The following is a 72,089-nucleotide window of genomic DNA, read 5'->3' as shown; positions in this document are numbered from 1 at the left end:
ATTTCAGAAATGCGTGCCCACACGACCCCTACCCCATCCTTTTTAAACGATGGCTTAATACCAATTAATTTGCCGAGTAACCACTCTTCAGCAAACCCAGTTGGGTGGGTGTGTAAGGACTTGAATGGCTGCACTGAGCAGAAGAGTACCCAGTGGAAAAATGAGGTAAAGCTTGGGTGGGACCCACAGTCCAAAGGCAAGCACCCCATTTAATGGATGGGTTATAATAAGAGCACGTTGGGGCCTTTTCCTCTTGCAAACATGTGCCTGTATCCAGAGGGCCCAGCAGCAGGGACTGACAGTCCAGTGCTGTCCAATCTTACCTATGCAGCCCAGTAGCAGTTCTGGCACCCTGCCTTGAAAGCAGCTTAAAATCAATGAACTGGGCACTTTAACGACAAAGAATGAAGAGGAAATTTTGAGTTTTGTGTTAACAAGGTCATTTTGTTGGGTCAATATCTTTCTCAACAACAACCAGCAGATTGTGTAAGTAGAGATAAACATCTCCATGTCTTGGAATGAGTCTTTAGCCCAAATCTCCGTGGGCTTGAATGACAGCGCTTGAAGAATGGGGCTGTTTGGATCTTAAATGCAGAGGGAGGGAGGGTGGACAAGAAGGCAGCTAAGAATCATGGGTGGAGATGGATGAGCCCAGTCAAGCCAGGTTAGGATGAAGGATTTATAAGCCATGAGATGGGTGCTTTGCAGGCATTTCAAATATCTCCAGAGACGACCTCATGGCCTGGTTTTCTTCTTTTCAGTTCTGGGCTAAGAAGGTGGTGGGTCTGGGGGAAAAGTCAATGCAGTGTTGGGTGGAGGAATGGAAAAGCATTCCAGAAGTTGAAATTCTTTCTTTATATCCTGATGTTTGCTTGTATTTTGGGAAAAAATACCAAAACAGTAAAAACCCTTAGTTTTGGTTTTATATTTGGTTAAGTGTTAAAATTTTCAAACATTTATGTTTGATAATTGTTAAAATAGGAAGGACAAAAATTATATTTCAGAGGATTTATATTTTTATGTTTCTAATATATACATAGTTTTTTTTAATTCTCTAGTTGACTTTTTACTTCCCCAAGATCTGAAAAGAATTGAAAGATAAAAGATCACAGTGCTGTCAAAGCATCACCCATACTTCTCTCTGACCCACATGAAGACATTCAGCTGAATGTTCCTTCTTATCTGATTTATTATGCTAATCGGCTCGGGGCAACATCTCACAAACACTGCGGTATAGAAAGTCGCTAGAGGGATTCTTGGTCTCCTAATTACAAAGACTCTTTCTGCGGTGTGAAGAAAACAGGGAATGCATTTTTCACCCTCCGAGTTGAACTGCCTCATATGTTTTTAAGCTTTCCCACAATCCTGTGGGCTGGCTCACTTACCTTAGTGGTCTTCTCATCAGCCAATACGTTCACATCATCTAAGACCTGGGCACCATACAGCCTTCCCACTTGCAGCTTTCCTTCCCTCAACGAGTCTCCCCAGGCAGCAGTCCTGTGGGTGACTCAGCAACACACCGGATCCTGACTCTTCCTTTCTTAGCCTCCCTGTCATTTCTGCCACTCACATTCACGGTCAAAGCAGGGAACTGGTGATGGGCTGAACTGCACTAACTCCAATGCCTGGCTCACTCCGCATAGATGATACCAGCCATGGGGCATGAGGGGTCAATGGTTCTGTCAACAGCGAGATGGCAGAGCCCTGGTTATCCCTGTATTGACTTAACCTCCTAAGAGCTTACAGGGAAGATTGGGTTGAAATCCTTGAACTGGTTCATGATATCATCTTGAAATACATGGTGTTCTGGTAACTTCCTGGAGAGCAGGGTCCCTGTTTTGTGCTGATTTCCCTTGTGCCTAACTGAGTCCCCTGCATGGGTTTGTGTATATCGAGTGTCTAGTTCACTGCTAGGACTAGACCAGGAGCCCAGAAGAAAGTCTTTGGCTACTTCTGTTTATGTTCCCAGGTAAACAGAGGTGGGAGCACAGCAGGGGTGGGTACCGAGGACTAAGCAGACTGTTCAGTGGTGCCGTTTTCTGCTCTGTTTCTCAGCTGCCTGGGGACAAAGGTGTCTGTTCCAAAGGGACAGATTGGGAAATATAACTAGAGGGTTTAAAATTAAAACAACAACAACAGAAAACAAGGATGTACACACCTTAAGACAACTAGCTCCTCAAATTCACAACAAAATTATTTGAATCAGGATGAGGATGAATTTGTCCACTGTGGTTGACAGAATTTGCCTGACAACTGAAGCAGCCCCTCAGCTGGATGTCAGACATTGAATTACAGGTTGAAGCTTGTTGGGTGATTTTACATATCAATAGAATCCAGGCATATAGTCCCTAACGTTCCTAAGGAGTATTGTAATTGCCTATAATGGATCAATTGCTCTTATTTTCCTAGAGGGATTTTTCTATACTTCCAACCAGATCTGCTCCATCACCTGGAATCAGAATGTTTTCTCCCTCTGGCAAAGTTGGTTGCAAAGGCTTCCTATTTTTTTTTCTTTAGAATCAATGTTAACAATTGCTTATTTCAATTCCTAAGTCAGCAAATACATACGTGTGTGTGTGTGTGTGTGTACACACAGCTTTATTGATGTATAATTTGCATATCATAAAATAATTGATATTTTACATATACACAAGTATACAATTTAATGATATTTAGAAAATGTATGGAATTATACAGACCTCATCACAACTCAGTTTTAGAACATTTCCATTGCTGAAAAAAAGAATTCCTTTTATCCTCTTTCAGTCACTTTCTATTCTTGCCTCCACCCCCAGGCAACCACTAAACTGCTTTCTGGCCCTATAGATTTGTCTTTTCCAGACATTTCATATAAATGGAGTAGTACAATCTGTAGTTTTTTGTGTCTTCTTCTTTCACTCAGCATAATGTTTCTGAGGTTCATCCAACTTGTAGCATGTATCATTCCTTTTTATTGCTGAGTAGTATTCCATTGTATGGATGTACTACATTTCATTTAAAAATATATATTTTGGGACTTCTCTGGTGGTGCAGTGGTTAAGAATCCACCTGCCAATTCAGGGGACACAGGTTCAATCCCTGGTCCGGGAAGATCCCACATGCCGTGGAGCAACAAAGCCCCATGTGCCACAACTACTGAGCCTGCGCTCTAGAGCCCGCGCTCCACAACAAGAGAAGCCACCGCATTGAGAAGCCTGCGCACCGCAATGAAGAGTATCCCCCGCTCGCTGCAACTAGAGAAAGCCCACATGCAGCAACGAAGACCCAATGCAGCCAAAAATAACTAACTAAATAAATAAATTTTTTAAAGTATATTTTGTATGGAAACTGTTTGACACAGGGATAAATGTGTTAGGAGTCTAGAGAAGATTCAAGGTATGGTGCTTACTCTGAAGGTCCTTAAAATTCAATTGGAGAGGCAAAATTAAGACATATGCAACAACAAAAAATAATTGTAACTATGTGTGGTGATGGATGTTAACTAGGCTTATTGTAGTGATCATGTCACAATATTTACAAACACTAAATCAGTATGTTGTGCACCTGAAACTAATATACGGTTGAACCACACAGGTTTGAGCTACATGGCTTCACTTATATGCAGATGTTTTTCAATAGTAAATACTACAGATTACATGTTCTGAGGTTGGTTGAATCCATAGGTGTGGAACAGTGGAGACAGAGGAACCTGTATATGGAGGGTCAGCAATAAGTTGTATGCTGATTTTCAACCATGTGGAGGGTCAGTGTTCCTGACCCTGTGTTGTTGAAAGGTCAACTGTAATATATCAATTATAGCTCAAGAAAAAAGAAAAATGCCTTGGAGAGAAAAGTAACATTAATTTTTTCAAATTAATTTTTTGAAGTATAGTTGATTTACAATGTTGTGTTAATTTCTACTGTACAGTAAAGTTATACATATATATACATTCTTTTTCATATTCTTTTCCATTATGGTTTATCCCAGGATATATTGAATATAGATCAACTATATTGAATATAGTTCCCTCTGCTATGCAGTAGGACCTTGTTGTTTATCCATCCTATATGTAATAGTTTGCATCTGCTAATCCCAGACTCCCAATCCATCCCTCCCCCTCCCCCTTGGAAACCACACATCTGTTCTCTATGTCTGTGAGTTTGTTTCTGTTTTGTAGATAAGTTCATTTGTGTCGTATTTTAGATTCCACCTATAAGTGATATCATATGGCATTTGTCTTTCTCTTTCTGATTTACTTCACTCAGTATGATAATCTTTAGGTCCATCCATGTTGCTGCAAATGGCCTTATTTAATTCTTTTTTATGGCTGAGTAGTACTCCATTATATATATATATATATATATATATATATATATATATATGTACCACATCTGCTTTATTCACTCATCTGTTGATGGACACTTAGGTTGTTTCCATGTCCTGGCTATTGTAAATAGTGCTGCTATGAACACTGGGGTGCACTACTATTATAAAGTAGTGTTTAAGAAAGATAAACTGGCAGAGCTCCAGAAGATGAATTGCAGTGGAGGAAGCTTGGGGTCAGAGGCATTAGTTGGATGATTCTAGAATAGATTCTGATAAGGGCCTAAGTAGTGTTGGCTACAGTGGGATGAAGAGGGGCTGTCCTCCATGGACTCCCCTTGGCCACTCTCCCCCAGGCTTCTACCAGCCCTGCCCCCTGGGTGGGGTGGCAGGGATCCCAGTTCTGATGATACACCAGACGGCCCCGCTTCCGGGTCTGTACTTGCTGCTGGAACTCCCTTGCTTCCTCAGACCTCAGCTCTTCCAGAGAGGCCCCCTGAGTAACCTGACCCACATCATCCACCCTGCCATTCATTACTTCACCTCCCTACTGATTTTCTCGCAGAACGCTTATCACAGAGCATGAACCATGATTATCTTGTTTACCTTCTTTTCAGCGTCAGAGGTCTGCCTTTCTTATTCTTGATTTTACCCCGGAGTCTAATATAGTGTCTACCCTAACTCAAAAACTATTCATTGAATGCATACAACATGCATATGAGACATTTCAAAGAAAAGTGGCTAGGACTTGGAAATGAAGGGTCGAATCAGTTAAAGTTCTTGCTAAGCATGGTGGTATCCTAGAAGACACAGCAGTAGGGGAGAGAAGGGGTTCCTGTAGGAACATGAAAAACTGTGTTCGGATATGTAGCTTCTCTGCTGATGCAGGGGGCAGCCACCAGAAACTGCCCGGGAGGGGATGGAGGAAAAAACCAGAGGGAAGGCAGTCAGGATTGAGGGAAAGTGTTGGCTCTAGCCACGAGACCAGATAAACTCCACACGGACTAAAAAAACAGGAACAACCAAGAGGGTAGATGAACCCCCAAGATGGTCAAAAGGAAAAGGCAAGGACCAAGGCCTGGGTGAGGTAGTGCATCCTGCAGCCTGTCAGGAACAGGCCTCCTCCTCAGCACTTTCAGCCCATCAGAGCTTCTGCACGGCTTCCAAGCTGCATAGAACTTTGACCCCCTCCCAACTTACTCCCACTGGAAATCTTTACATAACACGTTAAGAGCCAGAAGGAGCTTGTAAGGCATTTTGCGAATGTCCTTTGCAGGTGAGAAACTTTGAAATAGAATTGGCTACCCAGTTAGTGGCAGAGGTGGGTCTAAAATCTGACTGCAGGATAGGAAGAGCTACTGGGTTAGAGGCAGGGGTGGGTTTACAATCTGACTACCTGAGAGAAGAAGTTATCTGTTTAGAGGAAGAGGTGGTTCTAAGACCTGTTAGAAATAGTTCCCAGGTTAGAAGTAGAGAGGGGTCTAGAATCTGACTCTGATAGAAATAGTTACCTGGTTAGAGGCAGAGGTGGGACTACAATCTGACGCTGATAGAATTAGTTACCTGGTTAAATAAAGAGGTGGGTTTACAATCTGCTACTGATAGAAATAGTTACCTGTTTAGAGGTAGAGGTGGGTCTACCTACAATCTGACTCCCTGATAGAAGTAGTTACCTCGTTGGTCGGAGAGGAGGGTATACAGTCTAACTCCTGGATAGAAAAAGTTACCTGGTTAGAAGCAGAGGTGAGTATACAATCTGATCTGATACAAATAGTTACCTGGTTAAAGGTAAAGGTGGGTCTACAATCTGCCTCCCTGATAGAAATAGTTACCTGGTGAGAGGCAGAGGTGGGTCTGTGTATATTCTGACTCCTGTCTTCTCAGTACAATGTCCTCTCCATATCCCCATATTTCTTAAACTTTGAATTAAAACCACCATATTCTGAATATGCCAAACATCGGTCTAATGGCTTCAGAATTTATTCCTCTCAGTTTTCCTAGCAATCTCTGGGGAGAGAAAATAACTAGTGAAAACCGTATGATATGCAATTATTTCAATATTGGAACCACGTTTTTATGAATCCACTAAGCTAAGAGAAGGACCTAGGCTCATCCAGAGACTATAATTAGACATCACATGTGAAAACCAGGACCTTTTCTGCATGACTGACACTGAATCCTACTTCGACAGTGGGCTAACGTGCAGGGGAGCTCGTTTTCTTGGTTTTAGTAGCCCAGAGACGGGGCTTCTGTAACAGGCTTTTTGGCAGCGTCAGCTAGTGTGAAACGCCCCCAGCTACAAATAGCTAAAAAATTTAGATAAAATAAGACAACTTTCATTTAAAATACATAATTAAGTTAACAAGAAAGAGAGACCCTCAGATGCTAGAAAGAAGAAAGGACTTTTAGCTGCAGTCACCAGGGGTGGGAGTAGGGGGTTATCTGACCCAGAAATTTACCCTACAGCAAAAGACTCTGTCAACACCATATGAAGACAGGAGATGAGGTTTCTGGTAATGAATTAGAACTGAAAACAGTGCATAAAACTGAGATTCCTGAAACTCAGTCCCTGTAATGAAGAGGCCACACACAAAAAAACTCCACCCACCAACATGGCTCTGTCCAAGGTCTCAGAAAGGAAAAAAAGGTACATCTGAATTTATATTATTTTTGTGGTACAACAATCCCTAAGTTAAGCTTCTAACATATAAATTGGTGCTGCATTGGTAATACTCCTGTAGTGATTCAAGTCCTTGAGATAACAGAATTATCTGAATAGACAAAAAAATTTTAGTACATTCAAAGCTATAAAAAAAAAGTACTTTTAAAGAAGAAATAAAAATGTTAGGAAGAATAATGCATGATGAAAATAGTACAAGCTGATTGATAGAAACAAACAAATAAAAACATGAGGGATAGTTTGAGTTAAGGGTAGAATAAAGGGTAGAATAAACTCCAGTTTGAGTTAAGGGTAGAATAAAGAATAAATTCGGTTAAGCTCTCCATCCTTAATTTATGGCTACATCTTCCTTTGGTCTTTTAGTTCATAAAAACTTTCATTTAAAAACTTGTTCAAATGTTCAACATTGTACCTTGTTGAATAATGACCCTCAAAATTCATGTTTAGCTAGAACCTCAGAGTGTGACCTTATTTGGAAATAGGGTCTTCACAAATTTAATCAGCTAAGGTGGGCTCGTATGGATGAGAGTGGACCCTCATCCAATGACTGGTGTCCTCATAAGGAGACCTTGTTAAGCCAGAAAGATATAAAGACAGAGAGATACAGGGAATGAGTCCATGTGATGACAGGGGCAGAGACGGGAGTGATGCGGCTGTAAGCCAAGGAATGCCAAAGGATTGCCCACAACCACCAGATGCTAGGAAGACGCCAGGAAAGATTCTTCCCCAGAAAGTTCAGAGGGAACACAACCCTGCTGACATCTTTATTTCAGAGTTCTTGCTTCCAGGACTGCAGGAGAACACATTTCTGTTTTTCTAAGCCACGCAGTTTGTGGGACTTTGTTACGATAGCCCTAGGAAACTAATACAAACATATATTCAATAAGAATTTAAAGGAAGAAATAGAGAGGTTCAAGGGAAGGCAATATTTGCAGAGCTTATGACTAAGAATTTTCCAGTTTAGATGAAAGACAAGAATCCTCAAATTTCACACTGCCAAATTTAGCAAAAAAAAAAACCCAACCCTACAAGATTCCTGTTTACATTTGAATTCTAGATGAGGAACAAGTAATTTCTTTTAGTAGAGGTATGTCCCATGCAATATTGGATTGTACTTACCTAAAATTAAAATTCGACTGGGTTTCCTGTATTTTATCTGGCAACTCTACTCAAATTGGAAATTCACAGAACATCCTGAGCAGGATAAATAAAAATAAATGTATGCCTAAATGAATCACAGTGAAACTGCTGAGCACCAATAACAAAGAAAAATTTTAAAAACCGCCATAGGGCCTCCCTGGTGGCGCAGTGGTTGAGAGTCCGCCTGCCGATGCAGGGGATACGGGTTCGTGCCCCGGTCTGGGAGGATCCCATATGCCACGGAGCGGCTGGGCCCGTGAGCCATGGCCGCTGGGCCTGCGCATCCTGAGCCTGTGCTCCGCAACGGGAGAGGCCACAACAGTGAGAGGCCCACATACCGCAAAAAGAAAAAAAAAAAAAAAAAAAAAAAAAACCGCCATAAAGTCAGAGCAACGGGATAACAGCAGATTTCTCTGCAGCTAAAATAGAAGCCCCAAAATAATGGAATTAGACATTCAAAGGGCTAAGGAAGAACTCTCAGCTTAAATAAATTTAGATCATTCAAGAGTGAGGACAAAATAAAGATGTTTATGACAAAGGGAGAGTATTTTCCATCCACAGATCTTCATTTGAAGGATTATTAATTGATGTACTGAGAAGTAGTGGTGAGGAGAGGATTTTTGAGCAAATGGTTGCTTTTACATATTGAGGTGGACAGTCATTAGGACATTCCACCTCCCTTGATCTCAGCTTCTTGATATTCATGTCCACGTACAATATTCTTCCTCTGAGTATGGGGGATCATTTGTTATGTGGCAATAACTAACTAATACAAGTATTATCTGGAAATAGCAATAGCAATGACTAATTGTGGAGCAACAGAAATAAGATTCCACTAAAAACCTATTTAAGGACTTCCCTGGGGGTCCAGTGATTAGGATCCTGCGCTGCCACTGCAGGGAGCATGGGTTCGATCCCTGGTCGGGGAACTAAGATTCCACGTGCAGCATGGTGCAGCCAAAAAAAAAAAAAAAAAAAAGCCTAAACCTATTTAACAATAACAAGAGGGATAGATTGGGAGTTTGGGATTGACACGTACACACAGCTAGTTTTAAAATAAAATGCCTTTCCATGAGAAAAAACAACAACAACAAGAAAGAAACTAACAAGTGACTAGAGTTAATATGTTCTAAGGTCCTTGTCTCATTCATGAGGGTCACGATATTGATTTATGTAACAATTTGTTAAGCAAGAAAGTTTATTTAAACTTTAAGCAAAAGCAGTGAAAGAATAAAAATATGAATGCCAAATCAGAGGGGAAGGCGAGAAAGGAAATAAAGAAAACCATCCTTTCAAGGGAAGGCAAAAAAGAGGGGACGATAGAATAAAAAAAAAGGGGGGGCGCGGTAAATCAAAATTGCAAATAAGCTGTTAGAAATTAATACAAATAAATCAGTGGTCACAAGAAATGTGAACAAAGATATCTCGATCCTTAAAAACCCTATTAGCTCAGATTTAGAGAAAATAAATTCTAGAGAGCGTGTTGTCCTGTCCTTCGCAGCATACAGAAGAACTTCTAAAATACAAACTGTTTATGAGCTATATCGTATTGAGCACAGAGTACGCTGGCAAACATTGGATCTGACATAATTCAATTTGCTTCAGCCCGTTCCAAGCTCGGAAGTTAGTGGAGAATGAATTGTATATAAAGCCAAGAACTGGCTCCAGTATTTTCTAGCCTTGTAACCTTGGGCAAGCATCTTCTGTTCTGACTGGTAAAACTGAGGGAAACTCTTATCTGAACCACTCCACTTGATATTTGTGACACAGGTTGGAAAGAACATGGTAAAGTTCTATACAGAAACCTAAGTTATGCAGTCTAGACTACAGTCTAGTTGCTCATTACTAAGGGCTAAAGATTAATCTTGGATATTTTTCAGTCCCGGTTTTATGAGTAATTAAAAACCAGCCCGGCCATAACAGGTTACCCTAGAACCAGTTTTAAGTCAAATGCCTCTTTTAACTCTTTGTATCAAAAATCAGCAGAAATTTGCAGTACACGACTCCAGTTTGCTGCTCCTGGGTCGTTCATTGACTGACCCATCCACAGAGCATGCTGATCCTCCGGTAGGGACGACAAGAGCCCAATTCATCCCGCACATGGACCGCTTCCCCACAGAACGGGTCCTACCCCTGAGGGGCCCCGAGGCGGGGGAGGTAAGGGTCCCCTCCCTCACAAACCCTTGTTCTCCTCCTGCCAAGTCTATGAGATTCAGGCTGCGAGAAAATTCCTCAAAGACGCTGAAAACTTGATTATCTGGTTTACCCTCAAGTGTGAGCCCCAGTACATCCTAAATTCTGTTAGACTTTCTTCCTTCCTTTCGTTGGCTAAGTTCCTCTGAGAGTTCATCCAGACGGACCTGTTCGGCAGCTTTCCTCCCACACAGCCTGAAGCAGCCTGCACCTCCACCTCTACACGCAGGTTTTATTACAAATAAATCAAATCTGCCTTCTGAATTGCATCAGTGAGCACATTTCCCACTGCCGATTCTTGCAGCAGGACCCTTTTTGCAGCTGGATTGGCCTTTCTCGAAGGAACTGAGCGTAGAAGAATCTCAAAGAGTTCAGATACTGAGTTAGGGTAGGTATCTCAAAATTCAGATCCTATCTCACTCTTATCCAAATCTCTTTCATCTGCAAAATTGGCTAGAACTACTACCAGATACCTTATTTAAGGATTTGATGGTCCAGGAACCCTTTAGTTAAAAAGATGAAAGAAAAAATATTTAGCTATTTCAACTTCAAAAAAGTTCACCCTTAGGAGTTAGGGTTATGTTTCTGCAAAGTTTAAATACATCTTTATAAGCACACAAGTTGCATCTATAAGTACAGTGAACTAGCCACTTACAAATATTTCCTAGAACCACTGTGTATATAAAACCATACACACACACACACACACACACACACACTTTTTCTTTGCTTTTAATCAAATTTGCAACTTGTTTAGAAATCCCAAATTCTTATCAGACTTTTAAGGAAAGTCTACTTTTTAGAAAACTTAAGATTTAAGCTTTATGTTTCTTCAAAAAGAAACCAATTTACTTTGGTTAGTTATGGGACATAACTAACCTTTAATAGTGTCTTTAAATTTATTATAATAGAAATAGCAGAAATGTAACTCCCCCTAACTCATATATGGATTTATACATTAGAGCTAATAGTCACAGGTTGAATTCCCTTACAGGGCTCCTTTAGAACTTAGAAACCAGAGTTTTCTTCTTTAGAGTTAAACTTGAAAATCAATACTGAGGAATCAGAACAGAAGCATAGTCACCTTGGGGGGCAAGCCAGTAAGAAGTCACTGTATCTTCAAAGAGGGATTAATGCATCCGAGTACGTTTCCAGAGAGCCCCCTCCTTAGATGGCTTGCTCCTTAAACACAGGAGACATCCACTGGTGAGGCTCACGAGTTACCAATCCACTTGACGGCTGTGACCCTTCCTACAAACTAGTCAGCTGGCATCATGGTTTCGACAGTTGTGGGTCCCTGAAGGGGCGGAGTTCTTGAGGCTGCAAGACTGAGGGTCAGACTCTCGAGTCTGGCGAATCTGCCGTGTGGCCCAGCCTTGGCTACCAGCTGGTTTCTCCGGGAGCATGTTGCGCAGCCTGGAGCAGGAAGGCTGGCTGCAGACAGGCCCCGGACTTCCTCCAGCGTCTTCGTGGGGAGGCCATTGGCCCACAGACCCGTGATTCTACTTCCTCTTCACAGCTGATGGTTAGAACATCTGTGGCTTCAGTCCTTCACCTTGACCACTTTGGACTGTGCTCCCGGCTGAATTATGTCCCCCCAAAGTCATATGTAGAAGCCCTAGCCCCCAGTGTGATGGTAGCTGAGATGAGGCCCTCGAGAGGTAATTAGTCTAGATGAGGTCATGAGGATGGGCTCTCATGATGGGATTAGTGCCCTTATAAAAAGGGACATCAGAGAGCCTGTGGTCCCTCTCCACCATTGAGGACACAGGGGGAAGTCAGCACACTGCAAGCTGGGAGGGGACTCCACCCAAAGCCCCACCAGGCCAGTGCCCCGATCTAGGACTTCAGCCTCCAGAACGGTGAGAGCTTCTGTCGTTTAAGCCACCCGTTCTCGAGTATTTTGTTATGGCAGTCTAAGCAGACCAGGACAGACTGTGATATCCTTAGGGCCCTAGCAGGCATAAACTTCAGCCCGATGTGTGGTCTCCCAGCAAGACCCTCACCCACGTCCCCACATGTGAAAGGTCTCCCGACTGTGCCCTTAACATAGATCATGGAGCATGCTGCTTCTGCCAGGTCAACCCCTTCCTCCCGGGGGCCTTCCAGGCATTGCCACTGCTCCCCTCCCTAGTTTACACCTCTGAATACTTAGCCCTTCCAACTGGTCCTTCTGGTCCTATCCTCGAGACCACTGCCTGGATCAGCCTAACCTTCCTACCCGAGAACACTGCAGAGGCATCACCCTGGATGCCCAAGGTGGGGCATGGAGACTTTATGGACAGGTCACCTATAGCCCACTGACCCAGAGAAGATGAAAGGGAGATGTATTGCCCAAGGCTTTAAGAATGGAACAGAGTGAATAATACCTTAGAGAGAAGAGATACATGACAAGGGATAGGGATGCCAGCCAGATACAGCCATGCGTTGGTGGCCCCTCTGGCCAGAAATTCCAGCAGTACCTCCTGCAGAGAGCTTTCCAGGGTACCCAAATCTAGCAGTGCCATCCTCTGAGCTCCTTCTCCACCTCTGTCCATTGTCAGAGGCTGCTTATATGACATTGTCTTTTTTGTTGTTCTTGTTGTTTTTTAGGTTTTGTTTGTTTGTTTGTTTGTTTTTTGCAGTACGCGGGCCTCTCACTGTTGTGGCCTCTCCCGTTGCGGAGCACAGGCTCCGGACGCGCAGGCTCAGAGGCCATGGCTCACGGGCTGAGCCATTCTGCGGCATGTGGGATCCTCCCGGACCGGGACACGAACCCGTGTCCCCTTCATCGGCAGGCAGACTCTCAACCACTGTGCCACCAGGGAAGCCCGACATTATCTTTTTCTATCTGTAGTTTCCTCTAGGATATCAGGGCCCTAGGCCTGTGCCCGGTTCATCCTCCTATCTCAGATACCAAGTGTAATGTCTAGAATACAGTAGTGGGTTATTAAAATTCTATTTAATTGAATGGAATCCATTTCTAAGCATCACATCCCAGTGAGACTCTCCCACTCTTTCCTTTAGACTCTCTTCCCCACCATTCTCCATAGGACACCTTCCTCTAAACATCTCTGACCTGCCCTCCTCCTGGGAGTTGCTCAGAGAGGGAGATTCAATTCATCTTCACTTTTATCAGCTTCATGAAACTAGTGGCTTAAATATGCCACCCAGGGTGTTCCCTGTAAAGCTACTATTGGGCTCATCTTCTGTGTTCTAATTTTCCTTAAGTTTCATCGTGTAGGTAAAGTGTTCTCCACTTGATTTGAATTTCTAAAGTTTACGACTCTAAAGCATCACTTTTCCGGTCCCCAAATGATTAGGCTACTGCATGCTCTCATTAGCCACTGTCCTCTAGGAAAGATTCTTCTAAAGCATGATTTAAAATCTGTTCTTTGATGAGTAGTCACTTGCTTTTTCTTTCCCCTGCTCATAATTGTTTACTGCACTCTGAATGTCTGCCAAAGGCCCAAGTGGGAGCTGTTCCACAGCACAGGAGGGTTATTATACATTTACATGCATTTTCACCGTGCGGTTGAGGACCAAGGCTAGCAGGGTGGCGACATCTCCACAGTTTCTAATACAGTGTACAGAACAGGCGGAAGTGATACGCCAAACTCATCCAACCAGATCCAGGCAAGTTCAGCCCTCAGGTAACCACACACATCTCTCCTCTGCCAGTGTCTGCAAAACGTTCCAGAGCCTGGCTTGAAAATGCTTAAATGTTCAAGGTAGATGCTTTCAGGACAGAATTAGTCCACTCAGTGCCACAGACGTCTTCAAGATCTTCTGTGATGTAATTGATATGTCACAATATGAAAAGAAACCCGAGCCTCATCCATAAAGCACAGGGAGGGATGGGGTCCTAAATCCTTTAAGCGGTGGTATTAGTTTCCTACTGTTGCTGTAACAAATTATCTCAACTATAGCGGCTTAAAACAACACACATCTATTATCTTATAATTCTGTAGGTGAAAAGTCAGCACAGGTCTCACTGGGCCAGATCCCAGCTGGTGGCAGGGCTGCATTCCTTTCTGGAGGCTCCAAGGGAGAGAATCTGTTTTCTTGCCTTTTCCAGCTTTTAGACGCTGTCCACATTCTTGGGCCCATGGCCCCTTCCTCCACCTTCAAAGCCTGCGGTGCTGCATCACTGTGTCTGTCTTCACGGTCACATCACCCTGACTCTCCTGTCTGGCCTCCTTTTCCACTTAGAAGAACCCTTGTGATTACATTGGGCTACCAGGATAATCTGGGATAATCTCCCCATTTTAAAGTCAGTTGATTAGTAACTTTAAGTCCACCCTTTCCCACGTAATATAACAGAGTCACAGGCTCTGAGGATTATGGCAGGGACATCTTTGGGGGCCTTTATCCTGCTAACCAGCGGTGACCTACTTATCACAAGGGTGTGGTATCGTCACTGCCCAACAGCGTCGGAGCCAAGTGGCAGGCGCTGTTGTGGCGCGGCGGGGAAGAAGGTACTGCATCCTGATTTTGCTTTTGCATTTGCTCCTTGTGTGACCTTGGGCAAGCTACTGCTCTTTGCACTCTGTGTTACTTAGGATTCCCAAGGTTGCAGGTGCAAGTAGTTGATTTTGGACGTGACTCCAAGAAGCACCGTGAAGGCGGGACATTGGTCAGCGAGGAAGGGTCAAAGGGGCAGTGCTGTGAGCAGGCTGCCACGTGAGCTCAGTCTCACCTTGGACCTGAGAAAGGCCATGTGGGTCATCCCACTGAGGGTAAGGAGGCCCTTGATTCCCTGCGCTGCCCCTTGGTGATGGAGGGCTGCTCCGCCTGCACTAACACCCAGCCCTCTGTCCTGCCTGCATGGCCAAGCCTGGTCTCACGGATGGAGGACACCTCTCATGGCCGAGAGAGACACAGGGAGCTGTCCCTGATGGGCAGGTGACTCTGGGTGGGTTGGGGGGCCCACCGGTAGCAGCTGTCACATTCTCTGAGCCTCAGTTTCCTCACCTGTAATTGGAGGATGATAACAATTTTACTTACATCCATGTCATCGGCATGAGGGTTCAATAGGGCAAATCCTCCTAAGTTAATTAGCATGTGTCTGGCACCCAAAAACCTAAGTCGTGTTTAGAATTCTACTGACCTCGTGGTTGTGCAGCTCAAGACAAAGCACTGCATCATCACTCAGACTCCATTTCCTCACCTGTGACCTGAGGGAGTTTAGACATTCATGCCACCAAGACCTATTGAGGGTTAGGAGCAGCTGAGAAGCTAAGGGGACAAGGGAGTAAAGCAGACAGCACTCCTGTCCGTGTGGCCCTCCCTAGTCTGCTAGGGAGACGGCAGCCAGATGCTCCCACAAACAACGGGAGATTGCAGCTGAGGTGTGTGCTGAGAACGAGGGTACCCGGTGTCATCAGGGTATGTGAGTTTTGGTGGTCAGGAGGATCAGGAGGGCTTCTACAAGCAGTTCAAGTTTGTCAGAGAGCTGGGCAGAGACGGGAGTCAATGAGGACACATGGAGAAGGAAGGAGAGCTCTATGGGCAGTGGCAACAGCATGTGCAAAGGCCCTGGGGCAGGAGGGAGCCGGGAATTCCAGACACTGCACCAAGGGAAGGTTGTGTGATGAGCAGAGAGCAAGGAGGGGGCGGGGAGTGGGCAAGGCTGGGCGTCTCCAGGCCATGAGGGTCAAGTTCAGTCTTTATCCCACGAGAACTGAGAAGTCATCAACACCCTGAAGCTGGACCAGTGTTTCCAAAGGTCTCTTCCGGCTCCAAACTGTAGTGGGGAAAACACATCTAAACATGTACCTACGGTGCACGAGAAGGGAGGTGTCTCTGGGTGTGCTTTGCTTCATTTGGTGTTTATAACCTGACACCATATCATTTATTATCTTCTCTGAAGCCCTGGGAACTATCTGCTATCAATTGATCAATCAACTGTTTAAAAGATACAAGGAAGCAAGAAGCAGAGTCCCCTCATTTCCCACCTTTAGGTCATCATTTGATGGGCAGCAACTCACAAGTGGACACTCACAGAATCATCACTGGTTTGGGGAGATCCTGGGCCTGGAGGGAGGGCAGTCTCAGGGTCCCTGACTGTCCTCGGACATGGGCTGCCTCACTCCTGACCCAGTGCTATGACCTGGGTGCCACCTGCTGTGTTCTTCAGGCAGGTCCCTTGTCTTTGTCCCAGTTCAATTCAACTCAAGTCCACAGCCTTTTACTGAGTGTCTACTGTTGTAGTGACCCCCAGACCAACCACGAGGACCTAGTAATCTGTGTGTTTAACAAGCAACCAAGGAGATCCTTAGCAGGGAAGTTTTGGAAGCACTGAACTCCACACCCACATTTCCATGTTTGAGCTACATGTCTTTTATAAAACTCCCCTCATCCCATCTAGAGCAGGCTGGAGACCACAGACCTCAAGCCAGGCCACAGTTTCCCGGCTGTTGCTGGCACAAGTCTGTCACAGGAGTGAATGGGCCCTGCTCTGGGACCAACAGTGCATCTTGGAACATAGATTCTGCAAGTTGTACTCAAAACAGATTAGCTTTAGATTCAAGCCATTGCTGGTTGGCTGTAAAAAAGTGATGACAGAGAATAGTTAAAACAGGTTTGTCAGGCCATAAATATTTTACTTGCTGGGCTCAGCGAGCTGCGGGCAGACACTTGCCCTAATAAGTATTGATTACATTCTGGTCTGAGATCAGGACGCATAATTGATGGTTTAGAGATTGAGGAATCCTGTGCTCCGCATGAGACAGAAATGATTCGGGTGCCAGAGGGTATGCTCATTTTATTTTACAACCCGTGGGTAAGCAGGGTTGCCACAGAAGTTAGAAGCAAAAGTTCTGTGTTGATCAATTTGCCCCAAGGTGGAGAGTCTGACATAATAGGTCTCCATGACTGCACAGAGCATGGAATTTTAGAGCTGGAAGATTCCTTGAGCTAATGTAGTCTAGCTTTATCCTAAGACATGCATCATTCTCTGATACCCGACTTATACAATCATCCGTTCGTGAACACTTCCACTCTTCGGGTGTTTATTTCTGTACAGGACAACAGAGGCTCTGAATTCAGGTTAGACCTTTCAGTCCAGGCGTCTCTGTGTGTCTCCCTCTCCTTCAGAAACCATCTCACGGAGTCACTGCTGTGCCCACCTTAGTGGCCCAGCCTGTGAAAATCGTCCCATTGGCCCCTCATAGGATGTAAACCCAGGAGGCTTCGTGACTAGCAATGAAGTCATGGGTCCAGAAGAAAATATTTCATCTTCTAGTTCTCCTTTTGGTTTGGGTTTCACAAGAATACAGTTTTGAGGAAGAAACCCGGTGGGTGCAGCGCCCACAAAGCACCACGATCATCTGAGCCTCACTGCGCGGCCCAGCTTGGGGCTGGAAGGAGGCTCTCCATGCAGCCGCCTTGACAAGCACAGGGGATTAGATGGACCAAACCATGCCTCCCATGTTGGGCCAGATGCTACCTACCTGTGGCCTCTAATGTTGTCTGGGGCCTCTCTGAAGGATAGTGCAGCTTCACCTCAGCCTCCACACATGACCAAGGCAGGGAGAGATGGAGATGACAAGTCTGTAGTAACGGAGGCCACCGCTCATGGCCTTTTCCTGGACAGAACTCAGGACCAGCCACCATATTCCGGAAACCAGTTCAAATGAACAGGAGATGAGTCATTTTGAAAACTGGCTCTCACAGAGAATTTTTAGTGCTCTCACTCACAGAAAGAAAATAGATCATTTGCACCTTTTATGTAAAAAATAACAACAATGACAATAAACACCATTAAAAAACGCTCCTTGGGCTTCTTAGAAGGAAGAGCATGTGCCCAGGAGACCCTAGAAGCTTGGCACACAGCCCCGGCCAGGCAGCCTCCCCCCCAGCCCTGGGCAATGGGTCTTGAGGGCAGAAACAGGGGCGGTGTTCCCACCGTGGTCTGTGCATGCATCTAAGCTTGGTGAACCATCAGAAACTAGGAGGGCCATGGTCTGCAGACAACCCCTGCACAGACATTCAGATGGCTCTGAGGAATGAAAAGATGAATTCTCGTCCCTCTTGGAAGAATGTAGAGGGGCTTTGGGTTCGTCGACCCGGGGCAGGTTACTGTAGGCCCTCCCCTACCATAGCGTCTGGAGACATTTCCCTGCTGACGAGCAGGTTTGGGGGAAGGGTAGTGTTATTACTTCCCAAGGAAACCTAAGCCCGGGGCCAGCTACATAATCTGCAGGACCCAGAGCAAAGTGAAAATGTGAGGCTCTGGTTCAAAAGTATTAAGAATTTCAAGGCAGTGACCAAATGGAACATTAAACCAGCATGCGGCCTGTATTAGTTTCATATGGCTGATGTAACAAATGACCACAAACGAAGTGGCCGAAAACATCAGAAATCGATCCTCTCACAACACTGGAGGCCAGAAGTCTGAAGTCTGAAATTAAAGTGTCAGCAGGGTTAGTCTCTTCCCCATACTCTGAGGAAGAGTCTGGTCCATGCTTCTCTCCTGGCTTCTGCTGTTGCCTGGCGGTCCTTGGCTTTCCTTGGCTTGTGGTTGCATCACTCCAATCTCTACCTCCACCTTCACGTGGCCTTGCTTTCTGTGTGTCTCTGCATCTCAAATTCCCCTCCCCTGTGTCTTATAAGGACATCAGTCACTGGATTTTAGGCCCACCTTGAATCAAGGATGGTCTCATCGCATGATCTTTAACTTAATCACCCCTGCAAAAACTCTGTTTCTATATAAGGTCACATTCTTAGGTCCTGGAGGTTAGGATATGAATCCCTGGGGACACTATTCGAGCCACTGTTGGACCCTTCTAAGCACGAGGGTTGTGTGGCTACAGGGGTTATCCGCCCATGAAGCAGGGTCAGCCTCGATCCCTGGACCTAAGAGTGGTGACAGGGGTTAGGGGAGAGGTTGCCAGCCCAAGCCTTCAGTAGAATCAATTTCCTCCTCACAACCCCAGCCTGAGCCCCTCCTGGCCACTGGGGCCTGGCCGCCCTGGGCATGGCACGTGGTTACTTGGCTCTCAGTGGGTCTGATAAGCCAGGCCGGTGCAGGCTCACACGCCACCAGGGAGAGAGGCTCGCTCTCTTCCAGAGGCTGCTCTTCTCTTAGGACAGAGATCACTTGCTGGTTTGTTTTCTACACGTGGGCCCCTCCGTTATTAAGGAGCTAAGCTGCCCTGACCCTGGGAGTCCCAGTCTTGAAAGGACCCCAAGGGTCTGCAGGTTGGGCCCCTCTCCCATCCAGATCCCCTTTGCTCTTAGTTCCCTCTGCCTCTCCCCACCCCCGCATCTGGCCAACTGGACCTAACCTGAAACCATGACTGGCCTCATTTAACCCCTTCATCCCTGAGCCCTGGCGTAGGCCTGGCCCACTCTACCCAGTTCCAGGGGAAGCAGTGTCAAGCTTGCCACAGACTCAGCACCACCCTCCTTCCCGAAGATTCCGGTGCTTCCCCCTGCAGCCCCCCACCTGCCAGCTGGTGTGTGTGGCTGCACGCCACAGACACCCCAGTAAATCGGCTGTCACCCAGGCTGACCCTCAGCTGGGCTGCTGTGGTCTCAACATGCCACTTGATACTATTAAAATACTTCCATGCCAAAAGCCACTGGCCAAAGCCCCCTATTCCCTCTGCTCTTCTGCTGCCCCCAGACCTCCCCAGGATCCAGCAAATGCATGGGTAACATCTGGCACAGCAAGGGCTCCAAAACCGTGCCCCTCGGCACGGACGACTTCTGCTGCGATTGGTCAATGCCTGTGGTAGGTGGAATAATCTTTGTGACCCCAAAGATGGTCACATCCTAATCCCCAGAACCTGTGAATATGTCACCCTCCGTGGCAACATAGTGTCCTGGAGATGAGTCTGCACTATCCAGGTGGGCCCAATTTAGTCATAGACAGGAAGGTCAGAGCTAGAGAAGGAGAGGTGAGGACAGACGCAGAGGTCAGCGATTCGAGGAAGAAGCCACAAGCCGAGGCATGCAGGTGTCCTCTAGAAGCTGGAAAGGGCAGAGCACAGTCCACAGAGAAGTCCACCATAGGAGGCCAACTTCCGGAGCCTCTGGAAGGAATGCAGTCCTGCCGACACCTTGATTTTAGCCCAGCAAGACCGATTTGGGGACAAATGACCTCCAGAGCCATTAGATAATGACTTTGTGCTGTTTGGAGCCAATAAATTTGTGGTAATTTGTTACAGCAGCACTTGAAAATTAATGTAATGCCCACACCATACCAGTTGTTCAATATGTAAACATCACCCTGGTGCTCATCCATTCATTTCCAAACAGGCTTTCCCGTGAGCATGTTGAGCCTGTGCCTGGGAGATGGTGGCCGGCACTGGCCACAGCAGAACTGTGGTGGGTGACAGCCAAGATGTGGAGTCAAGTGCACGTAGGCTCAAGTCCCTGGGCAAGCCACGTGACCCCTCCAAGCCTTGGTGCCTCTTCTGTCCAGGCGATGGGAAGACCTACCTGTGCCGTGTATTTTTCCAGTACCTCCCCCCACTTCTTGCACCAGTGGGTCCACTTCCATTGGGTGGACACATGGCCTAGATGGGCCACCCTACTGGCCACAGGGAATGGCCCAGGACTGAGCCCCAAATGCAAGTAGGAAAATTAAGAGTCTGTCTCCAGAATTTTCTCTTGGTGGACCATTGGAGAAACCTCATGATGGAAACCAAAGCTGCTTTTTTGTTGTGTGAAGAACTTTCCACAGCAGAAGAGAAGGAAGTCAAAGTGTAGAGGGAGCAGAGCTGGGGCGTGTGCTGATGGTGACCCACTCTTGTCTTCTGGTCCCCAGGCCCCTGCGGATGCCCTAGTTTCTGGGGTTCTCCTCCAATTCTCTGAGCAACCCCACATACTTCCTACCGTCCCCATTTGAACTTGACCTACTTTGTCTCTTGTAATAGAGAGAACCCTGACTAATACACCACCCCCAGACCTGCTGCCAAGATGAAACCAAATAAAAGTACAAAGTGTTTAGCGAGTTCCTGACATAATAAGGCCTCAGTAAATGGTGGCTGTTATTACTACCCCAGATTTCCCTGCACCCTGAGGGAGGCGTGGCGTCGGCAGACTTCAGAGCGTCCTCAGTGTCTGTTCCTCTTCTTTTGCCTCCGTGAGGTCAGGCTCTGGAGCTTGCTGGCATCTGCGCTGCCTCCGTGGCCCGACCTGTAACTAACCCCAAGCCATGGGCAGAAACTTCCTGCTCACACAACGCTTCTCCCTGCCCTCACCGGCCCCTGTCTTCATGCGACGTGCACCCTCTGGCTGATCCCAGCCACGTGGCCACTGGGATTGCAGCTGATGCTTCCATGACCAAGCAAGGGGCCCTATACCTCACCTCCAGCAGTTCCCCTCTGCCCTGTACCCACCACTGTGAGGGCTGGTTGAGAGAAATCATCACCAGCACAGCAGGAGGCTCAGATGGTCAGAAATGCACAGCTGCACAGGACACAGGTATTTATTGGCTAGGAGGGTGATCTAGGAAGGCTCCTGCCCAATATTCAAATATTAGAAGAGCATCGGATTCAGCAGAGAGCACATGGCCTCCCGCTCCACACATGTGTTCCTTCTGTCAGTAATCAATCAGACGCCTCAGTGGCGACTTGTAGCTTTACGTAGAATTCTGTTAGCAGAACTCACAAAGATAGCACGAAGTCCGTTCCTTTCCAGTTTCCACGAGTAACAGAGCCAGCATCCTAAGGCATACAGAGTATGGGTTCCCTTTGCCTCCTGCACTTCGGGGTTTAGTTACTTTGGGCAAAAAGCTTCTTAACCAAAGTCTCATGTGTTTGACAGCCCCAAGGGTCAGGGCAGCCTGCCTTGTTTTCTTCCACTTGGGGAATATATTGTCTGCCTTTCTTTCATCTATGGATGCTGTGTATTGAGCTCCTATAAGCACAAACAGACAGACCAAACAAAACTAAGACACAAACAAAAACTAAGAGGAAGTCTGCCATCTCAGCAGTGTACTGGGCAGAGCACACATCAAGACAGGTGATGCCCTGCCAGAGACACATGGGTGGGCAGCTGCACTGGCCTTACTGAGTCGGTGTTACTTGAATGGGAGATACTTTCATAGAATGGGTATGAGCCACCTGAAGTCCCCCCGGCTTAGGGAGCTCTGAGGTCCATCAATATTTCAATAATGCCTTTGAGAGTATGCTTCCTCTCACTGCCTTCTATACAGATTGAATGGTGACCCTCTGAAAGGTGTGTCCACCCAGAAGCTGTGACTGTGAACTTGTTTGGAACAAGGGTCTTTCAGAAGTAATTAAGGATCTTGAGATGAGATCATCCTGATAAGGGGGGAACCCTAAATGCAATGACAAGTGTCCCGATAAGGGAAGAGAAAGGGAGAAGACACACAGAGGAGAAGGCCGGATGAAGATGGAGGCAGAGATTGGAGTGATGCGCCTACAAGTCCGGGGACGCCAAGGGTGGCTGTCAGCCTTCAGAAGCTGGAAGAGATGCATGGAACAGATTCTCCTCAGACCTTCTGGAAGGAACCAGCCTTGACAACACCTTGATTTCAGACTGCTGGCCTCCAGAACGGTGGGAGGATAAGTTCCTATTGCTTTAAACCCCCCAGATTGTGGCCTCTGGTTACAGCAGCCCCTGGAGCCTAATACACCTCCCAAGACAGGTGACTGCCGGCTGACCCCCAGCAAGCCCTTTAATCTCAGTCTCATTTTGCAGTGCGGGTATAATTACATACACCTGCCAGAGACACTGAAATTTTAAATAAACTTGATGTTGACCTCGGAGAGGCATTGCCCTTGATGTCAAAAGATCAGGAGGACCTGGGAGGATCTGTGGGCAGATGCACTCTGTGATGAAGAGTCAGAAAGACAAGGGGACTGAACGAGACCCCTGAGAACAAAGCCCTAAAACCCAGAGGGAACTGTGCACATGCAGGCTCACTGTCACCAACTTTCCAGATAAGCGGCTGCTTGTCATGTGGTGTCGGTTCTTGTGGAGGGGAGGGGATGGTGCATGGCGCTCGTAACAGCCAGCTTCGGTCAGTCAGCAAATCAACTCTGAAATCTCAGTGGCCTGACATGGCACAGGTTTCCGTCTAGCTCATGTCACGACCCTCCTGGAAGAAGTGGCTCTGCTCTCTCTCTGGGCTGTTCCCATATTTCGCTTCCGTTATCTTGGAATCAGAGGGGAGCAACATCACAGAGAAGGGACGGCCCCTCAAAACTGCCCCATGTTTTCCTTCAAGTCACACTGGGGAGCGTCCGCCCTCAATCCAAGCACAGGAGCGTGCAGGGAGCACGGAGGCTCTGCCCCGGTAGAGATGCCGGGAAGCAGAAGGGGTTGTGCAGAAGGGAGCGGGCACGAGCTGTCAGCCGCTCCTGCGACGCGGCGTCACCTGCTGCCGTGCAGGTATCCATGGGCTGGTCAACTATCTTAACATTCTGGGAATTATATGGATCCTCTTGGATGCCAGGAAGGTCATGGTTACTGAGGGGTGTCCTGGAAATGCAACAGATTGTACTCCAGGCTGCACCTAAGTCTCACGAATACCTGGGGCCACACTAGCAACCAGCCAGTATGGCTGTGCCCCTACCCGTACCACGTGCTGGCAGAGCCCAGGCGATATTCACTTCATGGGGCAGATCTGTGCATTTTCTGTGATGTAACAGCCCCCCAGGTAAGTGCTGCGTACACATATTTGAGAGGCGCTGGTTTGGGGAGCCCTCGTGCTGTCCTTCCGAGCTGCCATGATGGGGACACTCCACCAATGACGAGCTCGTTGATTTCACAGATATTCTGGAACATCTACCATGTGCGGAACCCCAGCTCCGGGCTCTGCAGGGCTGCCTCGGGGTAGGCACACAGGTTCTGAAGTCAGCCTGCCCAGATTCAAGTCTCATTCTGCTGTGTGGCTGTGACCCTGGCCGTACACCCAGCATCTCCAACCAGTTTCCGCATCTGTGAAACGAGGGTGATGACAAAAATAGTCCCTATCTCATTATGTTTATTGTGAAATGCAAATAGGACATCGGCCCACTGTACTTAGTTCAGGGTTTGGCCCTCTATAAGTGGCCACTAACTGTTATTGTGGTTGTCTATCTATCCACTTGTCTGTCTGTCTACTGAAGGCAGGCAGCAGTGCAGGCAGGATGACCTACCTCATGGTCTTCCAGGGAGGATTAAAGGAAATGACTCTGTAGAGTGCTTGATTCACTGGCTAGCATAAAACAAACATCCCATGAATGGTAGCAATTAATATTATGCTAATCATTTCTTTTGAATGAATGCTGGTAAAGGGCTTAACATTTGATGGCGTTCTCAGCTGCTTACTCTGAATTACATTCAAGGTGTGCTGCACTCTCCTGGCTGGAATGTCCTTGGCTCCATGGTGGTATTTATTAAACCAGGAGCTGAGTGGAGCTGGCCATCCTTCCATTCCCCCAGCCAGGGCCAATCCAGGCAGGTTTCAATGTGCTTGTGATCTGTTGGCACAGAGGTGGTGGAGCAGTTTCTGTAACACAGCAGCTCTTGTGGAGTGCCCTAGATATTTTGTACCATCAAGGGCTGGTTATGGTGTCTGATGGATCTTATCAGTTGAGGATTTGTAGCTGCAGGTAGTTGAAATCTCAAGTAACGGGTGATGTGTTTGTTTACATAACCACAAGTCCTGAGGTTGGGCAGTCCCAGGGTTGGTTATTTCAGCAGTTCAATGACATTAGCTAAGACTCAGGTTCCTTGCATATTTCCCTTCTCCCACACATCTTCAGTGTGTGGGCTGGCTCTCCTCATGGTGTCAGGATGGCTGCAGCCACTCCAGGCATCACATCTTTATTCACTGAAATTCAGAGGAAGCAAAGGAGAGCTACATGGTGCCTGTGTCTAGCTTTAAAACCTAAAGAAAAATTCCTGAAGTCCATCCACTTAATCCTCTCCAAAAAGACTTTTCCTCTAGTCTCATTGGTCAGAATCATGTCACATGACCCTTCCTAAGCCAGTCACTGGCCAGAAGAATGAATTAAATTCATGGTTCAGACCAATCTCCCCTTAAACTTGGTACAGGGTCACTTTCCCTGAGCAAATAGCCATGAGGCAGAGGATGTCTCCCAAGCAAAATTGAGGTCTGCCGGCAAGAAAGAAGACAGAGGCATGGGGACTTCCATGGCAGGACAGTGGTTAAGAATCCGCCTGCCGATGCAGGGGACACGGGTTCGATCCCTGGGCCAGGAAGATCCCACATGCCGCGGAGCAACTAAGCCCGTGCGCCACAACTATTGAAGCCCATGAGCCTACAGCCTGTTCTCCACAACAAGAGAAGCCACCGCACTGAGAAGCTGGCGCACTGCAAAGAAGAGTAGCCCCCGCTCGCCACAACTAGAGAAAGCCCGTATGCAGCAACAAAGACCCAAAGCAGCCAAAAATAAATAAAGTAAAAAAATAAAAATAAAAAAGGCATGGGTGTGCATGGGTTACCCACAGTGTTGGCTTCAGAAGCCTTTACCTTAAAGCAAACTCTTCAACCTCTGATCTCATCATCCCGACTACACATACAGATGCCGGAAGAGCAGAATTAAGACTTAGGGTGAGTTTCAGGAAGAAGCGGTCATTATCAATACCTCTGCAGGAAATTCCAATTTTATGGGAGAAACCTGAATCCAAGACAGATCACACATCTAACTTTAGGGTCCTGGGGGTCCACACTAGGATTCACATTTGTCCCAGGATTTCTAGTCAGTTGAGGTGTCTCCTGGGAAGAGCCCCATGCAGGGGACTAGAGGGCTGAGACACCCAAGAGAGGCTCAAGGAAACAGTCAATGTCAGACAAGAAGCAGGATTCTAGGATGGGCCTGAGCCAGCCACTCAGATAGTCCCTAGGCTCTCGGACATCTGAGTCCCTTACATGTGCGAGTAGACCCTCCCTAAGGAAGCATGCACTGAAATGTCTGTTGGACACTGAGAATGGGGCGACACACGTAGGGTCAGCAGTGTTGGGGACCAGCGGTTCTGGCTGCCCTGCTGATCCTCACTGCCAGAAGGTCTATGAAACAGACAAGAGGTCGGGGCAGGAAAGGAGGAAATGGAGGAAGCAGCGATCATCAGCACAGTGACCACCCCCCAGGGAATCTCAGAAAGAGCTGGAGAAGTAGACTGATGGAAAAACAGAGGTCTTCAAATTATGTGAATCAGGACACAGAGTAACAGGTTCTTATTTCTAGTTTTACTCCAAGGCTCATGTGGCATGAAAAATGGGACCATGGTTGGAGCAATGACTTTGGTTTCATGTTGGAGTCAAACACCTCACTTGATAGTTTAGCCTGGACTCACCAGCTAGAATATCAGGCTTCTGAGGACAAGAACCATGTTATAAACCTCCCTGGTACCCAAGAGTGGAGTGTCCTCAGTACAATGGAGGTCACAACTGTTGGTGGATATTGTTTTAACAGCATTTTTTACATGATGAATATGGCATCACAGTGTACTTCAAATTACATAGCAACGCAACATTTCATCTATGGATCCACACATATACTTGTGAAATAATCTGTTGCAATGGTCATTACTTACCATGATGACTTTTCAATTATACATTGAAATTATTTTAGCTTTTATGAGACATGGGCATTGAAAGTAATTGCACAGGGAGTTAGCATTTCAGGAAATGAATATTATCAGGAGTAGCCAGTAGAATGATGAGAATTCTGCCAACAGCAGATGTAAGGAGGCTTATGGTCCCCAACAGTCACTTGATAAAAACTTCCACTAAAGGCTCTATGCCCTGAATCTCCCAGGGAGACATGTTTTCCTTCTTGAAGTCTCCTTTGGTTGACTCTGTGAGGCGGAAGTTCTCTTACCAGTGGTAACGAAGAGAGAGTCCGTGATACTGGGCTTGTCCAGAACAGCACGAGCAGAACACCCCTGGGAGCCAGGACAGCGACGCAGAGAGAAGGGGGCCCTGTCCAAGCGGAACACACGTTTACAAGTGTCTCAACTCGTCTTGCAGGTTGGACAGTGCTTTCTATTACCTCATGTTATCTTTAGAATCACCCCGAGGGACGGGCAGAGCAGGCATCCTCAGCCTCACAGGGTAGCGGCGGCAGGGGTGGGGATCTAGGCTGAGAGGTTAGCTGACTCAGATCCCAACGCGGGAACACTGATACCTGCCACCCCCAGGGTCCGTCCCCTGTGGTATATAAATGCTTCTCCCTGCGTAAGGCAGGGAGCCATTGCCCCCAACACAGTTTCTTGAAAGGAATACCAGAAAGAAAATTCTTCAAGGATGGAAACTGGTATAAGAGGGATAGTGTTTTTCTAGACACTGGGCTGTGTTCTCTGAGAAGGCAAGGTGCTGGCATTGGGGCCAGGTCTGTCAGTGTGAGTTCTGGGGAGGAGGTGGGAAGTGGTGGTCCCCCTGTCAGGAGGGTGCAGGCAGGTGATGCTGCAGCCGGTGACACCAACCTCCACCCTCTTCTCCCCGGATGCAGAGTCCCAGCTTTCTTCTACTCTATGCGCAGCAGGCCGGGGAGCCTCCGAGGGCTCAGCCTCGGGGTCTCAGGGACCCATGGGCTTCAATCTGGGCTCCACCCTAAACAGCCAGTGACCTCGGAGGAGGGTGTCTAATCTTCGTTAACCTCAGTTTCTTCATCTACAAGTGCAGATACCATTGATTGATTAATTTATTTGATGCATGAATTGATCTCTTGGGACTCTTGGGAGGAAAAAAGATCAAGCAGGTAAAACACTGAGCATGGGGATGGTGCCCAGCCCACATGCAGTGCTCAATAAAGATTAGCAGGGGCTATTACCATGATTACACAGGACTAACGGGAATAGAAACAGGGCTGTCCTTAACATTACCATGTGACAGCAATTTTAATTAATAAATGCAAAAGAGATGCTTGTCTTCTCAAACCCATGCTAGAGATGGGTTAAAAAATGACTTGTTTCGGTTATTTCTTTCATGCCATGCTGCCACACAATGAGAGTACCTCAGCATAGAAGTTCAGATCATTCAAAGAAACACCCACGGCATGTTCTGAAAACTTAGGTGTGGTAAAACCACACAGCTCTTTCATTCTCACTTCTAATCCTGGGGAAGAAGCCACATGCCAGTTTCTCAGATACCCTCAGTTTGCAGTTTCCTCTTAGAAACTGAAGTTGCCCCACTCTGAAGTTCAGAAACCATGCAAAACAAATGTATAAAGTGCTCCATTGTCTTGTGCAAATTCTATTTTAAAAAAGGTTTCAACTGAGCCAGGAGAATCAGAAGGAGAAGGCTGTTTTCCAGATAAGACACAAATTTGAGGAGAGAACAGAAATGCCTTCAGTTTGTCTCCTGGCAGGCCAAGGCCAAATTGTGGGCATCAGATGTGCACATGGCCGCAGAGGAGGAAAGGGGAGAGGTTAGGTGGACAGGCTGAGAGCTGGGAAATCAAAGGGGATCAAGTTCTGGGGTGTTCTTACTGTTTTGATCATTTCAGGCCTTTTATCTTCTGCTTTTTGCACACAATTTGTCCTTCCTTACTATACTACCATACAAATGTGACATCAAAATAGCCTATGATGTTGGTACAGAATTGTTCCAAGAGTACAGGCCCTGGACACAAATGTAAAGGCACAAAAACAGTAACTCGAGACACCTACTGTCTATCGCAAACACTTACAAATGAAGAACCAAAACTTTGGGGGGGGAAGTTCAAATTGGGGAAAATAAGGCAGTGGCTTAGGACTAAAATTAGCCTTCTCAGTTGTTAGGCGTCAGTGCATTTGTACTTACTTTCCTGGAAAACATAAGATGAACAATATCATCCAAGTACCAAGTATTACCTGGCTCCTTGGGGATTCCTTCGTTAAATTAAGGTTAAATTAAGGTTGCACAAAAAAAAAAAAAAAAAAAAAAAAGAGGGTTCCAATGTTTGCTTCTTTTGATTTCTAATATTTCTACTCCTATAAGCAGTTTTTAGGTTTCAGTATTTAGAAATGGCATCTGTGCCCTTTTGATGTCATTTGACTCCTAAACTTTAGCTTCTGTTGCACAGTGAACAGTAAAGGCAAGCCTTGCTCAGGTGCTTTACAAGCACTTCACGTGCACTATTGTGTTTCATCCTCCCAACCACCATTATGAGCCCATTTTACAGATGGGGAAATTGAGGTCCAGGGGCTGAGGAACTTCAGCAAACTCATGGGGGCCTAAGCATGAGTCAGAATTTGAAACTGGCTTTTTGGCTCCAGAGTTAAGACCCAGCCAATCAATGAGTTTCGTTGCTTAATGTCTGCTAAGGGCCTCCATGAGTTACACTTTGAACCAGTCAGAGGGTCTACCGATTCTGCCCCAATCACTTTTTCTTTAGAAGGTGGACCTTTTCCCGCTGTTATGTACACAGCAGGATGGTCTCACCACACCTTCTATTTAAGAGGACTCAGGTCTTGGAGTCTCTCTGATGGGTTCAAGAGTGATGGACACAGCCCAGATACCAAGAGAGCAGCCAAGATGCTGAGCAGCGTGGTGACTACTCTGCTGTTACAGTACCACACAGATGTTTCCAAGTTTACATAATCAGATCATATATTTGACGTGATTAACAATCACGCCCTTTTTTAATAACTGAGAGGCTTGGCGTTGGCTGGGCATTAAGGCCATTTTCCTCAAGGATTTGTGAGGACCACTGACAGGTATCATAAGGGGGACAGGCACACAGATTCCTGCATCTGAGCCTCTAAATCTTCCATGCAGGGAAGGGCTAGACACTTAAACCAAAAAAGCAGACATGATTCATCCAGCCCTGGACCCCATTAGACAGCAGAGACCATCTTGTGATCCATCCCACCACTCAGGCCTAGAAACAAATAGAGGCAACTTGAAAAACCATCCACAGACAATTTCCCCAAACGTTTGATTGTATAAATAATTTATTTCTGTTCACAGGATCATATAGGCATATAAAAGGGAACGGGAACCCAAAGAGGAGGGTGATCAGGACAGAGAATTACAGCAGTAGAAACGGAAACAAACCAGGAGACATAGTCCCAACACCATGACAGAGATTTTGTGAAGAGAATCCTTCAGAAACAAAACTGGCCTCCCTGTGTCTATGAGAAAACATTTCAAAAGCTCGTGTGGGGAGGCCAACTTCCCCTATGTGGAGCCCACTCATTCTCCAAAGAGGAGGAGACATAATAAATCAGACGGCTACGTTGGAGGGGACTCTCCGGGTGACCGCTCCAAGGTGATTTAGCCTGTGTTTCCTCCATTTGGTCAGAGACGAAATGGGCTATTATTTGGGCAAACACTACAGAAATCAACTGAGACTCAACTATTGGATGCTACACCACAGAGCTCTACTGCACAATTACTAACGGTTGACTGCACCCTTAAGTACTGATAATGCAAAAAACAAAGTCATTTCGCATCATTGGTAAAGCATCAGAGGATCTGAACAGTGATCTTGAACCAAAGTATTGTCAGCACGAGAAGGTTACAGTATTTGGCATCTGCAATGTCACAAAATAAATATATTATTCTCTCAATAGTGTGGAACTACCAAAATGTCAAAGTGCTTAAGAAATTGTTGCATGTGAAGAAAATAAAGAAAGATGGATTTTTTTTAATAATTCTATACAGAATCTTCAGATGATGGGACCAGCCCATTTAGAAATCAGTGACTATGCTGTCGATATGTAAACTGAAATCCTGCAGGCTTTTCAACACTGCTCAGCTATATTTTCTCTATTGAGTTTCTACAAAAAGACCAGCATTGGAGGGGTACCAAATACACGGACAAAAGAGGAAAGGGAGATGGACTGCTAGGTTTCTTCTTTTAAAATATTTCATAGGAGAATTGGGTTTCAAGCAGGAAGCCGGGACTTCTACCTCTGGTTCTTAAATTAACTGAGTGCAGTGGAAAATAGGCATGGATTATTTGACTATCTCACATGCTCACACACATGATCATTCGCAATTTCTAAAGGCCTCCTTCGCAAAGAAATTTATCATAGTGGGGGGAAAAAACATAATTCCACCTGTAAACACGGATTTAAAGAGGAAATCAAAATCACACAGGAAGCGTTAAGTTTCCTGTTTGATACTGTGTTTCAGGGTAAATGACAGCTTCTGCAAACCAAGACTCAGTCCTGATTATAAAGGATTTTTTAAATTACATTATTAAAAATAGGTATTTCTTCTTCTTTCACTTTATCTATTTCCAAAGCCTCTTTCAAGTAAACGTGAGGAGCCTGAGGACAGGTGACCATTACGTCACAGGCTTTCCTTTATCTCAAGCACTCACCGTGTCTGCATTTGCTCTGCAACCAGTTTCCACAAGAAGGAATTAGGAAGGACCTCCTTGTGCTTCTCCCTCGCCTTTAAATCCATGCAATGAGGTCGGCTTTTGCAACAAGGTGGGCTTTTATTTGTTGGTGCATGACATCAAATACTCTAGCAAGACATTTGTAATGAAAATACTGAAACCAGATAGGCCGCAATGAACCAATTAGAAATCTGAACATGTCACCACTTGCAGTGTAAAGGAATCTAAAAGGGCAAAGCAAAGTCTTTTTTTCCTAAACTGAGTATTTCTAAGGTGAGTATTCATTCGTAGCAGATTAAAAAAAAAAAAAAAAAAATGTCTGAAAACCATAACCCATCATCAAGCGGTTAGGATTACAAGAGACATCCCTTGCCAAACCCTGCTTGTCATTCAGCACACATCTGCAGCTGGTGTGCTCACACAAGCCAAACAGTAGGCTAAGAGAATTTAAGATTCCATACATATGGGTCTAGAAATGTATGCCGATTACACAGTGCAGAGGGAGGTCCCTGCATCTACACACACACCGCATTCAGCATTGATGTCAAGAGCCTTACCCTTTAAACACCTTTAACTATTCTGCAAACAGAAAATGTATCATTGGCCACCACCTCCAACAGTTTTTTGTTTTTGTTTTGTTTTTTTCTAATTTTTTTTTATTGGTCTCTTTGTGTGACAATGACCTACACATGGACAGAGTCCAAACCATCTGGAAGATGTCTGATTCCAGGCTGAAAAGCAGTTCTCAACATAACTGGTCTTCTGAAGCTACCACAAAGCACCAGGAAAGGGGCATTCTTCACGGGCATTCCCCAGAGGAGGTCAGCACAGTGCCCCGTGCCTTCCGGCTGCCGTACTGTTCCAGGCAGTCCTCTGATGGCCCAAACCAGCACCTCGTTTGGGCCCAGGGCAGGACAGATGAATTTTCACAGGGGCCTGCCCTGTGACATAAAATTGTCCAGCTTTCACAGCCCAAGGAGAGGCTGTCCCCCCCCAGCACCTCCCACTGCCACCATGCCCCCAGGCGGGTACTCCCGGGGTTCTGGGAACCGCATACCTCAGGAAATTCACAGGTGCGATCCCCAGTGAGGGCTGGGAAGCCTGAACTTCTGGCCCTGCTGGAGTAGGAAGAAATCGCTTTTGTCTCTGACATCTGAGCCTTCCAACCTGGGCCAGGAGGGCATATGGCAGGACCTGCACGTCCACTCCCCAGTGGGGCCCCCAACCCTTTAGCAGCTCTGGCGTTCAGACAAAAGGTCCCCTGAGCTAGGGGTGGCGGCAGGTCGAGCTCAGGTTGGCAAGTCTGCCTACATACCCAGGTCGAGTCCCTAGTCCTGCATTCCGCTTTAAAAATTCGAAGCGTCGCTTTGGTTCGCTGTCTTTGTTCGCGGGCGCGGGTTCTCGCTCGGCCATCCAGCCTTTTTCATTCATTCATTCCTGACTCGCTCGCTCGCCCCCCACCGGCTCGGAACGCTGCCGCGCGCATTACCGCTTCTTCTTCTGCTTGAGGGACTTCCTGCGTTTCAGGATCATCTCATAGAGCTTGTCCATGCCCTCGGTGAGGCCCTCGCCGATGATGGCGCACGCCGGCTGGACGTGGTAGGTGGTGGCCGGGATGAGCTCGTGCAGCGCCAGCTGCTTCTCGATCTCGGCCACGGGCAGCGACTTGGGCAAGTCCTGCTTGTTGGCGATGACGAGCAGCGGCGTGCCCTGGTTCTCGGCGAACTTGGTCACCTTGTGCAGCTCCGTCTTGGCCTCCTCCAGCCGGTCCACGTCCACCGAGTCCACCACGTAAATGATGCCGTCCGTGCAGCGGCTGTAGGACTTCCACAGCGGCCGCAGCTTCTCCTGGCCGCCCACGTCCCAGAAGTGGCAGCTGATGCCCTTGGCCGTGCCGTTGCTCAGCTTGATCTTCTCCGTGTTGAAGCCGATGGTGGGCACCGTGTTCACGAACTCGTTGAACTTGAGCCGGTAGAGCACCGTGGTCTTGCCGGCCGAGTCCAAGCCCAGCATGACGATGTGCAGGGACTGGAAGGCCGAGATGTTGGAAGAGATGTTGCCCATGGCTCCTCGCTGCGGCGCCGGCCACTGCGGCTGCGGCGGGAGGGCGCCGCCCCCCGAGCAGTTACGGGCCCGACGCGGCTGGGCGCACCTGGGCCCCGCCTGCCGCCCTCCGCCGTCGGCACCGGCCGAGCCTCGGCGTCCCCGGGGCGCAAGGCTCGGCGCGCTCAGACGCCGCGGCCCCCGCGCTCGCACTGGTCGGGCATCGCGTCTCTCGGCGGGCTTTTGTCTCCCGTGAAGCCGCCTCCGCTGCCGCGGCGCGGGATGCTCGCGCCCGGCGCCCTCCCCCGGCCCCGGCTCGCTCTGCGCCTTTTCGGGCCGCGCCCCCGCGCTCCCGCCGCTGCCCGGGCTCTCCGCGGCTGCCGGCTCGGGGCTCCGGGTGCCAGGTGCTCGCCTCTGCCTGGGCGGTGCCGCCGCGGGGCTGCTCCCGCTCCCGGGGTGCGCCTCGGAGGCGCAGGCGGGGCGTGGGCTTCCCCGGCTGTTGCTGCCGGCGCGGCCGCCTCGCTGCCCCCACCGTCCCCTCGCCGCCGCCGCCGCCACCGCCGCCGCCGCCACCGCCACCAGCCTGCAGCGGCGGGAGGGCGCCCGGCTCCGCCCCTCGAGGGCCCCGCCCCGCCTCAATGGCCCCGCCCCTCCCGCGGCCCTGGGTGGGGCGTGGACCTCCCCTCGCGGGCGGCCGCTTTCGCGCCCTTCGGAGCTTTCGAAATCGCCGCCGGCGTCCCCTCCCGCGCAGCGCCCAGACAATGGGCCCCGGAGCAGGCTCTTCCTCCTCGGCCCACTGACGCATCTTGTAAAAATAGCTCCCGGCTCCCGGAACTCCCCGCCCCCGGATCCCAGGCCAGCGGGACTGCAGCCATGGGCGGTGCAGCCGGCCTCGGGGAGCGGGTCCGGGGGTCTAGGCTCCGTGGGCTTTGGCGCGGCTCGGAGTCCAGGGCAAGGCGGGCCGGGGCAGCTCTGCCCGAGGGGCTGGGGAGCGTCCGGGGCGGGGGTGAGAGTGCCCCGCCGGAGAGAGAGGGGAAAGGAGGGCGCTGTCCCGCAGTGAGCCGGCCCGGGCGCGTTTCCACTCTCGAGCGCTTGTGCGGTGCCCAGGACCCTGGCCCTTCGCGATGCCCTGGCTCGCTTCCCTGCCAGAGCTCCAAGGGGCTCCACCGGGCCACCGCCGCACTTGGGGCGCAGACCTGTGCCCAGGGTGCCCCGGAGGCCTAGCTTTTCCAAACCCCGGCGTAAGGAGACCCTGTCTGCCCCAGATAGCTCCGACGACTCACCAGTCCCAGACAGCCCCTTTGGCTGCCTTATTTGTGTTTCCACCGACTCTGCTGACATGCCAGGTCAAGTGTTAGCATCTCGGGAGAGCACCCTCTACCACTCTACTTTGAGACCTGAGAATCACCTGCCCACAGGTAAACCACTCCTCCTGCACTAGGCCCTGTAGACGCACTTGGGCCTGAAACAAAGGGTGTCAGGAGCTTGGAGTCGGTGGCACCGTAGGTAACAAACGCCAGTGCCCAGTCCCCGCTTTCCACATCCCCTCACTCCAATTCAGTGGTCTTATTCTGGTTTGTAAACACACAACCAAGGCTCGTCCTCTCCAGGTGCCAAGGAAACTGAGCGTGCATTTCAGATGCACACAGATCTGGGGCAGAGCTGCTCTGGAGGAGCAGCAGCAGAGGCAGAAGGGACGGTGGCTTCTTCCCAACTCCAGCTTATGAGGCAGAAAGATGAAAAAGGGGTCTAGGGGGCTGGAAATGAAAAAACCACGTATGAGTAAAACCCAAAATGTTATAGAAATACTTTGCTGTACCACCTTCGTTTCACAAGCTATGATAAAATAGGCAGTTTTGTTGGTATTGAACCATGTGAGAAGACCGCATGCAGATGGCAGGACCAGCCATCCCTCCTTTGGACGCCCCGTGGTGGCAGCACTTTCCCAGACTGGGTCCAGGGCTGGAAAAGGCCTTGTGGATCATTCTGTCCAACCTGCCAGATGAGGAGACCAAGGCCCGGGCGCTTGACTTCGCCAAGGCGGAACCTACATGCAGACTGCCTTCTCGAAGCCCAGTGCCAAGGGCTGAGGACCTGCGTGCTCTCTCTCACTCCACACCCCACCCACACACTGTTTTAATTTAATGGGGAATGAAGTTGTAAGCAACCTGAATTCAGCTGTGAAAGAAATTCAACTCAAATTGAGTTGGACAAAAATGGAAATATATTCACTGACGTAATGGAAAAGTTCATGATTACGATTGTGTTCAGGCATGGCTGGAAGCCACGGAGCTCAGAAGAAGTCTTCAGACCAGGTCTCTCTCCATCTCTCTTCTGTTTTCCTACTGGCAGCCCCGGGCTCACATCCTTGGTGTAGATCCTAGAAAGACAAAGGTGCATCTCTTTCCCAATAACTGGGACAAAAGCCTGAAGGACACATCTCTCTGGCCTGTCCGGCCCAGCCCTGCATCAAGTACTACTGTCCAGAAGGATGGAACACACAGATGGGTGGGGCCCAGGGGCTAAACCTGGGGAGGGGTGGTTCCCAAAGAAGAATCAGGCATCTGTTCCCTAAAGGGCTAATGGGGGTGAGTAAGCAAAAATAACAGATGTCGGTGTAATTTAGAATGATTTCATTTCACTTATTGGGAACGCTGGGAAGTCAGGATTTTGTGTTTTTGGAGTGATTTTTCTGGCTCTCTTCAAGGCCTGTCCCATAGATGGCCACCTGCTCGTGAGACTGTTTCTTCTCTCCTTCCTCTGTGCTACAGACAGGACCTAGTCTGGGTGCCAGCCCGAGATGGGCCTTAGATTAGTAACCTGGGACCTGGGCATCTGGAAAAAGACAGACCAGACTGGGACCCTCTTGATCTAGCTCCCACAGACGATCTTACTATATATAGGATGCCTTTCCCTTATTTGCATCTATCCCCTGTCAGGTCTTGCTTTTACTTAAGGATGGTAGGAGGGCAATATTTTAGTAAAACCTGCGATGTGTTGCCCTGGTGCTGAACTAATTCCTGCCGGCTGGGGTTTTGACTTCAGCACCACACTTTGCATCCCCTGTGATGGGGTTTAGTAATAAAGGGCTGTCTGTTGTCCAGTAGCAAAAGCAGATTAATAGACATTAATGGAGCCTTCGAGAACAGGGCCATTAAACAGCAACTCACCATAATCGAATAGCAACCGTGCTACAGTCTAATTTCACTCACCAGGTGACAAGTTGAATTTACAGTGGATAATTTAACTTCTAACACGTAAAAATGTCATTGAGCTGAGTCACCTTTCCTTCCAATATGAATTTCAATTGAGAACCCCTGGAATTATGAAAAGGAAAGTAATGATTACCAAGATGTCAGAAATGCAAGGCCCACTTCGAGCCATGAACATAAGTGTCACCACAAACGGTCTGGGCTGTGTGGACAGATTGGATGGGGGCTATACATTTCCCACAACATTCTAGCCATGTGGCAATACCTAGGTTACCATTTCTTGAGCTCCCCATCTCTAAAATGTATCTAACACAGGTGGAGGTTGTGAAGATGAAATGAAATAATACACGTCAAGTGTTTGATACGGTGCTTGGCACACAGTAAAGGTTACCTGTGATACCTGCAAAACAACAACAACAAAAAAAAAACAGTTTTATAATGGACACAGTCGTCTGAGTCTCAACGGTCGCCCAATTGGCAAGTATTCCATGGAGCGGAAAATACTGGGTGCAGTGTGCTACTTTCTTCATTTTAATTAATCGGAATAAGACATTTCTCAAAGAATAACATGTACCTGTGTCTTGCCTGAGATGAATTTCACGTCCAGCAACCGCGTTATTTCCTTTTCCTTCTCTTCTGCATCAAGATGACTCTACACCCAGAAAAGAACTCAGTTCAAGTAAACAGAATGCGGTCACTTGGCAGTGATTTTGAAATTGTATCCTAAAATATTCTCTTTTTTTTTCCTTGAAGGGCTTAGAAAACAAGTGTGCCACCAATCAAAATAACTTTTGAGTGGATCCAGCAAAGAGAGTAATATATTCCATTGTTACTATCTTTGCTTTAGGAAGGTTGATGACATAAGACGCAAAGTTGAGTGTGGATAAGGATAAATATCAGAACATGGGTGTGTGTGTGTCCACATGCACGGACTGTGTGTGATTATTTGCCTTTTCTGATGGGATCCTTGAGTTCAGGTCCACTGCCCCCTGTGCTTAGCTATTATAATACAGGAGTGCCCTCTACTGAGCTTCTTGTATACGAGATGAAAGCCTCCACAGAGGCAAATTTGCCTAGTGCCTAGTAAAATTCCATCCATATGTATTGAACGAATGAATGGATAAGAGACTCCCTAACCTGGTTCTCTATCTGGAGCTATGGGACTAGATCTTTTAGAGCCCCACTTGTTAAATTGAGAAAGTGCTTCTCTTTGGGGCTCAGAGCCTGGGGGCATCGATGCTCAGATGCAGTCTTGGTTCTTGTTTCCAGTGCAGACTAGGAGGGGTTATTGGCCAGGAGAGGGGACCAGGAGCCTGGCAGAGTATGCAGGGATGTTACCAGGAAAGCTGTTCAAAGAATCACCAATTAATGGAAGAGAGAGGAAATCAGCATGTGGGAAACCCAACTGAGATAAGAGATTGGAAGAAATCAATTTTTGAATCTAATTCAGAGGGCAGGCAGCCATAATGGGAGAGGGAACCAGAAGTCGAGAATAAAGGAGGCCAATTAGGCAGAGAAAGAACAAGGCTTGAAACAGCGGAAGCCGGGTGCTCCGGGATGGAAGTTCTTTGGTGGGAATGTTTCCTTAACGAAGCTCCCCACCCACACACCCAGAGTCCTAGGGAGGGCCGGACACAGAAAGTGTCATCACTGGAGGAGTGCCACCTCAGGGGACACAGGGAAGGGACGAAAAGACACTGGTTCCCAGGGGAGTTTTGTGAGCAGGGCAGTAGATTTTGGTGGAGATAAGTATGAATCTGTGACGCTTACAGCCTCTTGCTTCATTCAAGGGGTCCGAAACCTGGAAATAAAAAGGATCCACGCTTAATTTATCCCTCCCCGCCTTTCCCCTTTGGTAACCGTAAGTTTGTTTTCCGTGTCTGTGAGTCTGTTTCTGTTTTGTAAATAAATCCATTGTATTCGTTTTTAGATTCCACATGTAAGTGATATCATATAATATCTGCCTTTTTCTGACTTCCCTCAGTATGATAAATGCAAAAGAATCTGAAAAAAATATATAGATAACTGAATCACTTTGCTGAATACCTGAAACTAACACACTATTGTAAATTAACTATACTTCAATTTAAAAAAATCTATTACTATATTGTCCATTCAAGTTCATGGTTTTCATGAAAAACCAACAAAAAAATCGCAGTTCAGATTGCCCTGTTTCTGATTTTTGTGAAGCAGCAAGGCTGAAACAACTCAGGTTCTCATTTTCCCGACAACCACTACTAAGAGAATGTAGTGGTTGTTGATGTTTTTTTCCCCATTCCAGCCTTCATTATTAATGGTCGATCTCTATTATAAGCCTGGGACAGGTATGAAAATTTAGAAGTCATTATCTTTCCTGTCAGTGTTATTTTCAGATAAGATTCTTATATAAGATCGTTTTAAATCTCTCCTTAAAACTGAAATGTCATCTCTTAAGTGAACTTTTATCAAGGACATTAAGACCCGACACAGAACTCAGGGCTGTCAAAGTGACAGAAAATCCTGACCGTAGTGCCAGTCCTTTCAGCTGAAGGGGAAGAAAAAGCTTGGTATGCAAAAGTTATTTCTGATTCCTTTAATAATTCAATCACCGTAATTAAACTTCGACTCTAATAGCTACAGTGAAGGAAAAAAAAAGGGGGGGGCGGTAACAATAACTCCCGGTGATTTGTGTTCTGCACCACGAACCAAAAAGTATTTGATGGAAACTTGGATTCCTTTGCTTTCCCTTCCCCCTCCACCCCAGGTGAACTGAGATGACTATTATTTTCATTTAATTAAAACCTAGTCGGCTGGACCCAAGGGAGATGGAAACAATTGTGCTTCTATGCCTCTCTCAAGTCCTGTCAGCTCTCTTAACCGTGGGGGCGGAGGGCCAGGTGTGACGCCAACTGTCCCATTGTCTGCTGTGTGGTCACTCAGGATGACCCTTCCCTTCGAATACAAGGCTCCTTGTGGAACCGTCCTCTCCGTGAATATGGCACAAACATGGGGACAGAGTTCTTTGGTTCCTTGCTGCTTCTGTTAGAGACGTAGCCACTCAAGGTGATTATTTCCTTCTTCTGAGTTACACTGTGCTTATGTCATCTAATCCTTTGCTTCATCAGTCATAAAAAATCCCTTTTACTTTCTTGCCCCTGCCCTCTGCAATCTCCTAAATCCTCTTTCCTAAGGTCCTTGGTGATCAAAGGAAAAATGCAAGGCCTTCGGGTTCCTTGCTTACCGGGCCTTTCAGTGGATCCTGCTGATTGCCCCATCCTTCTTAACATTTTTCTCTAAGAAAACCAGCTGGCCTGGCTAACTGGCAGTACTTCCCGCCCCACACGCTGCTCCAAAGAGGCAGGACTGATTTGTGCTGATAACCGTCTGGAATGGAGGCACATCGTCCATCAGGACCCCCAAACAGGAGGCTACAGAGCCATGGTTCCCTCCCGTGTCTGATCATGGCCCGGACTTGTCCTCATCAGTCATCAGTTTACAGAAGGCTAGTGGCCCCCAGTGGTTGGTTTTGGACCTTCTCATCCTCTTGTCTCTGGGTAGTTCATTGCATCTACCTCTCATGGTTTCTCAGTTGCCATCACTGCCAAAAGCCAGAAGCTCACAACATAGAGTATTAAACTCAAAGCTCTGTCTATATATGTCTCCACCAGGCTTATTGAGCAAGTGCCTCCAACTAGCAGTAGATCAGAGACAAACTCATCTTTCCCTTCTGTCTGCTCACTCCCTACATCGAGTCAACCAGAATCCAGATAATCCTATTTTGAAATAGCTCTTGGAATTAAAACTATGAGCCCTTTTAAATCACATTTATTGGTTTTTTCTTCCATTCAAGACAAGTGCCTTTATTCATGTCTTTGATTAATGTGGTATTTACATCTATTTTTTGCATGTGGAAAGGAGCAAGCTTCATCCAGTCACGTGCGCTGTCTACTCTGCTTGCCTCCCTGGGGAAGAGGGTAGCTAATGTGATTGGCCAGAGCCTAATACTTCATTGGGTTACATCTCACTACCCATCAGTAAAGGGAAGTGCCTTCAGGAGTGGATGCATTGTCTGTCTCCACCAGTCACAGGGTAGGTAAGCTCTGTGGGAATGGCCTTCTTATATTCAGAGGTAGAGAAGGCAAGCCTCACTTGCATCCTTGGCCTAAGCTGCTTTCTCCAATCTAGCTTTTACCACAGAGTTAGCGAAAGATGGGAGATTGGTCACCAATGTTTTCCCAGCTTAATAACGCAACACTACCTGGTCCATACAGGGAGGTGATAAGCAAAGGGATTTAGGCCTCAAAACTCAATTCTCAACCCCTAACGTGACCAAGGAGGACATTCCAGGAAACTCTGGCATCCAAAAGAGAATAGGAGGAGACATGACCTCCACCCAACATAGAGAAATCTCCAAAGAGAGAAGAGACCCAGATAAAAAGTTTCCAAGATGAGATGAAAGGTCTACTGGAGCAAAAAAATAAAAGCACAGGGAAGTGAATTTAGTCCCTCCTTTTTCTAGTTTTTGATATTTTCATCCTAGTCAAAGACATCCCAGTATTTATGGGGGGTCCAAGCCTTTATTTGTTCAAAGAAGAGCCAGCCTTTCTCTCTTGAGAAACTCACGTTCAAGAGCGCAAAGACGGAAATGACTAAACGGTCATATTTTAGTTTTAGGTAAAACACATTTTAACACAAATTTAACGTTCGGAAGGTACAAAGGGGTATCAGTGAAGAAGTCCCCTCACCCCCCACCCCCGCCAGCTGCAGCTTCTCTCCCTAGAGGTGACAGCAGTTATCAATGGCTTGAATCTCCTTCCAGATATCGAATTATCCTTTTTCAGAACTACACCTTAGAGAAAATGTATTTATGCTTCTCAAAGTTCCTAAGCAAAGGAGGCAAAAGACAGAGCAGCGTCATAAATTGTTCTGATAACAGGTAGCCCAGAAGAGCTAAAATATGGCCATGGAATATCAGGGTAAAATTCTCCAGAGAGATACTACAAGCTTATTGGAGAAAGGAATAAGCTCTCAGATCTTTCCTACAGCCCTGCGCAGACCAGGAGCCCAGGGGAGCTTTGGATCCCAAGAGCAGCTGGGTGCTGGGATCACTTGGTGCTACTTCTAGGGCACCCACGCCTTGGACCTCAGCGTTTTCACGGTGCTGCTGGACACCTGCCGTCCAGGAGACTGGGCTTTACTCCATCCACCGCGGCTGCTGTCCTGACAACTGGCCAGCCCCTCAGAAGCCCCTCTCCCTGTCCTCTGCACCTGGACCTACAGCTGCTGGTCACATCTCGTTAGACCCGGATGCAGCCTTGGTTTGCCTGATTTATGATAGACTAGTGCAGACAGGAGGAGCAAGGGTCACTGGAAACGGTAGTGAGAAAAGTCCAGAAAACAAGTCAGCAGTTTTCCAGTCTGTTATGGCTTAGGATGAAAAGATAAAGCAAAACAAAAACAAAGAAATGAGAATAAATTTAATTTCTGTGATCGAAGTTTACTCTTATTGAATTCTAGCTTATTTATCTATATTTCTTAACTTGATTTTCAGCCTGCTGCTCATGGACCATGTCTTTGTTATGATTTTATCTAGTGCTAAGTGGAGAAAAAAACTGAATACAAACAACCCTGGGTTTTTCCTTGCCAAAGAGGTCATAAATTCAGATATGAAAATTAGACTTCAGGGCAGAGTGATGATTCAAGAAACCAGGATTAATATTACATGTAGCCACAGAGACAGGGAGTTGGTTGTAGACAGAAGCCTTCCCTGAAGAATTGTTGACACTAGTCAGAAACTGGAATGCCCATCCGCAGCAAAATTCTTAAATAATCTAAGCCATGTGATCAAAAACTTCAGAGCTATAAAAGGAGTGAGATGAATCTGTGTGTGTTGATATGATTAAGATCACCCAGATATTGATAGCTAAAAGAAACATAGTATACAAATGCCCCCAGCTCCATGAAAAATTGTGTTTGTGTATATATATATATGCATACACATATGTATAGGTGTGTGGGGCATTTTCCAAAAATATACGCAAGAACACAAGAAACTATTGATAGTGGTTATCTCTGGACCTTGGAACAGAGTATGTGAGATGGAAAAGAGACTCATGTTTCATTGTATATCTTCTGTACTGTTTGAATTTGCTTTCCACATACATGAAAATATTATTTTTGTCATAACAAAGTCCAAAAAACCCACTTAGCTAAAGAATGCATGCACAAAAAGAAAAAATGCCCGCATACATATGCAGATTTAAAAAGCTCTAAATTCTCGACTGCATTCTAGAAAGAATTAAAATAAATATAACAAAAGTCCAGAAAGTGAATTACACCAGCAAATATCAAATATCAATAAATAAGTGATTCACGTTCAGCTGCGTGAGATCCATAAAAGTCGCCTTCAAGCATGACTGAGATATGGGGCTTAGGAAGCGTTTCCAGGAGCAAATTTATGGAAAGCATCATTTTCGTCTAGAGCTGCTATTCTGCTACCTCAAGGTCAGGCTGACAAGGTTAAACGTAACATTAACATTTAGAAGTGCTCTCCCTCAGAGATGGAAGTACAGCTCTTCTGAAACCTTTAAAACCTTTTGGGAAAGGGTCACTGCCAACATCCCAAGTTCTTTGCAGGTTTTTAAATGATTCTGTCCAGGGCTGACTCTGAATATGAAACAGTGGACAGAAACATGCCCAAGATACTAGAGACATTTTTTGCTATTACTTAAAAATTAAGAATCTTCCCTTCTGCTGTGTGTGCATGCAAATTATCTCTTATAATGACATTTCATCTACATATCATTAACACTTTATCACAGGAAAGTGGCGGAGAAGTAGCTTCCCAGCAGAGTCTCCGCTGGAAGTGGAGAACTGATGTTACACAAGGTTTTTCCAGGCTTTCTGGAATTGTCTGGGCCAAATGAAGTACAGCAAGGAGGCAAAGTTGGATCTTATGGTTTGCACGAGGCTCAATATGGAGGCTTATATATACACTACCAAATGTAAAACAGATAGCTAGTGGGAAGCAGCCACATAGCACAGGGAGATCAGCTCGGTGCTTTGTGTCCACCTAGAGGGGTGGGATAGGGAGGGTGGGAGGGAGATGGAAGAGGGAGGAGATACAGGGATATATGTATATGTACAGCTGATTCACTTTGTTATAAAGCAGAAACTAAAACACTATTATAAAGCAATTATACTCCAATAAAGATGTTAAAAAACTATATATCCCCTAAAAAAAAATATGGAGGCAGATTTTCTGTGTGAAAAGGGCACCTTCATTTGTAAAGGGTGAGTGTTATTTATGTCCTGATCGCCTACGGCACCGGTGCTAAGTTGCTAAACATGTACAATAGCAACAGACACTCAGTGCTCCTTATGGAAGTAACATTTTCCTGAAGAAATCATCCTTCAGACCATTTTAAATTTAACTTCTTAACAAAACGGTATGAGGAACTGAAGTGTGTGGGGTAACACGCTGTCCTTCGGGGAACATTTGAGTCTGGCCAGAGTCGTCAACCACGTTGTTATGACTGGTATTGATCACAACACTCATGCCAAACTGACCTTTGCCCTCTCCACAATCATTTCAGTAAACTCATTACTTTTTATTTCTTTTTAGGCTGCTAACCGAGCAGGGGCCTAGGGGGCCTTCCCGGGACAGACCCCTCCCCCATGTCCTCTGCTGTGGCTCTTCTCTGAAGTACCCAGATAACAGTATCTGACGCACATTTCCTGAGTTGTTTTACAGATGCTAAAACTCCCACCAAATGGAAGAACTTAACTACGTGATGACCATGAGCACATAGCTCCCAGACCTCCTGGAGCCTGAGGATTGATCATGTTAGCCTTTGTGACACCACCCTGTGACCTCACTATCTACCAATCAGAGAACTGCGCAGGAACTGACCGCAAACCCTGGGATGCCGCTCCCTCACCTGGCCTTTAAAAGTGCTTTGCTGAAACCCACTGGGGAGTTCAGGTGTTTGGAGCACGAGCTGCCTGGACTCCATGCTTGGCGCCTGCAATAAATGCTGCCTTTTCCTTCACCACAGCCCAGAGTCAGTAGATTGGATTTACTGTGCATGGGCAAGAGGACCCAAGTTTGGTTTGGTAACAAGGGTACTGTAAAGAAATTAATCAGCAAATTTGATTTGCCCAAGGATTGAATACAGAATTATTTGCCTAATTTTCTCATTTCAGAAACTTCTGTCATTGTCACCAATACATAGAGCTGGTAATGGTCTAACAAAGTGAGGCAATTCTCCAAGTCACCTGTGTCTCGTGTGATCTTATCATTAAATTGGTGACATCATCAGTTCTTCTGAGTTTTAGAGTTTTATTTATTTATTTATTTTTGGTGAAGCCATTCTCCTAATAAACACCCTCTGCAACAGAGAATTACTTTTATTCATCCTGTGTTTAGACTGCTTGAAATGGAATGGGGTTGTCTATATAATCTCTGAGAAGTAAGCAGAATCTCCTAAAGTAAGCAACAATCAGGAGTAATAGTATAAGGAGCCAAAGAATATTCTTTCCACAGTTAATCTCATTTCTTTGCATTCCCTGGACCTTTATTTTTCTACCCCTCAAGTTACGTTTAGTGAAGAAAGCTCCCTCACTTGTTACATGGATTACAGAGCGTAAAATATTTTCTTTGTGTCGGACAGGCATGAACCTGGCTGCACATGTTCCTCTGTAGCCGATGACCATCCTTCATTTGTTCACAAACATCTATGAAGATTTGAGTGTGCCCCAGGCATTTGAGCATTTGAAAATGGGTGATAATGTTACCCAGTCCAAGCTCATGCTGCTCACCACAAGACAGGCCAATGGCTAAAGAGGAAAGTTGTTGGGACAAGGAATAGCAACTTTATTTGAAAATCCAGCAGACTAAGAAGATGGTGGACCAATGTCCCAAAAAACCATCTTACCGGAGTTAGAATTCAGGCTTCTTCTATACCATAAGGGGAGGGGTGTGGTTGGTTGCTGCAGACTTCTTGGTGTCAGGATCCTTTGTTCTTACATCTGTCCACGTAGGTCAGGTCCTGTTGTTCCTGTAAACCTCCAACAGGACAAATGTTATTCTCTGTTCTGCAACTTTTTATCTCTCTATGAATGGAAAAGTGTTATACCTTTAAAGGTCAGAGCCTTGAGAATGGCCTATCCTGTATATTTCAGGCTATAGGTACCATTCTTAACTTGCGGCAAAAGCAATAGAAGTAAAAGAAACAGATCCAACATCGAGTCAGATTTGCTCTTCCCTATTACATTCATGGAAAAAGAGAGCTTTCCAATATGTCCAAGATATGATCCTTCTACTCAGGAAATTTACTATCTGGTCGGGGAGTTAAATAATTCCATATTTTTAGAAAATGCATCCCTTTCATTTCTTCTCTTGTTGTTTTCCTTTGTTCCCATTTACCTCTCCCACCTCACTCTTCCTTTTTTTTTTTCACATTTCCCATTCCTTTTCTTCTTCCTCCCCTCTCCTTTTCTTTTCTGCTAATATCATAAAATACAATAACCAAAGGAATTAATCCGGTGCCGCTGGGGATATTTAGGGCCAAAGAATGGTCCCCTGTTCTTTGGGTTTAAGCAGCCCCATTGCCTCCTGAATCCCTGTCCTCCACCCATGTTGTCAGCAAATGCTCTCTCTTTCATGTATCCCATAAGGCCTGCAATGGTCCCAGCCTTACAAGCCCTTCTCCCCAGCCCTCTCTTCGAGCCAAGGCCCATGTTGCCAGCCTGGGCCATGGGACAAGGCTAAACCAGTCTTCCCATCTCCACGTCCAACTCAACGAGGAATGGGAGGGCTTTCAGACACTTAAACTGCAAAACTTCTTGGTCACCAGCCCAGGGTCGTATGCCTGCATTGCACATCCCTGCGGCTGTGTGATGCTGTACGCTCATCAGTGCACGTTCACTAGACAGGTGTGCACCAGAGTCACGATGTAACTGAGACATTGGCAACATAGGAAAGAGTTCAGGTGAAATACCGGAAATGAACAGACCACCATTTCAAATAGGAATACATGTTTTAGGGAAATAATTCAATCCAACATCCAACATTAGCTCTAGACTAGTGGTCACAAGAGGGGCTGTGTGTGATGGGGAAGCTGTGGGTACCTCTGAGCACCACAGGTCCCGCCAGGCAGATGCCTGGGGGAGCATCCCAGCTCATCCCCTCCACACCGTCATCGAAATACACGTTTTCTTTATCGTCTGTTCATCGGGTATTGAGTTTCCACTGTGTGTAGAGGATTCTCTTGGCCAGATTTACAAATCCTCTCAAAGTACAGCCCCTGTTCAAGTCTCACCTGCCTCAAAACAACTCTCTCTCCCTCTTCCTCTCTGTTTTTCTCCCTGCTTCTTTGTCTGTGTTTCTGTCTTCCTCTGTTTCTCTCTCTGTCTTTCTCCATCTCCCTACCCCCAGACTCTTTCCCTCTCTCTCTGTCTCTCTTCCTCATCCCCTCCCATATGCTCTCTGTCTCTCTGCATCTCTGTCTCTGTGTCTCTCTGTATCTCTCTCCGCCTGTCTCAGTCTCTCTGTATCTCCCTCTGTCTCTGTCTCTTTGTCTTGTCCCTGTCTCTCTCTGTCTCTCTCTGTGTCTCTGTCTCTCTGCATAGCCCTCTAGCTCTCGCCCTGCAGTTTTACTCCTTCCCCTCCCAGACGAGTCTCCGCTTCTCCCCACCAGCCAACGCTCAGTTGGCCAAAATCTGTTGTGCCCTTCCCTTCCTCCCATCGCTGAGCCTGCCCTGGGAAAAGGCACCTCCTAATTGCTGCACAAACTGGATCTCTTTCCATCCTTAACTTACTTGTCCCTGTGGCATCTGGTTCCCTTGACCACATTCTTTTCCCCCCAAACTCTCTGCCTTGGTTTTGATCGTGCTTCCTGATACCCCTGGCTCCCAGCCCCTTGGTGCCCCGTGAGGCTCCCTCACAGCGTCCTTTTCTTCCATCTGCTCCTGGATGGTGAGTGTTTTCTGGGCCCTCTGTCTGGCCGTCTTTCCACACCACCCCAGCTTCAATGGGCAGTCTCACTGCTCCAGGGAATTCTCCCTTCCCCTCCTCCCGAGGACTCAGATCTCATCACAGCCCAGATATCTGCCTCTGCTGTGCTCTGCCCAACGCTCAAACCCTGCTAGTTGTTGCCACTGGGACGTCCCTTGGACAACCCCAGAAGGTCCCAACAGACCTCAGCATCACCCCTTCCTGTGTTCCTCTTCATACCTTTTTCACTACCGTTGGGTCGTCTTACAGCCAGAACCCAGCATGCTGGACCCTGGCAAAGCTATCACACATCTTTGGATGAACCATCCCAGGACAGGCCCTACTGCATCAAGAGGGAGTAAGCCCGTGTCTTTGCATTTTGCTTGGGAGTGAGCTTGGTGGTGTCATCCCCACCCATTGGTGATGGGACCCCTGCTGCCTCTTGGGCCGAGGAGACCACCAAGTCACTGCCCATTGCCCTCTCCCTGTGGCAGCCTTGAGGGTGACAGGCTGAGGTGAAGGTGGGGAGCCAGGTGTCACTGGTCACCATCAGCCCTTGGACTTGAAGCTGGGTGTTGGGGGGAATGGGTCTGGAGACAACGTTCACCCAGCAGAGGCCCCTCTTTCAATCAGCTTTTAATCCATACAACCCTGTAAAGACATTTCCAATTCTGGAGTGCTGCAGAATGGCAATGTGGAATATAGCATTTGTTGGGTGTGAAAATTACAAAATTGGAAATTATTTGTTAACTAGAACATTACAGCTCATGATAACACACAAGAGTATTTCTAAGTTGCCTGACATGATGGCAGAGAAGAACGTTGCCAAGATATACAGCCCGGGTTGGGGAATGAAGGTATAACCCACAGAAAATGACTAAAAATGCTCAGTAAGACTACTGAGGTGCTGACGTGGAGGAGATGGGCGGGGCAGCCCCTTGAGTCAAAGGGAGGGCACGACCCCCAGCCTGGCCAGACGGCCTGACAGCAGGGAATGTCAGACCTGCCTTGGTTCCACCAACATCATTTACAAAACTGCAGACAGCTCAGGGGATGAACACGAGGCACGTCCCGTCCTATGAAGAGTGACTTCCTGGCCTCCTTCCTTGGGGATCCTGCTGGCACACCTCTCACCTGCCCAGGAATTACTAGGGATGCTCAGGGTGGTGGGATCACATGCAGGGCCATCCTCTGGTGTCTCCTGGAACACGTCGGGGAGCCAGGGAAGAGGCTGTACTGTGTCCTCATCCACCCTCTGCTTCTCACATTCCCCAGGAAGCGGGTCGGAGGCTGGATGAGGAGGGACAGCAAACTGCTTTCCAAGAGATCATTCAAAGAGATCATGAGCCCTCCCTTTGCTGTTGGACTGTCTATGAATTGCACTGGGACAAAACTGTCTAATACAATCAAGTAAATCTTAATGAGGATGTTTAGATCACAGAAAAGCCCCATTGGGAGCCAGAAGCCACGAGGGAGGGATTGCTAGGTGATTACCAGGGTTCACTCCCCAGGCCTGACAGGTTTTCCAGAAGCCCCCTCATTGAGCATGTCCAGGTAGAACCACGGGCTGCACTCAGTGGGCAGATGGGCTTCTTAGACCACTGCACAGTTGGGAAGTTCCAGATGGTCCAGGGTCGCGATGCCTTGTGCATGTGGGTAACTACGTCATGGTGATGGGGAAGCAGCACAAACCAGCAGGGGGGTGACCTGTGATTTCGGCGATGAGTCATATAGGAAAGCGTCCTGAAAGCTTTGCCTGCCCCCAAATAGCTCCAGGCCGTGTGCAAGTAGAGACCTTCAAGTGGACAATATGTGTGATGTTTTTGAGTGGCACTTCATCAAAAAAAAAAAAAAAAACAAAACCCTGTTGCTGAAAAATCCAAATATCAATATTTGCTGCCACTGTGTTCTATTCATTTACTGGGAAAACACAGAAGTGGGGCATACTTGATTGTGACTCACGCTTTTCTGGAAGGGATGTTTGCTTTGGTTTTTAATAGCACGGCTTAGGAGTCAGTGAGATCTGGGCTCCAGTTCTGCAGGGAGAAGATGCTGCCAGTGAGAGCCAAGCTCTCTAGCTGTTCTTTCCTCATCTGTGAAGTGGAGTTAGAATGCCTGTCTCAAAGGCCACAGGCCGGTTAGATGAGCCTGGGCAGTAAGGACCCAGAGCTTGGAGAATAAATATGAAGATGATTAAATGACTATAAAATGATTGTTTTCTGACAGCAGTTACCTTGCTTAACAATTTAAACTCAGTATTTTACAGCGTTAAAATAATGGGTTTTTTTGCTTTTAATTTGTATGCCAGTGTGTGAAGTGCGGAGTGTGTATGGTGTGTGTATGTGTGTTGTGTGTTTGTGATGTATGTGGTTTGTGTGTGATGGCTGGTATGTGTGTTTGTAGCATGTGTGTGTGTGTGTAGCATGCGTGGGGTGTGTGTCGTAGGTATAGCATATGTTGTTGAATGAAACATGGCCCTTGGCTATGCTCCCAGACCAGGCTATGCTTCTTTAAGGCCCCTGTAGGGAGTAGGAAGCTGTTTCATCTCCCCCAGCAAGTACCCTGCCTCGTGGGAGGGTCAGGTGTGGGCTGCCCAGAACTTCCCTGGGGTTCTCACAGGCCCAAACTCTTGAGAAAGGGCCAAGTGAGCCGTGACCATTGGGCAAAAGTTCCCATGCAGGCCTGGCTCATGTGCTCGGAAAGCCTGCTTTTGAGGTGGCCCTTGGCTGGTCTGGGAACTTGGATTTCGGGGGGCGGGTGCCCGCATTCCCTGGACCGATTAGAGCAGCTCTGTGCACCTGCACTCTCTGTGCAACCAGGATGGTTTGTGCTGAGCCCCTGCTCTCTCCAGGGAGTCTGGAATCTGGGTCTGTGCCAGGCAGAGGGTGCCTTTGGGACCAGCCACCAGTAAAATCCCTGGAGCTAAGTTCTGGGAGTCCTAGTGAATCATCGACCTAGGGGTGGTCTTGGAGACCTCCAACACTACCTTATTCCTTGGGGATATGTAGGGATGAAGTGAAGGCCTTGGCAGTTTTGAGGGGCTCAAGGGCCCTTGAACACCCCCTCCCAATTAAAAGATCTTTTCATGCAAAGAACTCTGAGTTAGACCATCTCAGGGTCTGAGCAGAAAAGTGGGCATGAAAAGATCCCCCTCCATCCTAATTTATCCTAATGACTAGCTTTAATCACAGCTCTCCTAGGAAAATTTGGTTGCTTTGTACCTGGAAAGCTTTATTCTCTATGCAGGATCGTGGAGGAGGCAGAGAGAGATTCTGGATGATGACAGATGAGCTGCCCAGGGCCATTAAAGCCCCAGGGAGTTCATCTTTCCAACATTTTAATATATAACAATGTTTTATCTTTTTTTTAATTTTCAAAAAACTAAACGTTCTTGTAATGATAACTTATTGCAATTATAATTAAAGCACAGAAATGTGAAAAGTTTAAGCATTCATTTTCGCAGGGAAAAAAAAATTCGGCCTTCGTGTCAGAACTTGTACCATTTTGAAATTGTGCAAAACCTCCACCTGCTCCTCAAGAACTACAGTCCTGCTGCAAAACCAACCTGAACACGTGAGAAGAGACATGGGCTGGCTTTTCAATTTTTTTTTTTTAATGGATGAAACCTTTGCAGGTCAGCAATCCAGATCTATGACTGAAACCCAGGGAGCACGAATGCTGTGATCAGCAAGCAGGGGTAAAGCATGCCTGATGTGTCCCCAGGTACATGCCGTGCAGGTCACAGGTTATTGATGGCTGGAAACTGCACGAGGTTGTAGCATGGGTCTATAATTATAAATTATATGATTTATGCACACACGCACACACATGCATGTCAACCCTGGGGCCGAGCAGTCAGGAACACGGGCTCTGGAGACACACTGGGGCTGGAACCCTGGATTCTCTTTCTACCTTCTGGCTCTGTGACTATGGAGAACTTTTCTAACCACCCTCAAGCTCATTTTTCTCATCTGTAAAAAGTGCACCGTTATTCCTACACCCTGTAGGTATTGTGAAGATTCGATGAAGAAAGTATCCAGAAGGCGCTGTAGCCGCAGGAGTGGGGCAGGCCGCCGCGTGGCTTTTGGGAGGGGCCAGTGAGAGCTTCCCAGGTAGACTCTGCTTCACACCTGTAGTGAGGGTGCTCGCCCTGCCCTGGGTGATACTGACTTCGCTTTTCTCTGCCTCGGTTTCCTCCTCTGTAACCTTAATGTCTACCCCATGTGGCCCCTTTGTGAATCACAGGAATTATTCCCCAAACAGAGTTTAGAAGAGGGCGTGGCCCAGGCCCCGGACTCAATCCAGGTTTCCTACTCTCATTACTCTTATCCCAAAATATCCCTGAGCAGCGCTTTTCTAACATCTTGCTTTACACAGTTCCTTGCATCCAATCTGTTTCCTTTATACCCAACAGATTGCAAATTTAAAAAAAAAATTAAAAAAAATTAAGAGAATGTAATAGTCTAGAGAAGAAGGGAGAATTCCGACTGGCACGCAGAAGGGAAGGGATGCTCTGGAGAGGCGAGGGGATGCGGGCGGGCGGGGAGAGTGCAGAAACCGGAAGTCAGGAAAAGCAAAAGGCCAGGAGAGGATATGTGTGCACAGTGGTGAGATGTGCCATTTTGAAAAGTCTGAAGAATCTTTTTTTTTTTTTTTTAGATTCCACATAGAAGCGATATCATATGATATTTGTCTTTCTCTGTCTGGCTTACTTCACTAAAAAAAAAAAAAGATACAAATGAACTTGTGTACAAAACAGAAATCGACCCGCAGACATAGAAAACAAAGTTATGGGGAAAGGGTGGGGGAGGGATAAATTAGGAGTTTGGGATTAACATTTAAAATAGATAAACAAGAAGGATCTACCAAATAACACGGAACTATATTCAATATTTTGCAATAAGTTATAAGGGAAAAGAATCTGAAAAAGAATATCTATACACACACACACACACACACACACATATATATATATATAGAGAGAGAGAGAGAGAGAGAGCTGAATCACTGTGCTGTACACCTGAAACTAACACAACATTGTAAGTCAACTATACTTCAATAAAAAAATAAATAATAAAATAAAATAAAAAATGAAAAGACTGAAGGAGAGAACATTCTTCTGTTATAAATACACAGCTGATGTTCTTAAAGCCTTTCAGGTTTATTGTTAGACTGGGCTCATCTGCTAGGCTGTAAATGCCTGGAAGGTAAAGACCGTACACCATCTTCATCTAGAACCCATCGTCCAGGTATTTCACAAAAGAATTATATTGAATGATCGACTGAAAACTGTTTACCCAGTATCAAAAGGACTCACAGGTGAATGATATCAGCTGTTTTCCTTCGTATTAACAAGCAGTGTCCAAGGCAGAAGGACTCCCATGAATCCATCGAGCAACTTCCAGTATCACTAGAAACATCGCTAAGGAAGGGGTCAGCAGCAGCCATCCTGCATTTAGCATCTCAGCACCCTGGTGGAGGAAAGAGGTCAACCTCTGCAGAAAGTCATCACGTAAGTGAAGAATGTAGCTTTGCAGTGACAGAAATGTTAACTGATTCCACACCTGAGTTGCTTGAGCAGTTATAACGTGAGGGAACAGACGGTGATGACTGTCCATGCTATGAACAGAATAAATTGGATTCTGAGACAGGAAGAACCAAAGCTTCGTTGAGCCATGCCATTGTCAACGTTTCCTGCTAGATCCTCTTAAAACAAATCACGTGGAGCTGGAGGGTGAATGGAGGTCAACAACCAATGATTCAACCAATGATTGAAAAGTGAATTCAACTAAACGGTGACTCATGCATTCGTGTTGTTATCCATTCACTGAGCGTTAACTACGTGTCTGGCTCGATTCTCAGGAGAGAGCAAAGGAGAAGAGTCCTGCCTACCTGTGTAGGGCTTCATCCAGTAAGAACATGGTGCATGGGGGCTATTAATACTGGGTTATTGTTCAGGCCAGAATTTGGCTGGAAACAAATATGGTGGTAAATTGGTAAGTAGTGTATTTAAAAATTTATTCTAATAGGGAATAAAGGTGATTAAAATCTGTTTAACCAGTAAAAAAAAAAGGTAATTGTCTACTTTTTCATTGCTAATATGTAGAAATGCAGTTGGTTTTGTATATTGCCTTTGTATCTTGTAGCATTTCTAAATTCATTTATTACTTCTGATAGTCTTTAGGTCAGTTTTTTAGGATTTTCTACATATACAATCATTGAATAAAGACAATTTTACCAATTAAAAAAAAATTCAGAAATATAAAGGATATAAGGTCAGATTTCTAAAATGGCACATGAAAAGTGTGCCTAGAAGTATACAAAGTCTGAATAAATGTGAAACACCTTCATGACACATTGATTTTACTTGAAAATTTGAGGGGAAACACATGACTTTTTAACATAAATAAGTTATATTGGGAAATGCAAAAATTTCAACAATTTTTATGGTCAAACACAGTACTTGAAAGAAATTCCCCACTTGTAGCAGCACCTTCAGATCCCAGACCCCTGGGGTGTATGTTGATTCTCCTACGCTACTAAGGTAGTTCACTGGAAAAAATCTGAAGGGTACAATTTCAGTGGGTTTTCTCTATGCCTAAATATTTTGTTTAAAATTTTCACTTAGAGTAAGCTATAAATACTACTGTTTGCAATAGAATGAGTGTGGTTTAGAAGGTGGTAGTATTCCATGTTAACCAAAATAAGACTGGTAGCTGAGGTCTTGGTAGCTCTGCACTCTTAATGGGAAGTTAATTGTCATTTTTTACTGTTGTATCTTGAATATAAAAGCTGCTCCAAGAAAAGCTGTCCAAATGACATGTTACCTTTCAAGAGCAAAAACCTCATACTTAAGAGCTGACATTAAAATACACTAAAGTCATTGATCTGGAGAATAATGAAGATAAGATTTTGGATAATCCAAATTCTCCATCTATAGCTATGGTCAAACTAAGAATGTATTGACTGGTAAAACATGGTGTGGGCCTGGATGGACCTGTTCAGTGTAAAGTAATTTGAATAGTTTGGGAAAGAATCAGATTAGCTCAGGGATTTGGGGGTAGATGGGACCCTAGCAATGTCTCTCAAAGTTCATTGTAAATAGAGACCACCCGTGATGCTTACTAAACATCCAGATTCCTGGCATCTATCCCAAAGATTCTCATTCAGGTTTGGGAACAGGCATGTTTTCACTAGCACCTCAGGGGATTCTGATCCAGGTCATTATCTGACAACGCTGAGAGAATCAGACTCTCGCTGGCCCAGGGACAGATTTCATCACAGTTCCATGAGCCCCTGGGATGGAATGGAAATTCAGTTTTGGGTGTTCATATTCCAGGAGAGAGGACCTATCACTCTCCTTGGATTCTCAAAGGGGTCCTGACTCAGTAGTGTTTCTGTGATGTAGGAAGGAGACCCTGGAGGTGGACTCTGCAATTGGCAAGATCAGGAAAGGCGGAAGGAAAGAAGGGACCTGGCCATCTTAGCTCATGGATATAAAGAAATAAGTTTGGACCTTAAAATAAATGAAAATATTAGATAAAAAAGGGAAAGAAGAGGCTACGTTATAGATGTCTCCGGGCATGAGCAATTTACATTTTCAGGACCTTCGATCTATCTCCATGTCAACAGGTGCACCCCTGTTAGGACAGCAGGGGAGGAAGTGTGAGACAGCTGCTGGAATGGTTACAGGCAAGTGAAATGTGTTCTTAGACTTACAGATTATTTTTAACCCCCCTGGAATTCTGGACCAAGAGGTCCAGAACGCTGGAGTGATTATACTTAGGAGAAAAGAGATCCGTGTTTCTGTCTTTCAGGTATTTCTTCCCCCCATCGTTGCTCTCAAGTGCTATACAAATAGGTGTCAAAGAAAGGTTAAAGGATTGAAGATGACAACATTTAATCAGAAAAAGAAAAGCATCAAGAAATAAAAAGAGGCGGAAGGGGAGGGGCTAGCGCTTACAGTCCTGAAAAATGGATTTCTTGAACAAAGAAAGTGTTTTATCTACGTGATCAGACCCCGTGAATAGAGCTTTCCAGCAGGGTTGCTATGAGGCTGCTCTGCTCAGTGAAGAACCGTGGACTACAGAGAAGAATCACTGGCTGAGGAGCAAAGAGATGTGCTCCCACCCGTGCAAGTGAGAGAGGGGCAGTCCAGGCTCCCAGGTCTCATCCTCCACACCCAAGCCCCTTGTCCTAAGCTCTTCATCCAGGACTCTGCATTTGCTCTGTGCTCTCCCTGGGGACTTGACATTCTAGAGCAAGGGTGCTGGCTTGAGGGGTGCATTTCTGTTTTCCTGGTTCTTCATCCACAGAGAGGGACCCTTGTTCACTCCCACCCACATCCCCAGTTCCTGAATGAGCCCAGGATCCTCACTGACTTGTGATGTTGGTCTGATAAGAGGGCTTTAATTTCCCCTCTAGAGGGGGGCTCTACTTGAGCTTGGCAGAGAAGGTGTGCATGGGTTCCAGGGGTGGAGACGAGAAGCTGGACTGCAGGTTTCTCACCCTCTCCTTCTCTAGGGCCAGGCTTCCAAAGGCTGACCTGCTGCAGTTGTGAGCATAGCAGGAGCCCCAAGACAAAAGTAAAGGTAGCAGATGAGCCTCCAGAGATCCAGCGGCTGAGGAAACAGCCTCAGCCAGATGGAGGGAGGTGGGTGAATGGACTATTTACAGAAGCGTGAGCAGGCTGAAGGGAGCCAGGAGCGCGGGGAACCCAGTATGATGTGGAGCTATGGAAGGGATTTGGTCAGAGCTGCAGCCATGGAGGCACCCAGCTCCTACGACGCCACACAGCCAGGCAGGGAGAGCGAGGGGTGTAAATACTCCAACCTGTCTTCTGCCCTCTGAGGACCTCAGCCAGTGCTTCCCACTGGCTGCATTCAATCAGAAGCCAGAGAGCTGGGGAGTCCCAGGGAAGCAGAGAAAGGCGGAGAAGAAATGTGTATGTGAGAGGTGGTGGGCGTAAGAAGATGGACAAGACCAGTACAGATACATAAAAGAGAAGTAGATGGGAAGCTGAGACCTGGCTGTGGCCATAGAACTTGATCCTGACTAAACCTCTTTCTGTCTGAAGATCCTAATACAAGGGTTGTGGGAGGGAAGCTCCCCACTACTGTTTAATTTTATGAAACAAGTCAAAGGATGGTGTCATGGAATGAACTGTGTTCCCCACTCCCCAGTTCGTATGTTGAATCACTAAACTCCAATGTAACTGTATTTGGAGGAAAGGGCCTTTAGAGAAGTAATTAAGGTTAAATGAGGTCATAAAGATGGGGCCCTAATCTGGTGTCCTTATAAGAAGAGGAAGAGGGCCTCCCTGGTGGCGCAGTGGTTGAGAGTCCGCCTGCCGATGCAGGGGGCACGGGTTCGTGCCCCAGTCCAGGAAGATCCCACATGTCGCGGAGCGGCTGGGCCCGTGAGCCATGGCCGCTGAGCCTGCGTGTCCGGAGCCTGTGCTCCGCAACGGGAGAGGCCACAACAGTGAGAGGCCCGTGTACCGCAAAAAAAAAAAAAAAAAGAAGAAGAGGAAGAGACACAGAGATATATCTCTCTCCGTCTCTGTCTCTGTACACGTGTGCACAGAAGAAAGGCCACGTGAAGACACAGTGAGAAGGCGGCCGTCTGCAAACCAGGAAGGGAGGACTTGCCATACACCAACCCTGCTGATACTTGATCTTGGATTTCCCTCCCACAACTGTGAGAAAACATATGCTGTTTACGACCCCCGGTCTGTGGTGTTTTGTTGTGACAGCCTGAGCTGAGCAGCACAGATAGAAACTCCCCAGTAGAGGACTCAGAAATCCACGTGGGACATAGCTGCTAGTTGTCGAGTAGAAAAGTGAGTAGAAAATGAAGAGCCTTTGTTGACAAACCCTCTGTCTAAATCTCTTGGAGATCCAAACCTTTCTTTCACCCTTTGTAAGGGGACCTAATAATGACCTGGGCCTTGTCGAAGAAAAGGAAGGATCTTCTTTGATTTCCCATGAGGGTTTCCTGAAAATAGGGAGGAGTAAGCAATGAAGTTGGCCTGTGGGAGCAGGAAGGGTCCGGATACCCTGTGATGGGCCCCGAGCAGTACGGTGCACCCAGACAGGGATCGTGGACAGGTGAGGGGGTACAGCTTCTTTGAGAGAGAAGATCTCTGTACCAGCCTCAGCCTGGCAGCCTAAAGCCTCATTGTGACCCTACAGGAGGGTGACCACCAGGGGGCAGCAGAGGCAGCCCTCCCCAGGACATCAGAGGGTCTGACAAGGACTTGGCTCTCAGACCCCGCTGCCTTCTCTGGGATGATCTGGCAGAGACAGGCGGGGCATTCGTGCATCAGCAGCATCTGTGTAAGATCTCGCGCCATTCAGAGGCAGCTGTCACAGTGTCCTTGATGGATAACAGCCCTCTGGCGCCCAGGGAGAGCAGCTTGGTACCTGGAAATCGAGCCTCCTCTCTTGGGCCTGCTGATTTGGGGGTCCTATTTGGGTTTTTGTTGTTGTTGTTTGTTTTTGGCCATGCCACGCGGGATATGGGATCTTAGTTCCCCAACCAGGGATCGAACCCATGCCCCCTGCATTCGAAGCACAGAGTCTTAACCACTGGACCATTCCTGCTGTCTTGATAACATGGCAGATCTCTTCCGATCCACAGTCATTTCGATGTCTTATTTTTACCTCGGTTTCAGCTACTCTGGAGAGAATAACTGCCTATTTCCTTGAAGTGCCCCAGGTAACTTAGGGTAAGCCGTATATAGGCCCCACGACCAGATATTCCAATACATCCTCCAAATTTAGTGAAGAAAACGACAACTGTTGTCATAAGACGCAATGAAAAAAGGAAACTATTAACTTTACTCATATAAATTCCCTATGATAAAATTCCCATGATAAAGTCTATTTGGTTTGGCTATGCTCTTGTTTTAATACACCACTTCATTCTTTTTGCTAGGATTTTATTTAGGAGTTTGGCTTCTATATTTGTGAATGTGATGAGTGTAGAGTTTCCTTTTCTGTATTGTCTTAGTAAGAATTTAGTATTGGAATTGTGCTAGCTTTGAAAATGTATTGACCTACATGAAGAAAACGATAAGACTTTACTGAGAGATATAAGAGAAAGTTGAAAAAAATAGTCGGAGATAGCCTATACTAGATGGGAAGAGAACATTTTTTAAATGTGAATTCTTTCCAAATTAATGTTTAGGTTTAATGCTGTTTTCATCATCCCATTGCAATTATCCTTTAGAATTTGATAAAATGACTGTAAAGCCCATTGGGAAGAAAAAAAATAGAAAAGTGTCATTTTGCTTTTAGAGTTCTCAGTGTATTTTCTACATATGCAGTATATGGATTTAATATTTTTAGTGGATGATCTTTTTTGTTTAACCATTGTTACTGATATCACCTCATACAAGGTAATTGTTACTGTGGTCAGGGGACGGGACCTATGAGATTTCTGCTTCCAGGAATTTTAATGATACTCTCTTTGTAGTTAGCAAGTTGCCATCTAAATTTTTTTTTTAATTTTATTGGAGTCTAGTTGATTTACAATGTTGTGTTAGTTTCAGGTGTACAGTAAAGTGATCCAATTATACATATACATATATTCATTCTTTTTCAGATTCTTTTCTCATATAGGTTATCACAGAATACTGAGTGGAGTTCCCTGTACTGTACAGGTCCTTGCTGGTTATCTACCTTACATACAGTACTGTGTGTATGTTAATCACAAGTTCCTGATTTATCTCTTCCCTCAAGTAGCCACTTTTTATATGGGCTTCTTTGTATATTCTTTGTAGGTAAAGAGTTTGAAATGTAGTTACATGATAGTTTATTATTTAAATTTTAAAAAATCGACCATATTCTAATTATTCAATATGCTCTTTCTACTGGCTCTGCCAGAAAGCGACAGCTGTGCATGAAAAGTTTCCCCTAGAATCTGGCTTCCATGAAATTTACCTTGTGTTTTTAAACCCTTGGCTTTATGAATTATGATTTATTTAGATGTAAACAGCCATGAACAACTAACACAGCAGAGATTCCGGAAGTACAGCAAGATTCAGATAGGAATTTAGAGTGTGAGAAAAGTGGCCTCGCAAATCAACAAAGGAAAGATAGCGTCAGTTGCCTATCTGTGTTGGAAGAAACAGCCATGCCTTTACCTAACTTTTTATACCAAAATACATTCCAGATGCATCAAAGATCTAAGTGTAAAATACTAAACCCTAGAATTATTAAAGGAAAAAAGGTTTCTACCTTTGTAATTTTGGTGCAAAGAAGGCCTTTCAGAGAGTGACACAAACCCAAAAGACATAATGAAATATATTAATATGCTTGGCTTTATTTTTTTTAATCTGGCAAAATATTTCAAAGTCAAAAAAATCTGAAGAAAGTCAAAAGATAAACTGAGGGGAGAATTGCAACATATTTATGAAAGACAAATAATAAATGTCTGCAAGAAGACAAGAGGGCACTAAAAACAAAGGAAGAAAGATTCAGGACCATAAGCCCAATTTATGCTGAATCTTTCACAAATATAAAATTATATCTTTGACCTATTTAATACTTTTTCCCTGAATCCTCTTTTGCCTCTTTTTGAACACTTCTATTCCTGCTTCTATTTTATTCACGTTTGCCAAGTATATCTTTGTCTTATTTTTATTTTTAACGTTTCTGTGTCTATTTTTAAGTGTGTCATAAGCAAATATCTTCAGATTAAAAAAAAATCAATGAGTTTGCCATTTTGAGGGAAATTTGATCGATGTGCACTTACTGTAATATGGAATAAATCTGAGTTATGCCCTGTTTATTTTGTTGCCCTTTTAAAGAAATTGTGTTTAGTGTTACTTTTTGTTTTCTTTTGCAATATAAATGATGTTTTGCCTACTTTAATATTCTACGGTAGTATAAAGGTAGGCAGCCTCTTTTTAATTCTACCAGTCATAAGTTTAACAACTTACCAAAATAGTTTTAAACACTAACTAAAAGAATTACTAATGTCAGGACATCACTTTTTTTTTTTTTTGGTCTTTTCTGTTTTCTACTTCTTTTTCTTTTTTCTCCTTCCCATTGTAATGTCTGCTTTCTGAGCCTGGGGTGCTTGAATCCCTGAGTCAGTCTCCAACCTTGAGAGGATTGAGGTAAATTCTGATGACAAGAGGGGTAGCCATCATGTTTCAAGAGCTGCAGGAAAACCACACTTTTGCTTTCTCCCAGTTGGGGAGAAAGTGGAGCGAACCTCTGCCTTCTCACCCCTTGCCCAAAAGACGCCCCTTGGGGAAATACCAGCCTGACCCTGGCTACAAAGCACCCATCCAAGTTCACTTGTCACTCAAGTGGTGAAAACTCCCCTGTCATGTGAAACTCAAAGTAAGGTAGAAACGTCTTTGGGCAAATCTGCAAGAGAACCTGCTGGAGACGGATGTGATCCAGGTTTTTCCTGCAACAGGGCACTGATGTTTGCCACCTGTAGGGAATGTGCTGGGCCCTGAAGCCCCGAGAGTGAAAATGGGCAACCCGGCCTCGGGAGCTCAGGATCTCAGCACAGCTTAGGCTGGTGCCCAGACAATTACATTTGACATATGCTGGGCCGGGGGACACCTGGGAGATGTGGGGGTCAGTGAGGTGAGGCTGAGGGTGAGGAGGTGAGAGCCAGGCTGGGGGGCAAGAGGAACAGTGCTGCTGGCAGAGGGAAGAGCAAGCGCAAAGGCCTCGGGCAAGAGATAAGCAGGAGTTGGTGCTCTGAGGGTGGGATGCAGCCAGGGTTCTTGGATACAAACCACAGAAACTGACTCTGGTGCTGTAGGCAGAAAGGGAGCTTCCTGGAAAGTTACCGTGTGGTCTCAGAGAATCAAAGACACCCAGGCTGGGTGAAGTTCAGGGGCCTGGAGGCTCAGACCACGACCAAATCCTCACGGTAGGAATAGCCCAGGGAGGGGGGTGCTATCATGGATAGATGATGGATGCTTCCACAAGGAACACCATCACTGGACCCTGGGGGCCACGCACTGGACCGGATCCTAGTGCTGCTTCCTGGGGGTAAGTCACCTGCTCCACAGTCAAATTCTGGTGCCTGTGCTCCCTTGGCCGAGCCTGGCTCCCTGGCCTGGGTCCGCCTGTCTAGAGGAAGGGCACATTTGCCAAGTTGCTCCCTGTGCGGAGGGAAGCCTGGGCTGGGACATGGAATTGATCAAGCCCCCATCTCGTGCCCGAGCCCACGTACCAGGGAGGGCAGGGAGAAAGCGTCCAGACTTGGGGGGTCCTTCAGTGAGAGGTGGGTACCAGTTCCTACCCATCCTCACGCTGTGGCATTTCCCAAACAAAGGGAAAGAGTTCAGCAGTGGGGAGACCAAAAACTGACAAACGTCCCCTGCATGGAGAGGACGGAGTGCAGAGGGCGGGGCTGCGGCTGGAGAGGGGGCTGGATCACAAAGCAGATTGTCCTCTCCTCTTCACGAGCTGAGCTGCCGGCGCTGGAATCACCACAAGGGGCAGTGATGTTCTGGATGCAGAGATTGTCTCACTAGCCCTTTGCTCTCCGCAAGTGGCGGGCGTGACAAATGGTCCCGGGGCATCGCCTCTGAACCATTAGGGCCCCTTCCAGCAGACGCGTGGCAGTGCTTCCTCGGGGGCTGTCTATCTGAGAGCTGACCCCGTGTGGCCTCTGCTCGTCCTGGAAGGGAGCCCGGGACCAGAGCTGACAGCTACAGCGCCGAGGGCTGTACGTCTGTAGAGGGAGCGGGGTTTGTGGGGAAGTGCCGTCACTTCCATGACTCACAGCGCATTGAACTTGAATTTCCTGAAATCTGTTCCTTTCGTGGGTTTCTACACAGAGAGAAGACATAAAGGCAGGTCTCAGAGATTAAGCCAAGCACAGCCAGGATGCAACAGTCCAAGATGCATCCCTGAAAGGCAGCTCCCTGGGGCCGACCTGGAGCCTTACACGCTGGCGCTGGCTGTGAGCAGGGACCACACGGGGATGCAGGCAGATAGCAGGGCCCCCACCCCGCCCCACGGGCACAGAGGGCCTCACCTTAGGACTCCCTTCCTGCCAGAGGTCACATGCCCACCTGGCTGTGGAGGCCTGCAGAGCCAGAGAGAGGGGAGGACACTGTGCCCGTGCAGTCACTTGGTCACACTGCCCATCGAGCTGTGTGTTTCAAATTTTAAAATAAATTCTGTATTTACTAGGTGAATAATTTAATTGTATTTTTGTGTTAAACTCATTAATTTGCTCAATGTAAACCTTAAAAATATAACACAAGTGTGGTAGCCCTCTTTAGCATTTGTCATCATTCTTCAATATTTTTGGGCTCACACCCTGCCCGTCTGGACTCTGGGGGGCCCCGGCTTGTGGGGGAGCCTTCCCCACAGCTGGCAGGTCACTGTGTCCCTGACACTCGGGGACACGGGCCTTCAGAGCTTCCCGGGAATTCTGGCATGAGGTTGGCAGGATTCAGGGGTCGGCTGCTACCCCAGGATGGAAACCTCTTTAGGCTTTGAATATACTTGAAGGGGTCCTTGAAGAGAGGTGAAAAGGGCATTTCATCAATTGACTGGAATTTTCCAGAATTCCTCCCCCAGGAATTTGCTGACTGGGAGAGCTGGGAAGGGGGAAGGAAAGACATTTTGAAAATTGTAGCCTCATTGGAAGTGGACCTGGTGTCCCCTCGCTTAGAATACAGGCCCCCCACCTCCCAGCGCACCCATTACGCCCTTTCCCTGGGGGCTCCCGTGTTGTTCCAGAGAAGTGGGCTGGGCAGGACCCTTACCTCTCCCAGCTGGGCACCTGGCCAACAGGACACGTTTCCAGCCCCACTAGTCTTGCTTAGCTTTTTTGTTTGTTTGTTTGTTTGTTTGTTGGCTGTGCCTCGCGGCTTGTGGGATTTTAGTTCCCTCACCAGGGATCGAACCCTATCGGGGCCCTCGGCAGTGAAAGCGCAGAGTCCTAACCACTGGACTGCCAGAGAATTCCCCTCCAGCCCCTCTAGTCTTGACTCAAGCTCCTAAGGCTGCAATGGGGGCCAACTTATTATTTTGGGTCTGAGACACACAGGGGGTGAGGAGTCTGCTGAATAGTAAAGAGCCCACAATTCATGTCCCACCACCAGCTCTAATTTGTGAGTGCCTGTGGTTTCAGGGCTATGAAAGAAAATAAAGACACCTGTGTTATCATGGAAACTGTAAATCTGCAGACATGGAGATGAATGTTAAAACACTGATGCTGTTGTCTTCTGGAGGGCTGGGGGGATGGTGAACCAGTCTTTTTCTGATGAAAGAAAGAAAGAGACATACAGGAGAGAGAGAGACAGAGAGAGACACACAGAGACAGAGAGAGAGAGAAAAGGAGGGAGGAAGGAAGGAAGGGAGGAAAAAAGAAGAAAACAGCTAAAGCAGAAGACAAAGGCAGGTGCAAAATCAATCCACAGCAGCAGAAACACATCGATAAAGCAGTAAAGCACAACCTCCCAGATTTGGATCCACCCCCGGGGGCCATATGTGTCTGGGCTTTTAAGAAAGGAGGTGTGAGCATCTCCATGGCCGTCTACCTAACCTCCGGGCTGTTTTCATGGAGACCACTCACCCTGATTCCCAGCCTGGGCGTTGCCATGGCAACCAAGCCGGCACTTTGGAGGGTGAGGAAGATGGCCACTGATTCCACGGATGCTTCAATGAGATTTACAGCAGGGCCAGGAACCAGCTTGCGGGGGCAGGAGGGAGTGGGCTGAGCATGTTAGCGGCACAGGCCACTTCCCTGAGCGGAGCAAGGCTAGCGGACAGCACCCCTGTGAGTGCAGGCTCTCAGGGTGGTTTTTCAAAGGAACTTTCCAGAAGGGAAGAATTCTCACCGAACCCGTTGTCTAAGGAGACGATCTCCTGTGTATCTGCTTTCTCGGTATGTCAGGATGTCATGTTTTTCTTTCATATGCAGAGAGGTAAGAAAGGTTTTTGAAAGGACATTTTTGTAAATACAAAGTGATGTCCTAATGTATGCTAGTTGTGGAAGAGAATTAAAACATGATAAATACGTGGAGTATAAACATAAAGCTTCCTTTGCTGCCTTGTGCACCCACCCCTGTGCACCTGAGCTGACAGCTCTCTAGTCCCTGTCTGGTGCTCCCGTGGGATTACAAATTGCAGGTGGGCTGGTGGTGGAGAGATTGTCTCTCCTCTCCGCATCCCTCCTGTACCCTGCTCTGCGGCTGGAGCTCTGCAAGCCCCGTTTCTGCTTTGCCAGCTTCTCCCTGGGAGACTTTGTCCGTGGGGTGCTAGAGGGAGACTGGAAAGCAGGCAGAGGGAAGAGAGCTCTCATCACCCTCCCCACCTTGTGTGGCCGACAGCCTCGCCTCCACCTGAGACCGCCTCTCTACCTGGCAGCAGCTGTTGGTTTCAGTTTTTGGCCTCCTCTGGCACAACCAGATCCCGAGATGTCAGCACCAGCCAGGCAGAGCTCTTCCGCCCCTGCCCAGGGAACTGTGTCCCAGTCCAGGCTGCCCACCTTGAGCACCTGAGGTGTAACTGCAGCCTGCAGAGACCCAGGTCTCATTGGCCAGTAGGGGCTATTCCTCCCCAAACTTCTGGATTCTGATCACCCCACTTTCTTCCCTTTGCTTCTCCAGCCTGAGGGGTGGTGGCTGCCTTCCTCATGAAGGTGAGGAAGAAAAGAATTAAATTGACATGAGACAGATTAACAAGAGAAAATCTAATTAATTTCATACGTGCAGGAATCCCACATACGTGAGAGGGCCAGAGATCCCACATACATGAGAGGTTGAGACAGAAAGGTGAAGTGAGGGCGGCATGCTCTCTTGAGCTAGGAATGGGATGAGCAATGGGATGTTTGCCCTGCTGTAAAGATGGAGCCACTTAGATAAAATTTATCGCTGGTAATAGCTCTTTTTCTGGGAAAAAAATCCCCAATTTAAATTCTTCTAGGAAGTTAAGGGATGGACAGTAGCTTCTCTTGAACCCACAGGGTCTCACTTACCTTTAGCTCAAAATAATCCTCATGCAAAAGTGGTACATTTGGGGGGAGTTCATTTTGAACCCCTACATCTGTTACCTCAGTTTCCCCTTTTGCCTTCTTAGTCTTCCAATACCTTGTTCACTAATTCCCTATATTCAATTCTCTCTGTTCAATGATTAATGCAGCTCCTATTTTCCTAATGATATTCTAGCTCCCTGACCATAAAAAAGACAGTGCTCCATATTAATACTCCTCATTATTCATTTTCCTATGGTAAGGAAGTATAACCCTTCTCCACTGATGGACATTTGTGATGCCTCGGGTTTTAACCACTGCAAACAATATTGCTATAAGCAGCCTTGAACAAGATCATTATTTCCATGTAAAAGAATTTCTGCAGGAGGGATTTCTAGAAATTCCTTCTCTTTTCTTTTTATTTTTTAAAACATTTTTAAAAATTTATTATTTACTTCTTTATTTATTTTTGTCTGCATTGTGTTTTCATTGCTATGCATGGGCTTTCTCTGGTTGCAGAGAGCAGGGGCTACTACTCTTTGTTGCAGTGCGCAGGCTTCTGATTGTGGTGGCTTCTCTTGTTGCAGAGCACGGGCTCTAGGTGCATGGGCTTCAGTAGCTGTGGCACACAGGCTCAATAGTTGCGGCATGCGAGCTCTAGAGCGCAGGCTCAGTAGTTGTTGGTGCACGGGCTTAGTTGCTCCGCGGCATGTGGGATCATCCTGGGCCAGGGCTCGAACCTATGTCCCCTGCATTGGCAGGCGGATTCTCAACCACTGTGCCACCAGGGAAGCCTCCTTCTCTTTTCTGATTCTCCTCCCATGACTCAGCATAGTCCATCACCCACCTGCTTTGTCAGCATATAATCTCAGAGTCACTAGTCATTTTTTACTTTCTTCATCTTCTAGTTGCTTTGAATGCTCTATAACCTATTCATGTTTAAAAGTATTGTCCTGTATACAAAATCTTTACTACCAACAAGGGATAATAAACTTGATTCCCTACAATCTTTTGCTATGTTAACACATTCTTGTCTCTATTTACTCTTACATAATATGAAAGTTAAAATTTTTTATCAAACCCAAGCAAATTCATGATATTAAGTATGAATGGCACGCCAGACTGAAATTATTAAATATTCAGGTAGTTTTCTGTTTTCTGCTTAAGAATAAACTCACATTTTAAATTCCTTAGTCAATGTAGTTGAAATGTACCTCAGGGAAAGAAGTGCTGTGACATATTTCTTGACCCAAGGAAAAAATTCTGTTGAACTTCTATTGTTTCTATAAATTAAATATACACAAGCAAATCTTTTATTATCTTTCCCTAGGGATTTTAAAACACAGATAGGTTAAGCAGGAGCAAAAACAAAAACAAAAGACCATTCTCAATCTCTAAATATTTCTGTAATCAGTTCATTTGTGTCTATTTCCATTGCCTCCCTCCAGGTCATGTCACCCTTGCTTCTTCCTGGGACAGCTGCAACAATGCCCCAACTGGTCTCCCTGTCCCTGTCTTGCCCCTCGAGGACCCTTGACACAGTTCTCATGCTGCCCAAGATTTCCGCCTAGATGTGAGTCTGGCTCTAGCACAGGCTGTACCAGCCCTTCTCGGATGGACGGAGCTGGTTTCTTAGTGCCAGCTGGGCAAATCCTATCAATCTTCTCTGCCCCAGGGCATGGCCCCTGGTGTTCAGGGCACAGTCCCCACCTGGACCTTGCCTACCCAGCATTTACTGGCAGCCCCTGCCTGCTTCCCTCTGGCAAGGACTTGTCACCAGAGTGGAGTGGGACCCAGACTCCTGTTGTCACTCTCTGGGCCAGTCTGGAGCAGACTGACTTTTGTTGGCTGGCGAGGTCCCCTCTGAGGCCATGATGTGTTTTCTTTCCACTGTGGTCACGGAAGCAACCAGCAGCCAGGTTGGCTCAGAGGGGCTGCCATGGCTGCATACTGCAGGTGTTTCCCTCGGACATCCCCTGGACCCTCTCCCCATAGGTGAGTCTCATGCTCACACCTGTATCACCTTTTGGCTGCACTCTCCAAGGCCTTCAAAATTTCCCTGACTTACATGAACCAGAAAACCCAGGGTTTGGGGTGTGAGCATGAGACTCACCTATGGGGAGAGGGTCCAGGGGAGGTTTTATGTAAAGATTCTCATTAATAAATTTACCTAAATTTATATCATGCCTTATACTTTATAATTCAGGTATAGAATTTAAGTTTACCCCCATAACAACCCTGTGAAGTGTGCAAACAGAGCTTTTTTTTTTTTTTTTTTTAAGTTTTGTAGAAGAGTGACTAGAGATTCAAAGCAGGTAAAAATAATTTGCTTGATGCCATACTGCCAGGGAGAAGGAGAACCAGGTATTGGATCCAGTTCACTCAACTTCAAGTGCCACAGCGCTGCAACCACGTGGAGTGGCATTGTCACAGAGCAGCGACGGGTGAGTAGGAAACCACAGTTAGAATCTCATCTCTATGGGACTTACCTTCTGGCAACCTCACCTTTCTGGAATGTGGCTAAAACCAGGAAGCAGAAGAGTGTCATCAAAGGAGCAGCCTATGGATGTCTGCATGCCCTTCTGGGGTCACTGGAGATCAACCTAGTTTGGCTTCACTGTTGGCCAAGGGGTTGGGGTTGACCTTCAGTTCGGGGAAGAGAACGAAGATGGAAGTTCAATAGGAGACCAGCTGGAGGCAGAAGCCAAGAGGCAAAGCAAGGCCTGAAGCTCAACGGAACCGGACTCATCTGAGGACCAAGGGCAGGAAGTGAGTTAGGAGGCTTGTTACAGGTTGGAGCTGGGTGGACACGGCCAGAAGATGGCCGTGTGTGCCCAAGGGGTCTCTGGTTTTTATGGGCCCAGTGCATGGCATATGGTGGGTTAGGCTGACAGGGCCCAAGGAGCATGAGCAGAAAGACAGAAAGGCTAGTGAGGGGGCTTCAGGCTGGGAACTGGGAAGCTGGTTTAAAATAGGGGTAGAAACTCAGTTCAGGAATTGGAAGAGTGCAGTGGGGTTTCAGGGAAACCCTCCTGTGTCCAGGGGCCTCTCAGCTTCTGGATCCAACCAGAGACTCTACAACGAAGACCAGTTAGTCTCGGGGCCCTGAGCTTGCTGGCCGGCAGCCTGCTCTGGAGAGGCCTTGCACACGGGCCGGGGAGCTGAGTGTGCAGCTTGTACCCAGCAGTGCACACAACAGCGAAAGAGTCTGGAAAGCTCTGTCTGCCCTCCGCCATCTAGTCCTCCCTCTCCACCAGCCTCTCAGGGCTTCTCTCCCTGCATCCCTCTTCCTCTATTTGAGCAATTCTTCAAGACCCATGCTCCTAACTTTTGCTTCTCAGTCATAAACACCTTCATTCAAGAACAAGCCCCTCCACGTTTCCCCTTGGCTCTGCAAATATGTACAGATAAATGGTGGATAATAAAATAAAGGTATGGCCCCTGGTGGGCCTGGAATAACTCAACGGAGGGAGATTCCACGATGGCCTACAGGATTGGCAGCAGGGGTGAGGATGCCTGGGACCTTGCTCTAAAGGTGGGCATTCTGAGGATGACTGTGGAAGGTCCTCCCCCCTTGGGAATATCCACAACACTCCTCTGGCTTCAGCTGCCTCCCCTCATGTACCTGAGGCGCCCTCAGGATGGAGTCAGTCTGGGCCTTGACCTCCGTCTCTGGTCAGAGAGCATGGGCCTCGCACACCGGCAGCACCTTGAGCCCCTGTTTTAGCAGATGTCCGGCATTGGTGGTGTCTCTGGGGCCCTCCTGCATCCAAAATCAGTAGAAGAAATAAACAGTCGAATTACCTGGGCTCTACTAGGAACGGATAAAGAAGATGTGGTACATATACATAAGGAGATAGTACTCGGCCATAAAAAGGAACGAAACTGGGTCATTTGTAGAGACGTGGATGGACCTAGAGACTGTCCTACAGAGTGAAGTCAGTCAGAGAGAGAAAAACAAATGTTGTACACTAACGCATATATGTGGAATCTGGAAAAATTGGTATAGACAATCGTATTTACAAAGCAGAAATTAGAGACACAGACGTAGAGAATAAACGTATGGATACCAAGGGGGAAAAGGGGGTGTGGGATGAATTGGGAGAGTGGGATTGAATATATATACTATTGATACCACATATAAAATAGATAACTAATGAGAACCTACTGTATAGCACAGGGAACTCTACTCAATGCTCAATGTTTTCCTTCCTAAATGGGAAGGAAATCCACAAAAGAGGGGATGTATATATACGGATAGCTGATTCACTTTGCTGTGCAGCAGAAACTAACACAACATTGTAAAGCAACTATACTCCAATAAAAATTAAAACAAATAAAACAAATTACATGGGTTCTACTTTATTGCTGGGGTACTGTAAAGGCTCAACATTCTAAGCCAGGGAGGATTTCAGACTAGCCCTGAGTGGTTCTCAGGAACAGATAAGAAAATAGAAGGTGACAGAGCCTGAAACTCCCGTAACGTGGTGTGGCAGTCGGCTGGGACATGGCTTAATCCAAAAAGAGCTTTGATTTGAGACTGCTGCGCAGAAAGGCTCTCTCGAGTTGGATGGAAGGAAGCCAACTGCAACAAAATGTCCTATCAATTTTGTTTTACACCCAAGAAGCCTGCATGACCTTCTGAAGAGAGTAACTGAAATGTCCACTGACCACATTTATCCCCCAAAGAGTATCAGGCCTCCTAGCACATGACCACAGCTGGAATACTTCGAGGGCCATGAGTTAGGTCCACAGATAATTGACAAGAAATGCAAATTAGGTGCCAATTCATAGTGGTTAGAAAATTTCCATTTAAATTGCTAATCAAGCTGAATCCACTTGCAAATGTAGAAATCAACATGTACATAAAGTATTTGGAAAACTGCAGAGCTCTGTAGAAGACATGGCATCTACTAGTCTGTGTAAATGGAATGGAGAAGCAGCAATGTCTTAATACAGACACTCCCCCTCTGCCACAACCCCCCACCCCCCCCACAAATCATCCAGTTATGTTACTGTTGAGCTGTTTAGAAAGCCTCTGGGCCAGCTTTTTTGTTGTTGTTCAGTAAATTTACTTATTTATTTTTGGCTGTGTTGGGTCTTCGTTGCTGCACGTGGGCTTTCTCTAGTTGCGGCAAGCGGGGGTTACTCTTCATTGTGGTGCACAGCCGTCTCATCACGGTGGCTTCTCTTGTTGTGGAGCACAGGCTCTAGGCGCGCGGGCTTCAGTACCAGCACGTGGGCTCAGTAGTTGTGGCTCGCAGGCTCTAGAGCGCAGGCTCAGTAGTTGTGGCTCACGGGCTTAGCTGCTCCGCGGCATGTGGGATCTTGCGGACTAGGGCTCGAACCCACGTCCCCTGCGTTGGCAGGCAAATTCTTAATTACTGCGCCACCTGGGCCAGCTTTTCTAAAATGCCTTTCTCGGAACAAAAATCTCCCATAAGAGGGCTTCCCGGGTGGCGCAGTGGTTGAGAGTCCGCCTGCCGATGCAGGGGACACGGGTTCGTGCCCCGGTCTGGGAGGATCCCACATGCCGCGGAGCGGCTGGGCCCGTGAGCCATGGCCACTGAGCCTGTGCGTCCGGAGCCTGTGCTCTGCAACGGGAGAGGCCACAGCAGTGAGAGGCCCGCGTACGGCAAAAAAAAAGAAAAAAAAAAAAAAGAGGTCCCTCCTTGTGAACCACACAGGCCAGTGACGCTTAGTGAAGCTTGTCAAGATGTTCTGAGCACGTCAATTTGCAGTCTAACTCTGAATATAAGGGGAGGTTAGGACCACTCAGAAGAGGTTCATTCACTCTTGACCCCTAACTTAGGAAGATCATGGAGAGAATTTTTGAAAAAATTCAATCTGGGCTTTTGTTCTCCAGAAAACTATTGGAAGATGCTAATTAATTAACAAACATCCTTCTCTCTCGTTTCTGAATTGATTGAGAACAGACAGAATATTGTGTGGATGTTACTGGTAAAGCTACAGCAGAGAACTCTAACACCACTTTAATCTAGAACTTGAGAACTCATTACCCAAACCAGTTTCCCAAGCACAGGCATAAAAGCTGAAATCAGGAGAACAGAGATCTGATTGAGCCTGACAAGAGCAGGCCCTGTTTATCTGTTTACTGCACAGAAACGAAAGCCCGTGATGCCCTTGGTTGCAGGGAATGGCTCTGTCCCATAGCTAACATTCCCAAGAGATGTCCAGTTGCCCAAGGCTCATCATTCAGACTAGGCATTGAGCCTTCCTTGGGGAAGATATAAAGTGTGTGTGTGTGTGTGTGTGTGTGTGAGAGAGAGAGAGAGAGAGAGAGACTGTGTGCGTACTCCCTCTGAACTAGTAG

At 46.8% G+C, this 72,089-nt stretch overlaps 1 protein-coding gene across 1 annotated transcript; it reads right to left on the bottom strand.

Moving 5' to 3' along the window:
* Nucleotides 1-30,143: 30,143 nt before the first annotated feature.
* On the bottom strand, nt 30,144-34,157 carry ARL4C (ARF like GTPase 4C). Its single transcript, XM_082631083.1, has one exon. It carries the CDS (start codon nt 33,620-33,622, stop codon nt 33,044-33,046), a length of 579 nt encoding a protein of 192 aa, XP_082487209.1. The 5' UTR covers nt 33,623-34,157; the 3' UTR covers nt 30,144-33,043.
* Nucleotides 34,158-72,089: the final 37,932 nt, after the last annotated feature.

This window comes from Mesoplodon mirus (genome assembly GCF_964341445.2).
Source record: "Mesoplodon mirus genome assembly, chromosome: 8".
Classification (NCBI taxonomy): Eukaryota; Metazoa; Chordata; class Mammalia; order Artiodactyla; family Ziphiidae; genus Mesoplodon; species Mesoplodon mirus.
Note: the sequence above shows the minus strand (reverse complement) of the source record. Positions and strands in the feature narration are given on the sequence as shown.

What these genes read in the sequence shown, in the direction of transcription:
- ARL4C (XM_082631083.1), bottom strand. Translation starts at nt 33,622, where the DNA reads ATGGGCAACATCTCTTCCAACATCTCGGCCTTCCAGTCCCTGCACATC.